Genomic DNA, 72,089 nt, shown 5'->3' with positions numbered 1-72,089 from the left:
GGAGTTGTACAAGTAACATCTGGTCTTGCAGCATTCACATCTCCAAACTGAAGAAATAAGCACACTCTAAAATCTGAACTAGGTCAGACAGATTTTGGTGTGAGTTCAGAGCAATGATTAAATTTACACTCCAGACTGCCAGGCCACAGTCAATACAAGGAGAGTTAAAAGAAGAAAAAGAGCTTCGCATTAGGAGTGTGAACTCAGAGAAAAAAAAATCCAATAACTGAATTTAATTTTGTAGCACATTTCACAGTGCCCTCACCATCATATCCGAACACTTGATAACATGGCACCCTTGAGAGAGAATACATGGCCATATCCTTCTTTTCCAAAAAGGGAACTGACAGAGAGATTAAGAGCAAAATTACAAAAAACTGCTCACATGCTATACATCCAGCCTGAAAGCCCTAGGATAAAGTTTTCCAGTGTGATTTTCATACAGTACTTATGACATTCTAAAGGTACAGTCCTGCTGATCTCAGTTGTAAGTACTCAGCTGATCTCACTGTAAGGTTAAAAGCGGGGAAGTAATACAGCAGCTAATCATGAAGTTTAGAATAAACACCAAACCTTCAGAAGGCTGCAGTAAGCAATGGAAGGTTATATCTAAACATTAATAATTACTTGATTACTTTCTAGCCATGTCTGGCTCACCAGAAAGAAGTTTTATACTCACCTCTCTTTGAAACTGGATCATCTATCCCCAGAACTTTCACTTTAAGCCACCATATTTTACACCAACTTCATGTGAAACAGATGCAACTTCCTGTTAGGACCTACAACTAAGGAAGAAAAACGGCAAAGGAAAAGAGCTTACATGAAAGATGAGACAACATATTTGTTTAAAGGAGTGCTGCTAGATACACCAAAATGAATTCAGAATTCCCAGATTAATACTCATTTTCTTTACCCAAAGTTGGATGTTTCCAGAAGATGATTTAGGAATCCACAGTTCTGCAGACCTCCCTGCTACTTGTTCGAATCGCTTCTTTTCACAGGATACAAAACTGTGGAAAACGCATTCAGTTAAAAAATAAATAAATAATAAATGTAAAGCTATATCCACATTAAGAGAATGATTATTAGAACATGAACATCTTTTTTATAATGGTGAAAGATGAAGAGAGATACCAGTGCTGGTATTTCTTTGCACAGAACAGCTGTGGAACAGGGGAAGGAAGTCAGTCCTTGAGAAACACACACTGAAGCTTTTTAGACTACTTTAATTCAGAGTTGTAATGGAAGACACAATCCACAAACTGAATATGCTTAATTCATTGTGGAAGGTGAGGTAGATGCATATGTTTTCAATTTCTTTTATTTATTTTTAAAGCCTGCTGTGACTCTCATCACCGAAGCAGGAATGCGTGTACTCATATTGCAACATGAATGTACAGCCCCATGAATTTCCCATTTAGCGAATTTAGGTAAATCACAATTTATAAAAATAGATACATACTTTATATAAAAGAATCATTATTTATAATGGGGAATATGCTTGTAGCTTGAGACACCTCAAACAAATTTACTTCATTTAATCTCTTTTACTGTTACTTCTATGACCATGCTATCTATGATTTTCTCTTTAATTTAAGGGTGAGAATGTAAGAAAAACATTTGAGCTTGTATTTCTTCATTGAGAATAAATGAGACCCAGAAAAATCTGGTGGGAGAAAGAATGTCTGCTTCCCTACCATGAAATCAGGGCCTGACAATAAAATTATGCAAGGAGAAAGGAAAATGTTTGTCATTTAATCTTCTGTAAAACTTTGATGTTTCATTCTTAACATTATAACTTTTATCCTTCCTGCTCCGCTTCCCTTTCCCTTCTCTGCCTCTTCTTTGCTCACCTTCCTCCCTGACAACTCATGGTAAAATTTTGTATTTAGAGATTCTAAATTAAATGTTATTCACCTTAACTCTAAACAGACATAGACACAAGCAACAAAATCTGATAGAATTTTAAAGTATTAAAATATCTCTCTCTAGTTTGAGAGTATTTTGAAAAATACTGGATTATTGTTTATGAAAAAAATTGAAATCCAAGCTTTTATTACCTACATATATTCAGTCATTTCCCTGAATTGTATTAAATTTTTCAAAACATAACAAAAGGAACAAACCGTGCTACAGAACAAAGTCTGTTAAAACCTCTTCCTTTAAAAAGAACAAAGAAAAGAAAAGAAAAAGCCGCACCTTTAATTTCTTCATAATTTTTAAGTGCTATTTTCCACTTTTGCTTGGACATACGGACCAGTCCTACTCTCCTTAGAAATGCATCCTTTATTTTTTTGCTGAGTTCTGGAGGCTGTTTATCTAACTTCCCTGAGCATTGCTTTGTATGTGGATATACAAAGTAATCCTCTGGACTGCACCCGGGCTGTCAGAGCTAGGACTGCTCAGAAGAGGGTAGTGCAGAAATAGATGGCCACGTAATCCCCCACATACCACAGCTGTCTCCCTGCAGCTGTGGTTAAAAAGACACTGGACAGACTTTCCCAGTGAAACTGCTCAGAGCTACATCAAGAGCCTGTTGCTTAGTCGTAGCAGATTCCAGCTGATAGGAAGGAGCCCCAGGTTACTAACTGAAGCAAGGTTACTTACGTAGACTCCTAATTTCTGAAATTTATTGCAACACTGGCAAACCATTGCAAAGGATGTAAATATATAAGAGCTCAAATATTCAACATTCCAAATGATTAAATATATTTGAATATTATTTCCTCTTTCTTATTTTGCTGTTTTAAATTATTTTCATTGGAAATGAGCAATCATGAGTGCAGAGGGATTAAGTATAAATTCCAAATAAATCCCATGCAAAAAAACATCTGAATTTAGTGAATAGTCTTTTAAAGAATCCACAAAGACTAATTAAAAAGAAGTACAGTAATTCTTTTGAAGTTCTCCATTTTCATTATGATGTTAAAACGTCTTCCTGGAGTTAACCTTTGTCTAAATTATCCCGAACATACTTATTTATTTTTTATTTTCAATTAGAAAAGGAAATTCAGATAGCTGAACATTAGTATTGTTTATTAATATCACAACATTAATAATGTCAGTAATTTATCAACTGGAGATATTTGGTAGATCAGTAGTGACTCAGCAGCTCAAATATGTCCCCAAAGCAATGATCTAATTTACAGGTTCTCCTGCGTCCTAAGTTATTTGAGCCCAGATCTCAATGGTTTGCTTTTACTATCAGTCCTTGGGACTTTAAAGATCTCCTTTGAAACTTTTGTTTAAAGTGAGGTGAATGGACCCATGGTGAGGGCTGACTTCTCCATTATGATAGACTCACACTTTTCAAGTTATACCAGAGGAGAAATGCTAGTTGAATGGCTGCACTATTTCAGTTCTAATGTACTAGAAGTGTTATTTTGTGTATCTTTAAAGAATATTATAACAGGAGTCTGCATCTGAATATTCAGATGTTCCTATGGGTGTTGTTCTTCTTCCTCTCTTCTTGAGAAAAAGTCTCCCCTCACATCCCTGCCACTATTGCCTAATACATTTTTGGAGTGTGATAAAAAAGACCATAGACCACAATAATGGCTCCCTACTCTTCTTTCTGTCCCTCAGGCATTCAGTGCTCCCCCCTCCACCTTTTCCTTGCTCAGTAATAGGCAATTGGATCCACCCTGCTCTGGAATTTCACACAATCTCAGCAAAGAGGCAAGCAGACACAGGAGTGTAAAACAAGAAATCTCAGGAGGCAGGAAGTCAAAATCATAGAATTATAGAATTATAGAATCACCAAGGTTGGAAAAGACCTAAAAGATCAACCAGTCCAACCGTTCACCTATTACCAATAGCTCCCACTAAATCATGTCCCTCAACACAACATCCAGTCGTTCCTTGAACATTCTCAGGGTCAGTGACTCCACCACCTCCCTGGGCAGTTCATTCCACTGCCTGACCACCCTTTCTAAGAAGCAATATTTCCTAATGTCCAGCCTGAATCTCCCCTGCCACAGATTGAAACCATGAAGAAAGACACTGGGAAAATGTTGGAAGTGTTGAAGGTGGTCTGGTAGAAGAAGGCTGGATGAATAAACAGAAGTGGTGCTGAAGAGGTACAGGACTGAGTAGCAGAGAGAACAGAAATAAAAGTAACACTGTAGAGTGAAAAAAAAAAAAAAAAAAAAAAAAAAAAAAAAAAAGACAAGAAAAGTCATAGTAGTGAAAAAAGAAAGAATGGAAGAAGACATCAAGAGATCCAGGAAGGAAACAATATGAAAGTCTTGGATTTATTAAAATTATAATTATTAGATGAAAAGAAAATTGGTGTGGAGAAGATGATGCAAAACTACCTGGAATTCAGACACTGAAATCAATTGTTGTAAACACAAGGTAACTGGAAATTTACTTTTCAGAGCCCTGTTTTTACATATTACACATACTGTATGAGAATATGCATGAAGAGATAATGCCCTTTGTCTCAAATTTTGTAAGGATGAGAAATCTATATCAGTAAAAGCCATGAATTTACATTCACTAAATTTCTTTCCCATCATTTTCTTTATGAACTTGGCTGTAGACATTATGCTAATGAGGATGCCATCAGAAAGCCTGGGAAGAAAACTCTCTAACTCCAATGTTTTAGAAAGCAGCATCCTTTTACTTCATGATATGTACCAGACAACTTGACAAATCAAACATGCTCTCTGAGTCCACATTCTACATTTAAACAGTTAAGATGTATATATGCAATACATGTCCTGGAAAGGGCTTACATATTCATTCTTTTTCCAAGAACTCATTCATATATGTTCACGTCCCTTTGGGCATGAGTGGTGCAGCTGTACAACTGCCTACTTTACCCCCTTTATTTCACCTTCAGATTCCTCATAGTGACCTTTGGCCATTTTTAAGCAGTTTTTCCCTATTTGGCAAATTTCCATTGTTTTGTATATCATAATGAGCAACATTTTATTTTGGTACACTATAGCTCAAAACAATTTACATGAAACCCAAGAAAAGTCCTTGTACTTGGTAGCTCCCCATACAAACTATACAGATAAAGAGTGGTCTGTAGTGGCATTGGTGAAGCAAAAACAAGAATGTTAGGCCTTCACATGCCAAGCAAAACTAAACTAAAAAAATTTACTGCACTCGTATACATCAATTCCTTCTGCTTAACTAACATATTGGTCTTTTAAATAATAAATATAATTTAAATAATATATATTTTGATTCCTATTTCTAAACCAACCTATATCAAGGAAAATGGAGGAGCTGAATTTGCTCTAGACTGCCTGGAATGGCTCCCAGTGCTGCTTTGTTCAGCTGGCACTGGGGCTGAAATATGGCTTCTGTAGAGTTTCCATAAATATGTATATTCAGATTCAGACAGATCCAGGCACCCCAAATTCCTACTGGAATCAGCAAGAGCACAAGCTTCTTTCCAGATTTTGTCCCTTTATTTCATTACAGAAGAAATCCCTCTACCATTAAAACCAATCCTCAAAAACTTTTCTTATCTGAGTTGTAATGACTAAATTACCTTGAATTATTGACTAAATTATCTTGAATTATTGACATAAACATTCAAAAGACAAGAAGAATCATTACAATGTCTCCAATGATGGTTATTAATGAAACAATATTTAGAAACTATACAGTTCTTAATTTCTTTACTCTCAGTAAAGAAGAAAAAGGTCACTTATCTGGCTACTGTCAATGCTCAAAATTATTGAAGTACAAATAAAAGAGCGTGGAAGTAACTCAAGACAACATAAACTTAATTGAAGTGTTGGAACTCAGGACAGGTTACTGATTTCAGCCAGTACTTACGCTGAAATCAGCAGTGGAAATTATTTGAAACTGCTCTGCCTACACAAGCAAAGCTGATTCCTCCTAAGGTCAAGGAAAAGGTTCCCACTGACTTCAACAGGCTTTGGATTAAGTTGTAAGGAGCTACAAAGGGTAAATGCTAGTGACAGAACCTGGGGCTTTGCCAGATAAACACAGAAGGAGAAATAGGGAATTGAAGAATGTTAAATTCCTGGAAAAGATGAGACTTTCTATCCTTTGGGTTTTTTGATTTATTTATTTTTTTTTTTTAGCTATAAATATTCTCAATCCAGAAAAAGGCCAGAAGGAAAGAAGAAAAGGAAAAGACTGAGTTTTTCTTTTGTTTTCACATCTTCAACAGAATGTGAGTGCATTCATGAGAAAGTAGTCTGTTTTGAATATTCTTTAATACACTAACAGTGAGAACAGCCAAAATACAAGAAGGTACAACCAAAGAGTCAATGGTTTCAGAACCCATGGGCAATTCTTCTAAATGGTTTTTTTTTTTTCTTTAAATATCAGATTGAACAGTGTAGAATTCCATTACCAGTCCTCATTTCTTTATATGCTTGTTTGGAAACAGCTTGACAATTAATATTGGGATATCCTCTTTGATATAATACATTAGTCATCTATTTATTGAATTTGGGGATGGAATATCAAGAGATAAGAAGCATTCTCTTTATTTAATTCTGTTTTCATCAAGCTTATAGTAAGACGTTCATAAAATAAATTTTTTACCAGTTAACTGGACTTGAACTAAGAGTGTCATAGGGAAGCAAGACTTTGAACTTCCAGTATTGAAGAAAGCATAAAGCATTTTCTGAGCCAGAAAGTACATTCATCTTTCCCAATGTCAGCCATACAAACATGTGCAATTTACACATAATTATCTAAGCTTCTGAAAATAATGTGGCATTGTGGCTTTGTTCTTTTGAAAATACAAAGTCAAAGTTAAGCTTCCCACCAATTTCTTTTTTTTCTTTTTCTTGGAATTAAGTAAAATCAGTTGAGAAATACAACTAAAAAATCCTTTGACTGTAATCCATTCACCACAAATTAAAACTTAGCGTGTAAGTAATACAGTGATGCACCAGGGTTGCCTTGCTATGGTAGGACTGTAAGAAGTTGTTCTCCAAATAGATTACTACACTATGGCATCTAAATCAATGCTGTTTTAGTTAGTTAGGCAAAAGTTCTTGCAGGCAAGCTGGAAGTAATATTTTATGTTTTACTTTTGTTAGTTGAGGCAGTAAGTATATGAGATTGCAGGTCTTCTCACTTGAGTCACTTAGGCTGAAATAAGTTTTTACTTTAAATGCACAATAGATCCAAATGCCTGAGGTTTTGGTTTTATTTTCTGTTGGGGTAATAGCTCCTTGACAACACACCAGACCTTTTCTATTTGGTTTGCATAAGAAACAACAGGACAGCATGAATACTTTGTACAAAAGACTCCCTCTTCAGAGAAAATGTCATGTAACACTAACAAGATATATTTTTATGCATCTTACATACGCACATTTATATGTAGTTGGTTAAAAACTAATTAATTTATTGTCTGAATGGGGATTAAATGAAACAAAGAACTCAGATGCCCAGTAAAAAGTGTTGTATTCAGAAAATGGCATGTAAAGACAATCAGCTTGCTAATATGTTTATTACTCATGTGAAATATTGTTTTTTATAAAGGAGCTAAGAACCCACTTATGGCTATTTAAATGTAAATATACTATTACTTATTATGTTACCTCTAGCTTATACTAGGATTACTTATTTAAATTACCAAGGTAATAAAAAGTTTTGCACAGCCCAGTGAGTAAAATCACCAGGACAACAGTTCAGATTCAGAATCCAAATGAGGGCAATACTGTCTAACCAAAAATAGATGTTTCCCCATCTATTGCTTTATCCACTTAATTCAGTTTCTATCTGAAGAAGATTAAACCAGGTCAAATGCAGATTTTAAATCATTCATCTCAAAGCCATGACACACTAACCTTTCAAAATTACCTTCTGAATTGCCTCTTCATGGATGATGTACCCGAACAATATAAAGCAAACACTTATGACAACTTTGCTGTCTAATGTCTATGGTCATTCCTCCAACCTCCCTTATTGTTTACCCCTTCACAAAAGCTCCTTTCTTTTCTGACACTTCAGTTTCCATCACATCCCAACTTAAGCTCAACAGTGTTATGTGTGGTGTTTTGGGGGATGTGAGAGGATGCCAGCCTTGAATCCTCTTCTCTGTCTGTCAGGGCTTCTGGCTTTCTTCCCTGTTGTTATAAAGCAAACAATTTCCTGTACTGTCTTAGAGCCACAGCCTTTACCTCCCTCCCTTTTCTTTCCCCAGGCAGGAAATAGAAGGGGATCACAGAATCACTGAGGTTGGAAAAGACCTCCGAGGTCATCCAGTCCAACTGTCCAACTATCACCAATATTTCCCCACTAAACCACATCCCTCAGTACAACATCTAAAAGTTTCTTAGGTCCAGAGCTGGCGACTCCATCGTCCCTGTGGGCAGCCCATTCCAGCACTTGACCATTCCTTTGAAGAGGAAGTATTTCCTAATGTCCAACCTGAATCTCCCTTGGCACGACTTGAGTCCATTCATATAGTCCTATCACTAGTTATATGGAACAACGGGCTGATTCCCACTTCACCACAACCTCCCTTCAAGCAGTTGTGCAGAGTGATAAGGTCTCCCCTGAGCCTCCTCTTCTCCAGACTGAACAATCCCAGCTCCCTCAGCCACTCCTCATAAGTCTTGTGCTCCAGACCCTTCATCCAGACCCCCCAGGAGATTTCTGTAGACATCCTCCTGTTAGGAGAAGTTGCTCCTCTGTGGAGGAGCTGTGGCTCTTAGGGACTTTGGCTATGGGTGACCCACACAAAGGCAGGGAGGGGTACCCTGAATGGACTGTGACCCAGTGACCCTTGAGTGACACATGCTAGGGCAAAGGACAACAAGTAAGAAGTGAAGGGCAGTGGAGGAAAAGGAATAGTCAAAATGACAGAGAGTAAGACTTATGCATCAATCCCAGTGGCATGCATGCTGTATCTTGTAATAAAGGCATTTGGGACAGTATAAGTGTAACAGGTGATTCAAATTAGGGGAACAGAGATTCAGAAAAGGGTAGATCAGATATATAACTGAAATTGACCTTGGGAACCCAAGGAGGAAGAGTGTTTTCTTATGTGTTTGTTTAATAACTTATGTTCTCTTTTTCTGCATCAGTAATGAGAAGTTTTTGTTAAATTGCAGTGTTTTGTCCAAAACACTTTTGAAAACCTTTTGGTACTTTTTTCTTTCTTTTCCTGGCCATATCTCTGTTATTATTGTGTCAAGATGAACTACTTCTTAAATGAAAGAATGTCCTTCCTTATTTCAAGATAAGTCTAAGGTTTTTCCAGAAGTTGCAGGAACAATTGCGACCTTAGCTAACACCATCAAGCCACACTTCCAGGTGGGAGTAACTGACTACTGATTTCGTTAACAGTGTAAATGTTATTAATTAACATGCTGAGTTTCACATGCTGAGACCACAGCTGAAAGTCTTCATCTCTGACAGTGCTTATTTTATTGTCATGAAAAGTCAGTTTTATTTGTATATATATGTACTGTACGTACATATACATATGTGTTTGTATACACCGCTTGCAACACTGGAGGGCCCGGGTTCGAATCCCCCCTGTGGCGCAAGTGGCAGAACTGCTGCTCTGCTACACTAGAGGGCTCGAATCCCGGGAGTTGGACTCGATGATCTCTAAGGTCCCTTCCAACTCGCACGATACTATGATACTATGATACTATGATACTATGATACATATATATATATATAAACCAAATTCCTATTATGCAGCAGGAAATGTCATGTTTATTGTTTCAATAAAGCTGCACCACAAAAAAATGAGAAGCATTTTAAATGTTATTGCACTTAAAATATAAGATGGTGAGATGTTAATGATTAAATTCAGTACTAAAGAACGTGACATATAACTGCAGACATATCCTGCTATAAACTTTAAAACAGGAAACTGCAATTTCCCAGCACAAACATTTACTTTAGGCTTATTCTAATCAGAAATCCTGTATATCAAAGATTCATAAATTTTCTGTGAACCACCTTATTATAATATATACAACCACAGTGAGGAAAAACATAGAGTATAATGTTACAGATTTACAAATGGAGGCAAACTCCAAAAGAGTTTGTCCTTAGAGTCATGGAGTAGTTTTTATTCCAGCAGAAACTATTCTAAAATGCTTACCTAGCTCAACAACAGCTTAGTTGATAGGAAAAGTATTTCTTCAGATGTTTTCAGAAGCTCAGGGTAGTTTATGCCGTATGTACAGAAATGAAGTGATAGGACTTCACTCAGATGACTATCAAATGAGAGGAAAATCTTTATAATGGTTTCCATGACTATATTTGTTAGCTTGTATCATCATAGTATCATAGTATCATAGTATTGTGCGAGTTGGAAGGGACCTTAGAGATCATCGAGTCCAACTCCCGGGATTCGAGCCCTCTGTGTAGCAGAGCGGCACTTCTACCCCCTGCTCCACAGGGGGGATTCGAACCCGGGCCCCCTGGTGTTGCAAACGGGAATTCTACCGCTGCGCCACCGGGGCACACACTTTGTCACTTTGACACTTTGTCATCCACTTGTAACTTTTCCTTTACAGAAACTTTAAAAAAAAAGAATAGACCGCAACTAAATTCAATCACAGCAAGTGAAAGATGGAAACTGACCCCACACTGTTGTAGTATTTCACTCATAAGAATGATACTGGCATCTAAACAGAGACAAATAAAAGAGAAGGAATTTGGCTTTCCTTTTTGGAAGTGTAACATTAAGCCAATGGTATGTTTATGGAAACAATCAATAACATATCCATCATCACAATGGCTTTGGCAATTGTCCTTCTGTCTCAATTTCCCATTATATAGCATTACAATTCAAGTTTAAAACGCTATCTATCTTGACCAAGTCCAGTCTCCCTTCCCTCAGATCTTCCAGGAGGCTATTCCCTAAGAGTAGTGAAGCATGGTCCAGACCTGCAACAAAACTGTGTTGGAGTCTGGAGCACAGGTCATATGAAGAGTGGCTGTGGAAACTGGGATTACTTAGTCTGGAGAAGAGCAGGCTCAGGGGAGACCTGGTTATGCTCTACTCTACATCTACCTGAAGGCAGGTTGTGGTGAGGTGGGGTCAGCCTCTTCTCCCATGTAACAGTGATAGAATGAGAGGGAATAGCCTGAAGTTGTGCCAGGGTAGATTCAGCTTGGATGTTAGAAAAACATCTCAGAATGAGTGGTGTTGAATTGGCACAGGCTACACATAGAAGCGGTGGAGTCATTGCCCCTGGAGGTGTTTAAGAAACGTGTGGATATGGCACTGATGGATGTGGTTAGTGTCATGTAGGTGAAGTGTTGGCAGTTAGACTAGATGAGCTCTGAGTCTTTTCCAACTTCAAAGATTCTGTGAGTCTATAACTTTGGAAGGAGACTGCTACGTGAAAAAGCCTTTTGTATTTTGTCAGAACAACAAACATTAGCACATCAGAAAATTTTACTTGCTGTGTTACTAGAAAACTAGACTCCTATTTTCTATGCTGTGAGATAAGAAGCTGCCTTTTAGCTGAATGTTCTCTGGATGCTTTTGTCAGCAGGTCCCAAAGTTTACAGCACAGTGAAAGCCTTTGTATGACCTATGGCATACATCTGAGTTCTGTATCAGTGTGCATTTCCTTCTTGACTTTTATCAGTCAGCACAAAATCTCCCTCTGACTTTTTTTTAATTAGAAATACATTAATGATATATCTGATAATCTCTTTGGTTTCCATTACAGAAGGCAGAAGACTATGAATAATCAGGCTTCCAGCTAAAAGATCACGGAGCCAACATCTTAACTCTTTAAATACTGTAAGTACAAATTTGTACTGTTGCAAAAGAAATGTTGCTCACATCATTACTGTTGTCATCTATGCCAGTTTGGTTAAGCTTTCAGAGTTAGCTATACTATTGTGTTAAAAGATAGATCCTTACTTTGCTGAGTAATAAAATGACTAGAACATTGCAAGGACAAGTAAAAAGATATGGAGGATTCTCTGTGGCTTTTTCTAGGACTAAGACCTTGTAACACAAATAGCTATCTCTACAGAAACTTTAAGCACCACCAATCTATAGTTGAAAGATGCTGAAAGGACATGCAAGAATAAATGTTCTTTCTTTCTTTCTTTCTTTCTTTCTTTTTTTTTTTTTTTTTTTTTTTTCTTATCAATAGTTACTGAATGCTGAATTTGTTTGAGCACAAATGAATATTTGATACCAGCGCTTCACATTTATATCTAACAGAAAACATTTAAGCTTTCCGTTTATGAATGGTGTAGCTAAAAGTTGGTTGGAGAGATGCTTTACAATCCACAGTCAGAAAAGGCTACCTTCCATTCATAACATGAAAAAAACCAACATTATTTGACAACACAAGAGAGTTCAAAATTAGAATTTAAGATTTTAATAGTCCTCTAAAACATTCTTAGGTGAGGGACTACTTTTCTCTTAAAGTCACACAGTCACATGAAACAATTTGCACAGTTCATCACTCAAGTAACAGTTTCCTAATGAGAGATGCATTTTTTCAATACATGCTCTGCCAAATACAGCTTTTGTCCTATAAGTAGCTATCATCATTCTCCTGTCCACATTTGAAGGTTTTCTTTCCAAGATAATACTTCTGACATCTCTGCTTCTCTCCCTTTTGCACACTTGAATTGCATGGTTGAGGCTTTCAAGTCTGAAATACTCATGTATCTGGTTTAGTAGTTTGTGCAGTGCAGTTTAAGAGATAGGAATGGAACATAAGAATTAATGCATAGGAATAGCCATGTTTTTGACAGTAGGTGGAGAGAGCTGGGAGAGTACACACAGCTCTCCATTAATTCACCTTGACTCGTGCCATCCCGTCTTTTACTGGAATTCTTTTGAAGAACTGGAATTTCCTTTGGAATAGCTTGCAGGTGGCTTAGTGCACACTAGTTGACTATTTCAGACTTTTTCTGCTTACTGAAACTGCTAGCCAGTTTGGAAGTGATTTACAGTTTTTTCTATAACTGAGAATGCCTGGTACGGTCTATTACATATGGGAATGTACTGACATGACTTTCATTAGAATTACTTTTTTTTTTTTTATAAAGGACAGCACAATACTTTCATTGTTTTGTTGAGTCCGTAACACTCCACTGGACACAGAGGGTCCTTATGCACATCTTGGTTTGTATTTTTCTGTGATCTGTTGTGAATGATATTTATTTTGGCTAAATGCCACAATCAATCGATACCTGTTCATTAATTTAGCAATTTCGAACTCAACATGCTACACAGGACTCGGTGAAAAAAGATTTGATCAAATAAATAAATAAATAAATAAATGTATAAATAAAATATAAGGGTAATTCCATGAGTGCTCATGGAAAGCTGAAATTTTCTACTTACTTAGCTATTTATTTATTTATTTTTTTTTTAATTGTTAATAGGTCTCTGCACAGAGAGACTGTTGTGCTTCTTCAGCTACTGAGACAACCAAAGCAATCATGCCCTAAGAACTGACGAGTTAATAATGAAGTCATTTACATCCACCTGAAGGGAAGGATGAACTGTACTAATAAAAGAATACTGATGTTCCAAAAAGCGATTGGATTGATGCAACTTCCTATATAGTTCTAATAAAATCACCATCATAAAGGTTAAGTCCTGACGTCACACTGAAAGTTATTATAAAAATAGTACCTTAATTACTCAAATCAGCAACAGAATTAATGGGCTCGATGCTATCAACTACTCATTAAAAGCTGGAGCCAGGTTAACAGAGATACAAGATTCCTACCAGCATTAAACTCTGAGAAACTGTATATAAAGCATGGATGGTAAAAGAGAAAGCTTTACTGTCTGTCAGTAACACACATATATTACGGTTCTCAGCACTGACATTTAATTTAACACATTCACACTGATAGTCCCACAAGAGGAGCAACAGGCAGCCAATTTTAAGAAAGGACTTTCTATACCTTATCTATTATTTACAGTTATTATTTACAATTCTTTCCTTGTAAGGTACTGCTGTTAATTACAGCATTTTCCACATGTCCCTCAAACATTGATGGTTTTATCTTCTCGAATTAATTTTCATAATACTCAGTAATTATTAAAAAAACAGGCTGCAGTCCAGACAAAGACAGTCAAACTCAAATTTAGACTAAATGACAGCAAATTATAGCTAACAGTGCAATACTGGATTGCTAAGAAACCTAGGTTCCACTGGAAAGTAGAGAAGACTGCTTACACAGACTTAACAGATGGTGAATTAAGTACAACTGAGAACTACAGTATCTGACAGAGAAGTAAGCAGTTCCTTAGATTTTTAATGGCAAAATCCTCCTTCCTATCTTCCTGTATTTTCATGTAACTCTCAACTTATATTTACAATTAATATTTCTCACTTAAGAAAAAATCTTCTGCACTAAAATCAAGTGTTTTCCTTATCTTGCAGGGATTCAGGTACTACTGCAGATAGGTTACAGCATTCATGAAGTTTACAGAATCAAATTTTTCAGAGAACACATCATCACCACTTGAAACCAAAGGTTATAAATGCACTTCAGGAAATGTCACCTCCCTAGGATAAAGTTAACTTTGGTGGGTAAGTTTTTCCACCCATATAGAGAGAAGTAAAGTAGAAGTCAATGAAGAAACTTATGCTGCATGAGCTTTGCTGCAGTGGTTCACTTGACTTAAGTGAATTTAAATGGAATTTTAGCTGCATCACGTTTGAAAATGGCATTTAGCTATCATGTTTCTATATGACAAGGAAATCACATCTATTATAATTCAATTCTTTAGCACAGATCTGCATTGGAATCAAAGTATGAAAGCTCATGAAGATTCTCTTCTTCCCTCAAGGCACTTCTTATTTTTGTATACTACTTTCCTGAAGTGTAGGTCATTCATGCAAAAATTCTACTTTAGAAGTATGTAAATATAAAAAAGAAACCTTTTTTTTTTTTTTTTTTTTTTTTTTTCATTTCTGTTAAAGGAATATGTTATTGAAGTATTGCTGATGCCAAATACTTCTCTACACCTGATTTATTGGCGGGGTTTTTGTATGTATTCCTTGGAATACAGAAATCATTGATGAAAATCAAACTGGATTTGGTGTGGTTACAAAGATGTTTCAGACCACATACAATTACAGTATAGCATTTAAATAAAGGTCTTGAATGGCATTTTGGTCTGATGAAAAAAATAGAATGTGATCAGTGGCAAAGTTTCTATGCTAGTAGAAAATGCAGATTTAAGGGATTTAAAATAGTATTCCTAAAATCAGCTCTTCCCTTATAAAGGGCATCGACAAAATGCTTAATTGGACAGACTAAGGTGTAACTGAGAACACCAATACTACACTATTCAGAGGAATTTTTTTAACAGTTTGATGTATCGATTTAAGCATAATCTGACTACTTAAAACAGTAAGTATGGAGATCAGTATTTAAATCAACTCATGTAGGGAAAGCACCATAATGCCCTTGCTGTCTGTTGGAACCATCCACAGCACCTATGGCAGCAGAGCACCTTGACACACAGCAGCGTGTGGAATCACAGGCCAGCAGGGTTAACTAGCAATATCAAACTCCAAGTTACCATGATTTAATTATTAGCAGTAGTTACGAGAACTTTTCTGCTTTTGCTGTAGTAATTCTCTTTCCTAGAAGTTCAATGACCAAAATATGTCCTTGCTTTGCATACAGAAACCAAGAGCTGCCTTTTGGCTTTATCAGTTGGTCTGGATATTCAGGATTTTGATGGCGTGGGGAGTGGGAAAAGGATATTTACACAACACAGCTTTAGGCACTTGGTGTACTTCCTTCCCCCTCCTTGTCTCCAGTGTCTGCCAGGTTTATATTTGCTGTGACTATAGCACTTCTGTCTCCTCTGAGAACAAAACACCAGAAGCAGTCTATCACCTCTGGGTTTCTGATAAGCTGCAAGGAAATAGGACTTAAATTCACATGACAGGTACTCAGCTAATCACTTCTAGTAAATGATATTGCTATTGTACATATTAAATAGAGAAAATTATTTGTGTCTACAAACAGTCATTCATCTACTTTAAGTCTTCTACAGAGAAATACTTTTAAGGCTAATTCTGATTTACTCTATTAATCCTTTCCCCACTTACAGAAGATTATGATGTAAGCCTACATCAACAGTTCTGGTGAAATAACAACTAAAGAGAAACATCGACAGACAACACCATCTGACTTTCAGCTATGCAAAGAATTTATCCACAGAAAGTCATCAGTGTCATCAAAACTACCACTGAGATGAGGAATATGAATATCAAACCTGGAGACTGGGCACGGTCAGATTGGCAACCATTAGCAAAGACATCAGTGTTTATAAATATCTTTATTTCCCTAAATTTCCTATACTTTCAATTATGGTTCACATAGTACACACTTACCTGAAACTTCCTTGCCTTGTTCTGAGGGTAAGCATCTCTGGGTGGCCGTCCTGGAACAAGGGCTTGGATGGGTTGGGTCAAAGAGCCTCCAGAGTCCCTTCCAACCCTCACCTTCCTGTGCTCCTTGGAAATGGAAGTCTCTCTCCTCTCTGGTAGATAATGTAATTTAAACTGATCTGGAACCAGATTGGTGTTTTGAAAGCAGCATTTTAAAATAGCACAAGTAAATGAAATGCAGATGTTCTGTAGGGGCATTATAGATTGGGGCATGGTGATTCTGAAAGATGTGCTCAATACTCAAAGGGAGCATATAAATAGGAGAGAGACTGACTTTGTACATACTCTGATACCACACACTCTGAAGATTATCACAATTAAGAACAGAATTGTATGTAAATATTTAGCATAATAGGACAAGGGTTTAAAGCAAGAAGATGGGATATTTAGATTTGATGTTAGGAGGAAATTCTTTACCCAAGGGGCGGTAGGGCACAGACTGCCCAGAGGATGTGGATGCCCCATTCCTGGGGGCATTCAAGGCTGGGTTCAATGGGGCCCTGGGCAGCCTGAGCTGGTGTGTGGCAACTGCCCATGGAAGGGTGCTGGAACATAGTTAACTTTAAGGTTGCTTCCAACCTGTACCCATTCTACTATTTTATGTCATAGCATCATATATGGGATTATTAATGCTGCCCACCTGGACATAAGAAGAGCTGAAAATATGAACAGTATGAAATATGAACAGTATGAAAATATGAACAGTAATAAAACCAAAACTTTTAATTCCTAAGGTGAAAATGTGCAAAAGTTTAATACAATTCTATGTTACAACATTTCATTTATACGTACAAAATATTTAATATTTATAAATAGTTCATTTATCCCGAATGAAGTCTTTCGTATTTAAAGAAAAGCTGAAAGGCAACCAATGGCAACAACTTACGTGGTGCACTTGGAAATGACTGTTACACAACCTGTGACCATTGTTAAATTGTTTGCCTGCATTTCTCTTTAGAATTTGCGATTTTAATGAAGATTTAAGAGATATATTTAGAACTCCCTTATTTCACTAGAACAATACAGTGTTTACATACAGTTCTGTTCTTAACTGTGATGATTTCCAGAGTGCATGATAGTTCAGAGCCTTAATACATAACACTCAGATGCTCCCAGAACATGAGTTGCAATTTTCAGGCCAAAAGAACAGCTTAAATTCAAACAGGATAATTTGGTGTACATAATAGAAGTGTGGAAACCAATGAAAAGAGAGAATCAGTTTAGCCTTTCTAAACCCAGGTACTCATTTAATTTGTCTTGATTTATTCTTTCTTTCTATCATTTGGATAATTCGACTGCCACAAGGAAACAGCTGTGGGTGTCCTCTGTAGTTCTGTAATGATGCTGAGTTCTTAGATCATTTTTCTGTAAGATTTAGAATCTGAGATGGGTTATGGAAAGTGGAATTGACCCAGACATCCTTGCTTAATGACTCCCCCAGATTACTTGGACAGAATATATTATTTCCCAGTTGTTTTGTTTTCACTTCTTTACCACTGATGTAATTTAGATCTAAATTATTGCATTAACATGTTTCAAGACCAAAAGTCCTGACTGTTGATACAAATGCGTATTAGAGCATAAGTATTTCTTTAAGTTTGGCAGAACTACAGGGAAGAATACTGGAAAAGGAGATTGAGACAGAGAAAGCAGATTAAATCATTCACTGGAGTATTCTTTCACAGTGCTGGATACCAGCTGCAAGCAGAATATGGGCACAGACACTGTGGAAATTTCTCAACTCTAAGAAATAGAATTGGTGCTGAAAATACCATTTGTAATAGTACTGTTACATTGTGCATTTCAAGATTGCATCTTAAAAAAAAAATAATAGCTAATTTTTACTGCCAGCTACTTCTGCAGTAAAGCAGAGAGATCAATTTGTGAAGACAGAGCCACTCCAACACAAGCATTTCTTATGGGTGAATGAGGAACTATCACCACAGTGGTCTATTTTTTCTTCTGGAGACAGAATAATTAAGTATTTTGTATACCAGTGGCAAGTTGCCTTGGGAAGACAGAACGATATACTAGAGCATTATAATCAATAAAATTTGTAATTAATAAATCATACCATAAGAAATAAGAAGCACTCAATATTTGAACCTTCTATGATTTTGGCTTCTTCAATACCATTTTTTCTTTAAAATTATCAGTTTTATTTATTTGTGTGACAGAAAATAGAAATTCTCAACAGAAGGACCACTAGTTGAATGAAATTCATATGAATTCACTAGTAATATATATACAGTTTTAAATATTTTAAACTTTATAATAAAAATTCCATCACTGAATCAAAGTAAAAGCTAAATTTATTTGTTTTGGTGCCAATCCTGTGTTAGGAATGGCTCCTAAAATAAATAATCAAAGTCAGGTATAAAAACATACAGCTCTCCCTTCAGAAATTCTGATCTTAGGAAGGTAGGGAAGCCAAAGCTCTGTCTGATCCTCTTTGCATGGTTTTGCCAAGGAAGCAGTACACAGTGTCGGTTGACTCAAATATGCAGGAGTAGGAAGAAGTCTAATTAGTCTGCAAAGAGATGGTTATTCCTTTGTAGTCTAATTGATGCTGGATATCCTTCAACATACTAATACATGCCCATTTTTAACAGAAGGGTGCTTTGTAAAGCTTTGGCATGCTTACACCTGATTCCTTTTCTAATGCATTATGTACTGTGGTTGAAAGTACCACTCTTGGCTATCAGTCAGAGCAGCTTCCAGGACAAATTTAATACACACTTGAATATTATATTGTTTCTGAAATAACACTCTTATTTGATGGAAATTAGTTACAAACTCAGGAAGAAAAAAGTAACGTACCTTTTGAATATATAAATCTCCCTCAGAGAAAACTGGCAGCAGTTGTGCAGGCTAATGAAAGTTAGAGTGACGTGAAGCTCAAGGATGCTGCTTATAGCTCTCCACCCCCTGATAACCTGAGTTTATACCCTAAGGTTCTGTTATTCAAGAACCTTCCAAAATGTAATGCAAAACTTTATAAGATGGCATCTGCTCTGAAAAACACTGACCCTGATTTTTTTTCCCCTAAACTAGTCTTCGTATACAGGACTTTCATTTTGGCAAGTCTAGCCAATTTTCACATCCCAAGTGGTAATTAAAGAAAATAAACAGAGATATGTCCTATTAAGAAATAATATACTCAAAACCATAATGGAAAACACTGAAAAAGACATCAGCATTTGCTAACATGGAATAAAGCTATATCCAGAAACTCATGGAAATACACCACTGACACAATTTTCTCCTTCCAGTTTACAAATTGCTTGTTTTGTATACAACACTCAAAAACAAACAAACAACAACAACAACAACAAAACCCAAAACATTTATGATTATTTATAAGAGTAACAGAAAAAATACATCCTCGGTTAGTCTGCTGACTTTCAGGAGAGTTTGCAAAGTACAGAAATAAGTGAATCTTCCCGCTCAGGCCTATGACACTTTGAACAAAAATGTGGTTCTAGAACAAAAAGAAAGAAGTTGCAGAAATCTATGTTGGCAAGCTATATATCCCAGAAGATAACAAAAAGACTTTTTATAGCATTCCAATAACTTTATGGCACAGGCAGAAAACTGCAGTCTCAAGGAAGAGTTCAAAATGGGTTATTCCAGATGATAATTAGGAGTTCTGTTCTTAAACTAATCGTGAAAGATGCAGATGAAGGAATGAAAATATCTGACAAATGTGACATAGAAGCCTTCAGGATACATGTCTTCCACAGACTCTAGCATTGCACAGTAAATGGACAAAATAATGATAAACAATGATGTAATTGTTTGTTTAAACTTAGAACCTGTGTTAAGAAGCTTTAAGAGCAGTTTAGCAGTTAAAATATTTTGATCCAAGTCAGCAGTAGAAATCTGAACTGATTTTTAAGAGTATTTTTCTGTTTTCATCATCATTTCTTCCACTGAGAGAAATCTGGATGTAGCTTCTGCTTCATCCTCATACTATTTATTTCCTCCCCCTGCCCTTGGAGGTTTTCCCCAATTCTCCTTTATATACTTTGCAATAACATGGCACCAAATAATATGATGTCTCTAATCACCTATTGTTCCCGTACAATTACAAGGAGTCATGGAAAACATGTTGCAACTATGCGTAAAATGGCATACAGATGTATAAGCATGCTCCACCTTGGGAGAACAAAGCTGTCTGTCCACCAGCAACTCATACTTTTTAGAACATAACATCAATAATAGTAATAATAATAATAAAAAGCTATTGACTAAAGTACCTACCATTACTGTTGCTACATTGCAGGGCAGTGGTTGGGTTTCTTTTAAAATGTTTATGTGATTTGTTCATGATTCATGGCAACTCCAGCAAACAAATTGGCTGCATGCATGAAACAGTAATTGAAAGCAGTCCGAGAGAGAAGTAAACAATAAAAAGACTATATATTTTTTGCACCTGAATATTGTTATTGCCTAATTTTCCATGCACAGAAATCCACATGCTTATTTAATGTTCAGTTTTGTTCCCAGGAGACTGCTAGTTTCATCATCTTGGTGGAAGATCTCTATAGGACTAGATTCCTCCTCTGATAAGGACAAAACTTGACATCTAGACATGAAATTTGGTATGATGGAATCAGACATGACTAAAATAGAGGCCAATGTTTATATGCTGAACTTTATTAACTTTCTTTTCATGTACAATCTGCCCAGGTCATTTTCTTCCCTTCTTGCCCATTTTGATCACACAAAACAAAATCTGTAGTGACAGGGAAAGGAAGAACCAAAAAAGTCATTATTTGCATTCAACAGCTCAAGACTTGCAAAGGATTCCAGGATTTAGTGTGACCATGGAGAATGTGGGCTTTTCTGCAAATCCCAAAATCCAAGTTATGATTTGTCATTTGATGGCAAGTTTGGCATTTAAACAAGTATCAGATAAAAATGCATGTGATAACTTTTGAAGCCATACTTTTCAAGTGTTAAGTATGTTAAAAGACAGTTTTAAGTACAACAGTCTTATAGGAACACTTCAACTTAGTGGATACAAAGTGTCTGTGCAAATCTCTTCCCAGAGAATCAAATGACTCTGCAGTATAATGTGCAATGAAAAAGCAAGAGATAATGTAGCTGTGGAATTTTCCTTTACCAATTCTAACCTTTTATACATCTTACTGTTTTGAGATTTCATACCCACAAAATCTCTGGTTCCAATTGTATCTAGCCAGAGGGAAATGTAAATTACATTAAAACTACATCAAAAACGACATTAGAAATTAAAGTTTGAAAACTATTAAAAATTATAATTTTGTATACACTTTGAAGAATTAAGCACATATTCATCATATTAAGATGTCTGCATGCACTCCAATCCCCCCTCTGTAATATGGATGCCTCCAGTTCAGCGTTCAACTCTTGTTTTCCTTTAGGATCTAGGTTCAGTTTTCTTTCTTCCATCTTGTTCTCTGTAGAAGTTTCGGTGCAGGATGTGCTTCCAAGAATGAAGTTCTTTTAATGGGCACTGACCAGAGCCTAGTTGGATAGGGTGTAAATATGAACGTCTAAAGTTTCTATTGTTTTATATATTTCATTTGCAATACCTTTGCAATTAATCTTGCGTCTTCAACAAATGTACCTCTTCTGGACATTTTAGTGATAAAAGGTGCCATAAAATCCTGTTTGAAAGACATTAGTTACCTATGACTATTTGCTTCTAAAATGTATTCCTACACATACAGCAGAGTTAGCTAGTGAATTTATTTTTACAACCATTTTTTTTCTACTTTACAATTTCATAATTCTAGAGGCATCTGCCCCATCATCATGTGTGTTTTTGTTTTTTAACATATTACCTCATCACAGTCTCTTGAAAAGAGCTCTGCACCAAAATTACCCATTCCTTGCAGACACAGATGAGAGGACAACTTGAATGAGCTTCTCCTGTGAACATAAAGAAGATAAAGCCAATATAGCATCCACTGATTCTGTGGATATGCCTAAGTATTAGGACAGATAATTGTTTCGCTTGAAACTATGGAATCTGTGTTCAGAAAACAAAAGCAGTGAATCTCTGAAGTAACTAACTCTTGAAGAATGTAGAATACAAGTTTTGTTCCCTAAAGCCTGACTCTTTCCTGCTCTCCTGGCCACGTGGATAAGTATTAAAAAAAAGAATTTTTTTGGAGAGGAGGAGGAGAGACAGAACAGCCCTCTGTCAAAAGGCAGGTAAATAAAAAGCACAAAAACAAGACTAAGCAGCAGTAAGGTTTCTACTTTTCAACAGAGGTAAAAACCATCACCAAACGCTTCAAGCATAGAAGGAGAGAATATGCAGATACCTGCCTTTATAACAAGCAGCTGCAGCTCACCTTCTTTATGCAGCGCTTGAGGCATTTGGTATACTGTGTCACATCAGTTGAAAACCCAGTTCTGTAAACCTCTCCAAATTACATAAGAAAGTCTAAACATGTGAGCTATCACTTATACATAGCACAGCATCAAGGCACAACAATCTCACCTCTAAGTGAAACCACAGAATACGAACAAATAGAAAGCCCAAAATCATGAGACAACATTTGAAGAACTAATGTGGATCCCTTCAGGTCTCTGTTGTTGATACATTGTTTTTTAAAGGGGCCACGCCAGCCCTATTTTAATAGTATAATAAATATGACTTATATTAAATGAGTGCAAAGGTCCTCTCCATTTTCATCACCCTGAATTTATTTATTTTATTTTACAGCTATCCTTGCTCTTTGCAATCTTTCTCTTGCAGAGTGCAGTAACTTACATTTTCCCCCATGCTGCTGTACAAATAAATAAATAAATAAATACGTTCTTTCTGTGTTTCATCCTGTCTTCTTGTAAACCTCTGCCTTTTCCAGCTTCTATTCCATCTCTTCTAAGGCTGTAAAGAAACTTCACAGTAGTCACTGCTAATGCTCCCATGCCATGTGGGATTCTAATAATCTCTTTGATTCTTTTCCCCAGTCATTTTATGCACCCTCTCCCATTTTGCAGAGAGGGACTTTCCCCCCCCCCCAGCATATACATCCAACCTTTTTTAAGTTTGTTTCCAATACTCCTATTTAACATATGAGGTCATTAACATTCAGAGGTTATTTAAAACATTATATTCAGAACCATCATTACCAGACTACTACAATACTTTCTCAAGCCAAAAAGAGCTCCAATGGAAACACAGGATTCTTTCCTTGACAGTGAAATTTATTAAGTAAACTCATGTCTCCTCCAATTCTCTTAAGTCTGTGCTTCAGAAACTTCACTTTCAATGGACAGCCATTACAAATTTCACCTGAAATGACTTGAACCATTTCAAAAGTGTACCTCCAGTATTACAAAATGGAACCCATTTGAAAAACATCACAACCATTTCACAAGCAGTAACCTGCTTTGCAAGACGTGAATCCTGAAATACAGCATGGGGACTTTTCCCGTGGCAATATAAATGCATAAAGAACTGCGAAAACTGTTTAACTAACACTGAACAGATTTACTAAAATTCTATTTTACAAAAGAAGGAAAAGTGGAACATCTGTCAGTGAGCTTTTTTGTTCCTTGATATAAACAAGATTACGATTCAGCGCTCACAATCCAGATGGGAAAGACCAGCATGCATGTAGGTTTTAATCACCTCAGAAGAAGAGGGAGCTGTTGGCTGTAGAGTAGCAGAAACGGCATTCTCCTTTAGATATCAATGTATGCACTGGGAACTGGCTAAAGAGGAACTATGGGTTGATACTCTATCACTCAGAGTAGCTGTAAAACACATCAGTCAACACTTAGGCAAGCTCACAAGATAATTAACAATGGGGTCATAAATTCCACTGCCTACCACTTACACCGATTTGGAATAATTACAGGCTGTCCACCTACATACTCCTGCCACTTTTAAACATCTACAATTTTTGCACAATTCTGCAACATGGGCTTGAATTTCGGGCTATTTGAATGCCATGTTCAAAACTATCCCAGAGCTGGTACTTAATGGGATAGAAGTGTTTTGCTGTAATTTACTTCAGGAATCAGTTAAGATGATAAATACTGAGAATGTGTTGTATCAAACATAAGCAGCTTCTATATGTACCTTCAAAAATATTTTGGTGAGCTGTAATAAAACTTCTACATTAAAAAATAAACGGTCAGGGCAAAATAATTTTATGTAAAATATAAATTACAATGCTAATTTAAGTATTGTGGTATGAAAGCCAGCATTTAGGGTGTGTTTGACCTTACTGTGTTCAGGCAAATTTTACATGATCGATCTTCTAACTACTACTTTATGTTCAGAAATAGTGACCTTATATTTCCTCTAGCCAGCTACTCTTTCACTTCTGCAAAAGCATTTTCATCTCCATTCCAGTCAGAGACACATGCTCTTCTTCCTCTTTTTTTTTTTTTTTTTTTTTAGGCTGAAGGTTATACATTTGTAAATGATCACTGACGGCATTTTCATAGCTTACTTTTTCCACTGATGACTCTCCAGCTTCATAGACTTCCAACACAAACGTGACCAACATAGTCTTTTTACACACTTTAATAAATACTTCGATTTAGCTATCTTAGTTATTAGTTATTTAGCTGCCTTAGTTATGCATTTTAATTTCATATCAATCACTAAAAAAAAATTTCCATTGAAAAGCCACAAATTAATACACTATTACATCAAAGCTGGCTTAATATAAAAGTCCAGAAGTTCTTTTAACTATTTTATAAAAAGATACAGGCAAAATGACCTCCCTTCTTCAGGGCCTGGGGACTGAATCTGGTATTTGTAAACAGTGGTATGATGCACAAATGAAAGCAACTTTTGATTATTATTATTATTATTTTGTAGCAATGGAATATATATGCAATGTTCCACCTCCTTCATACAACTAAAAAGCAGCTGTTCCAGTCACACTGTAATAGAATAGAAGAATTTACACGGAAAAAATTATAGAAATTCAGACTGATACTGAAGGATCTATCTTGCATGAAGCACTATACAAAATATAGGCTTACTAACAGGGTCTATACAACGTAATTGTCAAAAAAGTTTCAAACAGATTTATTCTAAACATCCCAGTCCAATTAAAATCTAATCCAAACCACTATCCAGATTAGCACACCATACCAACAAGCCAAACCCAAACCAGAAAGCAAAACGCAAGCAGTTCAGGTGTTCTATCTATTATATCTTGCTTAAAGCTACATCAACAAATTTTGCACTACCTTTTTCAATCCTGCTGACACCCAATCTGCACTCAAAAAATAATCTCATGAGCTAGTTTCTAATGCATGCTTATGTCTGATTATATTTTTCTTAACTTTTTGCTTTGAGTTTCAGACACATTTCAGATGCTGCACAAAATTACAAATGACATACATTCAATCCAAGAGCTTGGAAAGACAGACATATCAGATAATCTGATGTTAAAAGATATTACATAGATCAGACATACTTTGAGGTGCACTCAATTACTATGTCATGCCTGTTAAAAGACTACTTAGTCTTTGTTCCAAACAGCATGGAAGAACTCTTAACAACCAAGAGCCCTAAATTAGCAGGAGCACACTGAAAACAGACTCAAAATTCAATTTCCAAGATATTTTAATTAGTTCCCAAGACCAATTAGCCTCCACAGCAGAGCAGACAGAAAGAATGTTAGCTGGGAATACAAACTTTTAGACCACTAATACCAAAGATGAACCAAATGGTGGGACTGTCCTGTGATTCAATTTATTAAAGAGATGAAACGTTTATGAAGCAAATCTCTCTAGAAGTTCACATTGTTTGGCATCTCTGCCCCTAGTTGCAGGATCATCTCCACTAAATATTAGTACTTAGAGTTAACCATACATAAACAAAATTCTCAGTGTTTATGCAAAGAATCAATGATCAAGACTGCATGCAGCAGTCCATGCAGTTGTTGGTGCTTGGGCTGGAATGCAATCAAAATTACTCTCCCTCATGTATCAAGAAATGTTCTCAAATGCATGTATTAAAATAATATACAAACAACCTCGAGTCCTGTTTAAATTTATGTCTCAGATAATACTGAAATAATTTAGGTATGGAAAAAAGTCCTTCCCATTTTGCATATCTGTCAGTCTTCTTTCATGCTTTATTTTCTGGAGGAAGTTGTGAATTTAAAGCTAAATAACTTAAATAATTGTTTGAAAAAATGAAAGCAGAGCCAGAATTTTAACAGAACATTGTTATGTTCAACATTTTTGCAGATTTGTGATTTCCAATACTGATAATCTAAATATTGAAATATGAATTCTAACACTTAAGCAGTGTTCACAGTACATTCTTCAGCATTTTGCTTACATCAAACAACTGCATTCATATGCTTCTAGCTCCACTGTTTTAAAAATGAAAACGGAGAGTCCTGCTGATGCTGAAAGAATGATTTCATTATTACAGGTGCTGAGATGGAGAACTTCTGTATATTTCCACTCCCCTAACAGGTACAGTAATAAGCTGTTAGTTCTTTAGGCAAATGACATGAATCTGTTGGATTAAAGGCTTTATTCTCTGCCCGTAATCAGTAACTTGAGAGCCTTCTGTAGATTCTGCACAGCAGTGCTCACATCTTCATATTGCAAAGCACTGCCAGCATATTTGCAGTATTTTTGAGCTCTGGCAAAGTCCTCTGGAGTCAAACGGACTTCCCCTGAAAAAACATAATTATAACATTATTATGTTTTACTTACATTTACAATAATATTCAAAAAAGCAGGCTGATACTCGTGGCAATATTACAAATGTTACTTCTTTGCTGCTGGTATTTTAAGAAATCAGAGAACCTTTCAAAACATTGTTTTTTTACATAATTCAGTGCCTTTCAGAAGTAAGTCAATACCTTTGAGAAAGATCTGCTCTTTAACTAAAGTAGCAAAAAAAGAACATTTTAACAATAAGTTATCTGTAATCATATAACAATCTGAAAGAAACAAGGAAAGTGGTTTCTGTCCTACAATATAATTAGTTTGCTCTCCTCTTCTTCAGAAATAATACAACCAGTTAGAAACTCCTCTACAACCCTCTACACTGGAATAAGTTTTCAATGTGTGGAAGCGTCTTGCTGAGATGTTTTTGCACATATTATATTTCTGTTTTATCCAAGTAATGTTCATGTTTCCGTTTTATGTTAGTTAACTAGAAACAGCATTGATCCTACTACAATTCCTACCCCACCCCCTTTTTTTTTATTATTGGAAAAAAAATATTCTTATAACAAAGTATAAAAGTGTCATTAGAATATTTTCTTGACTTAATCACAACACACGCATTCAGTGTTCTAAAAAGAATAGTAGGGACTTATAAAATATTTACTGCAGAACAACTTAATTTGTAAAATATTTGATTTTAACATATCTATATAATCATACGCAACATTAAAAAAAAAAAAAAAAAAAAAAAAAAAGCTCTTTATTTAATAGATTTTCCACACAGCATTTAATAATCAATGAAAAAATGTCAACGATTGAGAAGAAATGTACTTTAAAATGTACCGCAGGTTCTCATATACAATTGGTTCAAGAAAGGCCAAGCTCTTTAAGTATAGCTTTCTCATGGAAAGCAAGAACATGAACATACTTACTCCTAATATCTAATCTAGCCCTCCCCTGTCTCAGTTTAAGACCATTCCCCCTTGTCCTATCACTACCCACCCTCGTAAATATTAATTTTATTTTTTATTTCTCTTTTTCATTTTTAATGCATACCAGAAAATCATTTATTTTCCCTTCAATAAGTAAATCTGACTGCAAAATAACTTTTGAGCATTCAGGCACACGACAACCCAGTGGGCTCATTTTCATTGCAATGTATATTAGTTTACTGACAAATAAGTGAAACCACATTAAAATCTCTTAAAATACACAAACAAGGGTAAATATGTGTGAGGGAGTACATAAACATGAGTACACACTTAGGTTACTTTGTAACCTAAATAAAGTCACAGACCAAAAGCAGCTGGGGTCAATGTGACCACATTATTGAACATCTTTAAGAAATCTGAAAGACTAAGTTCCTCTCAGTGAGTGACTTTATGCTGTGATGCCAAAAGAAACTACAAAATCATTCTTTAAAACCAGGCCAAGGCATCAGTCCACTATTCAACTAATTTATTGGAAGGAAGCCTAAATTCACCAGTCTAATCTTATTTTTGCAGTATGAGCTCTACTAATGTTTTGCTGGCATAATGATGTATTTATTATGAAATCTACTCCAAATGCTATTATGACATAACTTGAGGGGAAAAAAAAAAAAATTAACTTCAAATTTATAAACCAAAGTTTACACAAGGTGTTGATTTTCTGATGTTTTCAGTGGCCTCAGCTCATATTCAAGCCAGCAGCTCATAATGGACAAGTAGAATAGAAATAAAACAGCTGTTTCCTAGAATTCTCAAAATAATGCAAAGTTTAACTACAATGTCTGTACCTCAACTGAAAGTATCGTCTCTAAAGTTAGTAACTAACTTTGGTTCATACATTCTTAAATAGATTTGCAGAAAAGGAAGAACACCCTGGGGGTCTCAGTGGCAAAGAGGAACATGCCAAAAACATGATCTTGCAAAGGAGTCTGGCTAACAGTATCTCTAGCTGCACTGGGAGGAGCATTGTCAGCAGCTCAAAGGAAATAATTCTTTCCATCTACTTAATACTGGTGAAGCTACATCTGTGCCCAATTCTGGGTTCCCCAGCACAAAGTGAGGCATGGAGAGTACAGCACAGGGTCATGAAGCTGGTTATGAGACTAGAACATCTTTCATATGAGGAAAAGCTGAGAGAAATGGAACTCTACAACCCAGAGAAGAAAAGGCTCAGAGGGATCTTATCAATACAGATAAATAAATGAAGGGCATCAGTAAGGAAGTTGGAGCCATAGGCCCTTCTGGTGGTGCTCAGTGACTAGAAAACAGAGAAAACAAGCACAAACTAAAAGACAGGAAGTTCCAGTGTGCGTATTAGCGAACACTTTCTTGACTGTGAGAGTGGCCAATGACTGCCATGGGTTGCCCAGAGAGACTGTGGAGTCTCCCTACTTGGAGATCTTCAAAAGCCACCTGGACACAGTCCTGAGCTACCTGCTGTAGGTGTCTCTGCCTGAGCAAGGGTGTGGGACCAGATGAACCCAGAATTCCCTTCCAACCTCAACAAGTCTGTGATTTGGGTTTTAAAAATCCCACGAGATGGGAAAAAGTATAGTGTACTCTTCCTGAAACTCACATCTGAAATTATTAGTAATCACATTTAATTCTGAACTGACAGACATACAGAATCCACAACTGATTTTAAAAACAGTTATGGTTTTAGTTTAAGAGAAATGCAAAGTAAAAACAAAAAGTAAAGTTTACTAGACATACTAAAAATTATGTTGAGAAAGCAAGCAGCTTTATATTAACATAAGTATTTAATCTCCCTGATTATCCGTTATCCTGATTAATCTCCCTGATATCCGTTCCTATTCATCATGTTTTCCTTTTCATGAAATTGTCAAATACTAGGCAGTTGATTTAAGAATATTTTAATAAAATCAGTGTAATTTGGTATATAAATACAGTGATGGCAAATATAATTCATGTTTATCAAAATCTGATTTTTTTTTTCCTGTTAAAGCAGTTAAGACATTCAAGACAATTCCCCAAAGAGCTTTTCTTAAGATCATGAAAATACATAAAATGCGTTTATTACTTCTGTGCATGGAAAAGCAAACATTATTATATATGAAACCAGAATGGACAAATGGTTTCTCTGTACTATGTCACCCGTGGAAGGAAGCATACAGTAGTGTAAGAACATCTTATAAAAATTCTGTGCAATACAATCATGAATGAATTTAGTGTTAGCAAAATCTAGAGGTAACAAATTTTTAAAATGAATTAGACCAGAGAATTTCATGAGCATATAACACAAAGCTCTATATAGCTCTGCATTTTGTTAGCAGACGTAGTACACAATGCTTAATTGCATAAGCTTTGATATTTTCAAAAGCCAGTGTAAAGCTCTAAAATCTGCTTTTACAGGACAGGGCACTTATTGCAGGATTTGTGCTGACAAAAATCAAAGGAATACTCTAACTGAATTTTCTTTTGATAAATATTCCAGCCTCCTCCACATAAGCATTAATCAGATTGCTTCTCCCATGTTATGGATCAGAAAGAAAATATATAATTTATTTTAAAAATACACATTTGATCTTTCTACCACAGAGTCTTCCAGGAGTGTGTGGAATATCCTGTTTGGCTATGTCTATACTAGTACATTAAACAGTGCCAGGGAATGTGTCTCAGCACTTGAACTTGACTCTGTACAGTGTTGAACTGCTGGAACAGATTGCGGTTTGGTTTTGGCCCATGACAACTAAGACTTTCCCAAACAGTTCCTGGGCACGATTCATGGTTAAAGCATGCTAAAGACTATTCAATATTGGCAGCCTTGATGAACTACCTTGTTTAGAAGGTTTAAAAGTTTAATAGTATGGATGTGAGTCGTTTTGTGCCAGCTGCTCTCAGTGTCAAATATTTTCAGGCATGTTTAATTTATACCAATATTTTGTCTAAATCATGGAGTAAATGTACTTTGCATTCCACTGTCTGTATGAATAAGCTGGAGAGAAACAATTATTTCTCCTTTTCTTCCAAAGGCAACTTCAGTTCCATAGGAACAGTGCTTATCAAGGTATAACTTCAAAATGCAGCCAAGATAGCTGTAGTGTACCTTGCAATTCAGGAACTGGAAAAGGCTCCTGTGTAACCCAGTTTAGCAAGTCTGTTGTGAAATACCAGCATTTCCTCATCTACTCACAGGAGAAGGAACAGGCTATAAAGGAGCACAGTATTTTGTGCATAAAAGGGAATCCTTAACAGTAGGTGGAGAATTACAATCTTATTCTTACTATCTGAAGGCAGGATGTTTTGGGAATCATCAGGCTTGTGTGGCGGGATGGAGATAGACAAAGAACCATGCTTTCCATTGCTCTCAAGATGCTTAATTCTATGCATGCAAACAAAACTGTTACTGACATAATCTAGATACCTTCTCAAGCTCCTGCATAACTGACAGCTTATTTTCTAAGATTCCACAACAATGGATTTGCATGAGCCTTATCACTTCCCTGGGTATACTTATCCAAAACATTCTCCTAAGTATCTAACATCTCATGCTGTTACAAGACCCAAACTTGTAGTGACATGAAAAGAGATGTATGAAGGAGGAACGCAGGCCTGCAAATACTCATATTAGATCAAGTTAAAGATTCATCACTATGCTTAGCAAGGGTATTAATATTCTAATTACGGTGGAGCAGTTAGTATAAACTATCAGAAGCATAGGGTATCTTAATTCACTCAATTCATTTCAATTGTATTTATATGTGTATTGAATCAAGTTATTACAGGATAGAGGGAACAAAGTACCGATACAGTATTCAGACATCAAATAATGTAACTTTTAATACTTACCAAAGAGTTAAAGTTTAATTCATAATTGACATTTTTGTCATCTAGAACTAAATATTCAAGCCAATAAACAACTATGACCAGAATTTTCATAGTAGTTATTAAAAAACCTTTTAGAATAACTGTCTAGATTATCACGATCAGTTGATTAAGTATGAAAGTTTGCTGCCAAACTTGCTTTTTAACTAACAATTCTTACAATAAAGATTAAATAAAGCCTTTAGCTGTTTTCATTAAGTCACGACCAAAACTCCCACCTCAGCCCCCAAAAACTGCAAAGCAATCGCCAAGATTAAATAGTTCATGGATTGGATGGAGGTTTTCAATGAAGTGAGCTAACTTGTAACAAGAGACAGTAACATGCCAGACAGAAACTACAGAATATACCTTTCATTATTCAAGAGAACGCTAAAAGCAAATCTGAATATTTCAAAGATAATTATTGTTATTTTCCTTCTTAAGTCATTTTTGACAAAAATAGCTCCTTAATATATTAGATCTTCACATCTATAAGCATTCTTATGACAAATGACTAAAGTCAAGTTAAACAACAAATTACTATTGTAGCACTCCACTGATAAAAATGCTTTTTCAGTGAAACTGGTATTTTTAAAGACAGAAGTAAAATTCACACAATATAGGTTAGTAGCGACTCTACATCAGAGAAATGACATTTAAAGAATAATAAGCTCGATTAAGTGGTAAATCGAAATAACATCATCAGCAATGCTCCACTGTACTATTTTGTCTAATATGAAGTTTTCTTATAACAAACAAGCACTGCTGGTACAGAACACAGCAAGTACACTGCAATAGAAAACACCACTGGATTTTTTTTATTATTATTTATTAAAATGAACAAATAACTTACAAATTAACACTGAAGAAGTAATTTTGAGGAAAGAGAATGTGTACTAACTACCAAAAGCAGAATTTAGAAAGGTTATCAGGAATACAGACATTGTTGAGTACACCAGAACCTTATCTGAGAAACAACAATGGAGAAAGCTAACACAATGCCAGCTTATTGGCTTGAAAAATAAAAAATAAAAAATAAAAAAAAATCAGATAACACTATCAGAAAAATACAGTATTTAGATGATGTCCATTCTTTTTAAAATTTATGAATTGTTAGCGTTCTAGTAATGGCAATGTTATCCCTCAAACTTGTTATGAGTGTTGCAAATTAAACTATGGGGAAGGTGGAGAGGGTAGGGAGATGCACAAACCGCACACTGATGCGCAGACAATACAAATGCCACCACCTTACCTGCAACCTGAGCACTGTAAAGGGAAGGATCTACTAGAGGAATATTTTGAGGAGAAGGCTGAATGGTATTAGTTGTCACTCCTGTAAATTAATGCAGACAAGTGGAACAAGGTTATTTCTGTTTATAGACTTCAGAAGTACACACAAAAAAGCAGGAAAATAAAAACAGGTGAAACTAATGATTCAATAAGTTTTAACTTAAGCAGTGGATGGATTCTTAAGTCTTAAAGTTTGCAGCAAATGATCTTAAAACTTACACTGCTGACCAGGAATGTTTTATGAAACAATACTGAAGAATGTACAGGCTCTCACTCATGTTATCAGTACAGTATTTCACAGAAATTTAACTTTCAAATGTTAAACAAATTAAGAAAATATTAGTCCAAAAATATACTCTTTTCACTAGTGATTGAGGATAATCTGCTAAGAAACAGTATGACTAAACTCTTTTTACTACAAGTTTATATTCTATATATTAATACTACATAGAGACTACTTTTAAAGCTACATGTCTGCCACCGTATACTAAGCAGTAAGCTAAGCCCTCCCTAATTCCTTTAGAAACAATTGGTGAGAATACAGAAGCCAGATTTGAAAGGGAAATGTTGCTGTTAGAAGAAACAACACAGTGGCGTTAAAAATAACTAATGCAAAAAAATGTATTTTAAAAAGAAACATATTCCATAGGTTTCAGATCTGGCAAAAACAAACAGTAGAATGTCTACTTAGACAGAATACAGAAAACAACACCCAGATACCTCCCCTCCTTCCCCCTCCACCCTCCCCCCCCAAACAAAAACACACAAAAAAACCCCACAGAAAACAACTATCTGAAGGATTTCCCTTTGATAAAACTGTAAAAAAGAGCATCCTGAACTTTTAATAGGGTGAAACATTCTTATAATTACATTCTTTAAATAAGGGGAGAGGATGTGTGAGAAATACATCTTGTTCTTTTAATACAAAACTACATCTTAATAATCAAATTTTCATCAGAATTGAAAAGAGCTACTCACTTGCTAATCTTATTATTATGATAAGGCAACAGGAGGTGAAAAAGGTAAACGTTTGCAAATTATCTAAAAATACAATGTTTTTTTTCTTTTTAATGCAGCTATTGGGAACAACTTCAGCTTTTAAAGAACATGTTTTGGGGCCAAAATTGATAGAAAACAAGATGGAGGAGTCAATACGTCTAGCAGTATTTTTTCCTATGACATTTTTTACAGTGTTAATGTATGAGGTTGCTCTTGCCATAAAAGATCAACATTATTTTATTTTATATCAGATGGAAAGAAGGCTATCATAGAATTTGCCTCTTAATAAAGGCATAAACTCTTTGCATGTGATTGTAATATACCTGTGTTATGAGGTACCTCAGCGGGAGTATTGGCTGGTGCATGGGCACCTGGTGGTACATGTATGCCAGTGAAATTACTAGTCGGTGTATTGTTAGATTCATATGTAGATGATGACGACGTTGGTTGATTTGTTCCACTCTGGTGAGAAGATGACCCTGCTTCTTCTCTTTCAAGATCTGTCAAGATGACATAAAACAGAAATGAATCCGACTCTTTTGTCCAAACAATTGAAAACTTACGTGCCTTTTATAAACATTCCTAGTTAGCAGAAAAATGGACACCACCACAACATGATGCAGAACATTTAACAAACAAAATCACTTATTTTTTTATTTGGAAATGTGAAAAGGAAATGTTATTGAGATTGAGGGAGCAGGAAAAAACATGCTCGCACTGTACATAGTACCACAATAAATTACCCCAAATTTCTTGCCCAGACTTAAAACTCTTTATTCTGACCCCTATGTCTTCCTATGGCCCTTATCTGTCTTTTCAGTTCCATTCTGATTTTTCTATCTTCATATCAGGACTTCTTATTCCATATCTGCAATCCCTTGTCCCATACTTGCATACATCTTACACTATCTACCTCGTGATCCTTTCACCAAGGCATTCTGAGTACCACCTTCAAACTTCCTCAGTGGCTAGCTCACAGTCTCTGGATACTCCTACAAAAGTGGAATGCTACCCAGCTCCAGTTAATTCCCACTACCTCTGAATTTCCTCACCCAGGATTACCTAATTTCAATGCTTTTTTTTTTTTTTTTTTTTTCCTCTTCTCCTTCCTGGTTCTCTCTTCCAACCTACCCTCCATGTCTGGACTTGTGGATCCTCTCTTTGTGAGTCTGGAAGCTTTTTCCTCATCCAGACAGACCAGACTAGAGAATACACAAGTTTTCTCCTTATAAATGCCAGCTTCCTATCCACAGTGGATCTGAGATACAACTGAAAGAAAGCTCCCTCTGCCTTAAGATTCCCCATGTACACGGAACCTTTGCAGAATTCAGCTGTAAAAGTCTAGCGAGCCCAAGTACGTGTAAACTGCCATTTCCCAAAAGCTCAGAACCTGGGCCAAACACAGGCAGATTTTCTTAGAGACAGGAAAAGCCCATCCCTGAGAACAAGGGAAAGAAAAAACACTCCGTCTCCTGCCAACTTCTTTCTCCAAGTTTCAAGCCCTCACAGAGACTATCCATCTCATTCTCTCTGATCTCTTTTCAGAAACAATAATAGTGACTGAAATTAATAAAATGAAAAACAAAACTGAAAAAATCCCAACAACTGTAGGCAATACTGGCCATAGAAAATAGGAACTCAATTGGTTGAAGTCTGGCAATGTTAGAAAAGTAAAAAAAAAAAAATAAAAAAAATTGTTAGAAGTGTTTGCTATCCTTAATAGCAATGCCTGTAAGAGGCAAATTCACAAGAGAGCAATATACTTTTATCCAGGCATACGCATGAAGATCAAGCTCAAATGTTTGCTCATTGTGCAACTGTCAAATGTTGAACAGTATTAAACACAAAAGTAGCTTTGTTTAAATTCATGCTTATTAGGTATTTAGAGTGCCCAAATGTCATCAAAGCATAGTAAGTATTCTTTCTGTAAAGTAAATATTTAAAATATTACTAATCAAAGATTAAATATTAAGACCATGTTGACTTATGTCCTTGCAATATTCCTGAAGAGCTTTTATAGTAGTGGTAAATAAAAGGCTATCAGGCTGGTGGAAAAGAATTTTTTAATTCAACAAATTGCTTGTAAGTTCTGTGATAAGAATATCCACACAATTATTGAGAAATATACACATTTCCAGGAAATGCATACTAAAAAAATCATAGAATTAGCATCTCAAAAAGCAGTACTGCTCCGTAAAAGAGTGACACAATTGCTTCACATTCATTTTCATCTCCAGTCAAGTTTCTTGTCTTGGAAACTCATCAGACTTTGTGCTTGGATCTTAGTATAATAGATCCATGGGATCTTTAGATTTTTAGACCACAGTACACCCACAATGTCTTTTTGCTCTTTGTTTAATTATTAAAGCTAAGACTATCTGGAATAAGGCTGATATCGCTGATTCTAAAACAAAATGTCCAAAGATACTTCTATTAGCATAAAACATTCTAAAGGTCTAATGGCATTCCTTGTTAACCATAACATTTTCCCCATTTTGTCTTGATTGGAATGTCTTATTTATATTACAAATTATTATGCCTTATAGTATACAGCAATGTATTGGCCAGAGTAAGGAATTACCAAACGTAAATTAAATTCAACTTCCAAGAGGACTAAAATGAAAACTAACAACATTTATTTGTAAGGAGTCCAGAGATTTATAAACATACATTTTTTGCCATCATCTGCTAATTTCATTTTGAAAAGATTTTATTTTCCTCATTGTCCTGTAATGTCTCTTTCCAGCTTGAGACGCTGATGTAGAATGAAAGTTTCTTTTTGCAACACTGCTTCTCTTTCCCACCCACCCCCCCCTTTTTTTTTCTCCTACCATGTTGAGAAATGAACTTAAAAAAAGAACAAAATCCTTTCACTGCTCACATATTTTTCTATCAACTAGTTGGGACTAGAAAGGTTTCCCGGAACTCTGCAATATAAATGTAGAAAGTTATATGTTGCATTGAAATTGGTGATATCTTACTATAACTATACTGTGACTATTCAAGAAGTTTAGAAATTAAATTAGAGATTAAAATGTTTAATTTGCCCATTAGGATAAGCTCTCTTTTGATGACCTGGGGCTACTGCTAAGTGACCTTTATATGTACTCTACAACTCGTATTCCAAATGCATTAATAACTTATGCATGTCATTTTAAAGTTTCCAGAGTGGCAATCTGACAAAACATCCATAAATCCAGCAGAACCACACAAAGTTTGCCTATGTTAATGTAAAAACAACTCCAAGAGTTACAGTATATTTTTCAAGAATCACAAAGAAAGTAACACTTTGGAAAAAAAATGGTAATTTGTCAAACTATAGAGACCTAGTTTCACTCTGTTTAAACATACTTTTTCCACTTGCAAAGGAAGGATAAGAATGAGCAGGCAGAAAGGAATGGGGAAGGTCCAGTTGTACATTCAAACAATGTTTCTTTTCTTCTTATGATGCACAAAGTAAGAATTCACACTTCTTTTTATATTAATCTTTAATAAAAACTAATATGCAAAACTATTCTTTTAAAATCTTTGTTGTGTAAAACATTATGGCCAACTACACTACAGAGGTAACTTCAAAGAACGAACAGCAAGAAGTATTTTTCATTTACTCGTTCCGAAGATAAAAATTATTTTACTATATGAAGTATAGCTTAACAAATAGAAAGACTTTCCTGAATTGGATATATTGTAGACTTCCTATGAACACCGATGCACATTTTAGCTCATTCAGTGTCCGCATTCTTCTTCGTTTACATGTTACTTGGCAATGAAAGCAACAGTCTTCACCTTTTCACATTACTGCTTTTAATGATCTGCGATGTAGACTAAGGTTATAAATCTGATTTCTGTTTTCCCTCCAGTAACACTTCCTTCTGCAGTCCTGAATAAGTCAACTACTTTGGCCTGCACATTAGGAAAATGACAAGAGACTGTCTAATGCTGCTAAGAACCAGTTCTTGTATACGAGTTGCATAAATACATATATATATATACATATTTAGCAAAAGAGGTGCAATCTTTGCTTATAATTATATTTTTCACAATTTGAAATCACTGTACATAATCTGGTGAGCTTTGTAAACATCCCTATAGCTATGAACTTCATCACTAAAAATCACTCATTTAAAGCTATAACATCAGCTATCAAAGACTTTTTTTTTTTTTTTCATATCTTCTCCACTGAATTCTAAAGAAATTAGTGTAATCTGTCTTACAAAGATGTGGTGATGTTTGCACATGGAGTTGCATCATAGGTCTCGCACTGCAGCTGCACCAGCAGTCAAAAACAAACAAACAAAAAACTGCCTGGAAAAAAGATCACATGTTGAAGAAAGACTAGTTTTGAAAACGTTTCACTTGAAATACAGCTACGCCAAGACTGAAACATAAAACAGGGGCTAAGATCGCCATTCCAGTGATCAAATAAAGATATCTTTAAGAAGGAAAACATGATAACCAGTAGCTTGGCAGACAAACTGCAACACACTCTACTTGATCACAATATTTGAACTTGCATCAGCCAAAACTTCATGTAGCCAATTCACTATCTACCAAGTCAGATTTATCTCCTCTCTAAAGGAAAGATCCCTCAGCTCTTAAGGAGAAAAAATGGAAATACATACCAAAAGTCTCTCCTTCCATTCCAATAGGTCCAGGCTGAGGAGTCTCTCCATTTTTCAAGCAGTTATGAATGTATGCTGCTTTCCACCTGGCATACTTTCTGTGCTGAACATTCTGGAAAAGGTAAACGGTCAGTTATTTTAATCACTCACTTCTTTGATTTAATGCATTCAAGGAAGTAACATAACAGGTTGGTACAATGGAATATATTTTTTCTATAGCTTCTCCTTCCATTTTTGCAATAATTTTGAACCAAGGATATTCCATCCACCTGTACATATGCAAAAATATTCTAAAAGAAAACTGTTATCTACTATTTCATATAATTTGAAATGCTTAATAAAAATTCTTAAGACTTAGTAACATGAATTTGATTACAGAATTACAACGTATCTTCTCTGAAGCTCATATTCATGAACTATTTAAAAAAAATATCAGAACTATACCAGAAACTTGCAACTGTGCAATCAACTTACACCGATATTCCTAATACTTACCTCTTCAGAGAGCTCCCCAAATACTGTCAAAACATCTATCAGGAGACTGGCAGTGTAAAAAGACTTTATCATGTTTCTGTAAAAAAAGAAAGCATTTCACTAACTTGGTAATATCATCTTCTTAGGATCACCTTTTAACTACTGGCATTATAGACTGCACTGGCTGGTTTCAAATCAATTATCACTAGTATTTTCTTTTAATCTAATACTACAAAATTTACTTCACAATGTCCATATTTAGGAATATACTGAGAAGTCCCATGATCACTATGCATAAAGTCTTCAGCAATTTTTAAAGCAGATCATAAGTTACGCGTCTAGTTTCTAGTTTGGAATGTTCAATATTGGACATCCTGTACTATCCAGGAAAAAGACCAGCCAACCCATCAGTGCGCTGTAGTGACCACTGTAGCTCAAACAACATCATGCATCATCACAAATATTTCAATATACAATTTCCATATATTTATCTAAGTTCAGCATCAGTCTAAGTTCAGTATTATGTTTTAGAAGGTTCACGAGTAGGGGAGCAACCACTTCAAGAACACAGGATGAAGGATAGTAGTTTTAACAGTCAAGTTAGAGACCGAAACAGTAACAAATGGAGTTTCCTGAGAGATAAATGCCCAATTCCTGCTTGCAGTCAAATTAACCAAAGTTTGGATATATCTTAATTCTTAGAGCACAGCAAAGATTTTCACCTACTTATGAAACTGCCCAGCTCTGTCCTCGTTGTCTGCATATAAAAACATTTTCAAAGCATAATTCTCCACATGAGCAGAACCAACAATTTCCTGAGTAATTGCTTCATTATCACCAAATTGTTTTTTCATCTGAAAAAAAGTTGAAAATAAATACACCCATTATCTTATTAGAACCTAGCACTTCAATCTAACTCAAACACAAGAAGCAGCTGCTGATGTAGTACAATTGAAAAGAGAAACCATAAACACTTCAACTATTTTTAAGGTCTCCAACTTCTAAAATAACAAATGTTAAAAGCAGCAGGCAAAGAGAAAACATGTTGTTTTGGAGAGAAAAATACTAAATAGCATTTCATACTATTTTCTAGTCCTTTTTAAAAGAAAAATTGAATCTTAAAACAAACACAAAGATACGTAACTGCAGTATTCTGAAGGAATAGCTACAGATATTTTCCCCCTTACTACCCAAAAGACCAAACATTCTGAAGCATGTATCACAATTAAGCACAGTTTAAGTTATAAAGTATGGTTTGTAAAGGTACTGAAGGTCAGAGTCATTAAATATCATCTCTTTTGAAAAGTATTTCACAGCAGTACATTACATCTTTCACCAAGTCCAAGCCCCACCTCAACTGATCTAGTGACCTATGGATTTACTGGAATTTTCAGTCTAAGCAGCATACTTATTTTGAAAGACCTCTTTTCAAAGATGCTGGACTACAAGAATCCCCAGGCTTCCTAATAAAAATCAGCAAAGCAAATAACCCTCTAACACTTACAACAGGTGGATTTACAGCTTCTGAATAGGCTTACTGTTTGAATATAAGGAAATCTCAGGTCATCCTCAGAGGACAAAAACAGGAACACTGCATGATATTAACCGGTAGTCTCTATTTTGCCAAAAGATTTAAAAACAGTATCTGAATGGCTGTTATTTTTCAGAGTGAGCATGAGGAAAATTCAATCATGCGAGCTGTATTTCCACAATATTATTCTGCTGTCAACTTTTTAATACATAGAATGTTTTTTTAAAAAATATTTCAGTAGTGAAAAATAAACTTTGTAAGGAGTACTTCAAATCTGTAGACTTTTGTCAAACTCATACTCAATATACTTTTCAATAATTATCCATTTTACAAATTATGGCACACACAAGAAAAAACAAAATTACATTTCATAAGTTGCAGGATATATATATTTAAAACAAAATATTTAATATTTAATGACACAGATTTAGAATAGTATGAAACTTCTTGTAAATAAAAGCACTGGACAATTTCCACCTGTATCTAAATCATTTTATTCATTGTCACTATATAATTCAGGATCATTTGCAAGTTTCTGTCTTAATCTCTAAAATAATTAATTATAGCAAGCCACAGAAAGGCGCAAGAACCATTACAGCAGATCTGTAACATCCCTTTGTGCCCCCTGCTGGCAGACTGAAACTGGCTGCAATCAAATTACTCCAGTACTACTAACACATCTATGTGTCCGTATATTCAGGCTTCCTAGCCCTCAAAGCGCTTGTCACAGCTGTCACAGAGACAATCTTATCAGTCATTGAGAGATTAAATTATAGGTTTTTCTGGTTTTCTAATCTTTCATAATCTGAACAAGAGTGACCGAATACTGAAGGCAGATTTGTTTGCTGCAGTATCAAAAGGGATAACATAAATCTTCATCATGCATGCATACACACACACATATGTACTAACATACATATGTATACACCTACACACACAGTTTTACCTTATCCCAGTTTACCTACTGGTTTATAATTATACACAACTCAAATTCTTACAGTATGTCCACATACAGAACAGTTCCATCAATGAATGATGAAAGAGGTAAGACAGCATTTGGAGAAGCTTCATCAGTCATCAAACTACCATCATGAATAATTTTAGAGGACAACGATAAATTCTACTTACAGCTTCCAACTGATCCATAAGTTTAGATAAAAATTTGCGGCATTCTGGGGTTTTACTATCAATCTTCATCCCTGTTTGCATTGCATACAAACGACCTGAAAGTAGACAAAACATAGAAATAAAAAAATCAAGAGTGCGTGAGTAGCTACTGCAAAACCCACAATCCAATAAACAAACTGCATTCCCCATCATATCTGAAACACAAACTCAACAGTGAAGCAATACATGAGCACTGACAGGTAAATATAGTCAAACTTTCAGAGATACGTAGGTTACTCCAAAAGTATCTGTCTTAGTTTTAGCTGGGATGGAATTGTTTTCTTTGGAGATAACACACTAATATTACAGTTGCTTCTGAGCCAAGGCCATTTGCAGTGAAGGGCCAAAGGAGCTGGGAGGGAACAGAATTAGGACAGCTCAATTAAACTGGCCAAAGGGATATTCCATACCATATGCCACCATGCAGGAGTTCTGATGTGGACAGGGGCTCATCTCACTCTCTTTTGCTGCTCAGGGGCTAGTTGGGCATCAGTTAGGGATGGTGAGCAATTGCTTGTACAACACCTGCTATATGTATTATATATATGTACATGGTCATAACTACTTTCCTTTTCTCTAACTTAATAAAAAGTTTTATCTCAACCCAAGAGACTTCTGCTTTGTTTTTCTGATTCTTTTCCCTACCCCACTGGGAAGGGGGGGGTGAGTGCATTGACCGTGTGGTGTTCAGCCACCTGCTTGGTTAAACTACAAGAATATTCCTCCTATTTATTTCCACAGAAACTACAACAGAGACAAAGAGCACAATAACATTAACTGATCGATCCAATTCTCAGCTACTAAACTCTATTTTTCAATATATTCACCACCATTACCCCTGCATCTTATGCCAGTGAAGAACAAGAGCCTGCATGTCACACTGCACCAGTGGAAGTGATCCACTGTAGCAACTGCTGAAACACACCACCCACTACCTTATTGTGCTCACTCACATCCATGGCTTGGTCTCCAGAAACATTCAACAAGTGTTGATGAATGTCAATAGATGTCATTTTTTCTCCATGGAGGAATTCAACGACATATCTTTGCTTCACATGTATTTCCACATCAGATGTCAATTTGTTAGGCTGCCCCTCTGCTGCCATCTGTTGCACAGCAACAGTATAGTCAGGAAGGTTCAACTTTACTGCCACCAACATCCACCTCCAATGCATGGGTTGACATCTCATATAAGAAAATATCATTTCTAAATATATTCCTACAGTGAGCATTCCTGCTGATTTCAAATGGATGACTGCATCACCATGATGCAATAATATGTGCTCCATTAAATAATCATTATCCACCTATGCAACTCTTTAAAATATAAACTTCCAGTCAGTTGAACACAAATGGCTTTCATACAGCTCTTTTGTATATATATACACACAGTGTAAAGACATAACTCAAAAAAGGAATGTAATGTAGAAGGAACTAATTAGCTATATAAGCAAACCTGATGTTTAAATCAGACAAGACAGCCTTTACTGACCTTTCCCTGCACGTAGTTTCCAGGTTTTCATATGACTTTAAGAATGAATGATTACCATCTTCTGATTAAAACATATGAACAGAACTACCAAAAGCTATGAATTTCATGTTAGAATAGAGCAGAACTTTACATGCTGTGGAAAGTGGTGGATAAAACCAAATAAGCATTATTTACTAGAATTAACATACACAGACAAGGATAATGTATAGGTCACTCAGTAACCAAGCGGAGCATATTTTTCCATAAAACCCCTCTATTAAGTCTCATGATTAATTATCAGGAAAGTCCGGCAAAATACATTCAAGTGCAGAGCTTAAAAACTGAAATTTTAACTGTTCTGAACATTATAATGAACTAGTTATTATGGCACATCCTAATGCCTCTACCCTTTGAAGGATGTGTGCAAGTGAACGTTAATTGCCTCAGAGTTTTACCACCTCTTAACTTTCAAGTAGCTCATCATGCAATAAAAAGATCCTATCCTCTATCCCCAAGGAAATACATGCATAAAACCAGTCTGTGCCTGACCTGATGCTTGCTGTGAAAGAAAACACTTTATGTTCCAAAGCTTGCCTGCATTATCTGTCCATTATTAGCTTGTCTAATAAAATAAGATTTCTGTATATCTGTATCTATGTTCTGCTGGTAAGCATCACAACTTAATTATTTTTTTTATATTTTAACAGTAGTATTACATGTTTCATACACAACAGTCAAGCCAGTCAAAGCATACATTCCTTATACAGGACAGTAAAGCCAAAAAACTTTTGAATGTTAAAGCTGCTGGGCTGTCCAATCATTTAAAGACAAAAAGAAAAAAAAAAACAACAAACAAACAAAAAAACCACACAAAAAAACCAACAACCCAACAACAAATCAAAACCAAAGTACTTGTGCTCTCTAATTCCCACTCTTATCCTAATAATTGATGAAAAGAGTCAGGACCTTCCTATTCAAGTTTTCCATAAAAATTTTTCCATTTAAAATTCCAGTCCAAATCAAAATTCAGGAATGAAGGCCATCTAGAACTAAAAGAACTCATTATGACCAATGAAAGACTCAGCAAGTTCAATAAACCCTGTTTTTGCTGTGTAAATGCTAACATTAAACTAACTATTGATATGCAGTTATTTATCTTCAGGATCCTGTCACATTAACATTTAAGTTATGAAGTTGGTATGTGTAAATTTAAATTACATCCCAAAGAAACAAAAATATAGAAAGATACAGAGATCTGCTTTTAAAGGTGCTCACATTAATTTGAGTCTACTGCCAACTGAAGTACCACAATCACACACTGGTGCTTGCAGTCTTCAATTGAATTCATTTTTAAGTACATACTTTATTGAATGTCTCCCTGAACACATTTCATATCATAGTATCATAGTATCATAGTATTGTGCGAGTTGGAAGGGACCTTAGAGATCATCGAGCCCAACTCCCGGGATTCGAGCCCTCTGTGTAGCAGAGCGGCACTTCTACCCCCTGCTCCACAGGGGGGATTCGAACCCGGGCCCCCTGGTGTTGCAAACGGGAATTCTACCGCTGCGCCACCGGGGCACACATGATATGATTTAATAATACACAATTTCAGAATTTAAGTAACTATGCTAGGCCTACAGACTACCTAGATGAGTTATTTCTCTTTGACAGATACAAATATCAGGCACTTTCAGAGAACAGTTAATTAGTAATAGACTGATATGAAATACAGTGTCATCAATTTTGCAAACCCTTGATCATTACTGGATAGAGATTTCTGCAAAACACTGAAGAATGTCTTCATACCTCTTCTAAAATGATTTTACATAAAAGAATTGTTTCCATATAAATGAAAATCTCGAGTACCAGTTTCATCATTATAAAAGCTATTTATTTGAATCTGTTACTCTTCTGTTACACATATATGGACTTATTTTTCTACATTCCTCACAATATACCTATGTAGATAGTGAAAGGAAGGTAATTTTTTCCCTCAATTACATCTCAAGTGCACCCTCACCAAGTTCGTAGATGACACCAAGCTGAGCTGTGCAGTTGATACAATAGAAGGAACTAATGCAATTCAGAGTGAACTGGGCAGGCTTGAAAAGTAGGCCCCTGTGAATCTAATGAGGTTCAACAACACCAAATGCAAGGTGGGCAAACCCAGACATAAGACAGCAGTGTGTGCTTGCAGTCCAAAAAGCCAGCTGTATGCTGGGCTGCATCAAAAGAGTGACGGCCAGCAGGGCAAAGGAGGTTGATTGTCCCCCTCTGCTCTGCCTCTGAGTGGCCCTATCTGGAGTATTGCATACAGATACCAGAACGAGAAGGACATGGAACTGATGTGAGTCCAGAGGAGGGCTATAAGGATGATCAGAGGGCTGGAGCAACTTTTCTATGAAGAAAGGATGAAGGAGTCAGGCTTGTTCAGACTGCAGAACAAAAGGCTCTGGGGAGATCTCATTATGGTTTTCCATTACCCGATTGCTTATAAACAGGAGGAAGACTGAATTTTTACGTAGTCTAACAGTGATAAGACAAGGGGCTTTTAAACCAGATGGGGTATATTCAGGTTAGATGTCGGGAAGAAATTCTTTACTTAGAGGATGGTAAGGCACTGAAACAGGTGACTCAGAGAAGCTGTGGATGTCCCACTACTGGAGGCACTTAAAGTCAGGTTGGATGCTATCCTGGGCAGCCTGTTCTAGCGGGTGGCAATCCTGCCCATGGCAGGGGGACTGGAGCTACTGATAGGTAAGGTGCCTACCACCATAAGCTGTTCAATGATCCTAGGTCATATGGTATCAAAATGGTTTTGGAGAACTTTACTTCAAGAACTTGAGCTGAAAAATGCATGTCTCTAATGACCATGGTAATTAACCACAAAAGACAACAACTAGACTTACTACTTGGTAACTTTTGATGCTAAATTTCATTAGTCAGAAGTAAGGGTGCTGAAAAGTCTGATATAAGCATTTATGACCCACATTTTTGGTCCCCTTTACCAAATCAAGCAGCAAAAAAGATCTTTATGTGGCAAACAATGGGAGCATATGCATAAATAAAAGGAGAAAAGAGGTAGACTACAACATAGTCTATCTAAATGTTAATATTTTAAGCAGAGCTAAAGTCACTTGCAATTTTTGACACACAAAGACAGAACTATTTCACCAATCATTAACTAAAGAGGGTTTGCACTCAGTTTTCAGACAGGACATTTATCTTCAAATTCATAAAGACTTGGCAAGCAGTCATTCTCAGAAAAATATTTTGCCAAGACAACCAGAAAATTTATGTCTTGATTTGTTGCCCTTAATCTTTGTTCTGTAAATACTAAGTGTGGGTGTGCTGGAAGGAATTATACAGTAAGCTTTACAGAAAAATCTCTGCTTTTATATTTGTCACGCAATACCATGTTATTTTTCCTTTGCTAATGCACAGCACAATTTTAGTGTGAGTATTTTGTCTTCAGTATGTGCTAGGCATTCATTCCTAACACACAGTAAGTTATTCCAGATTTATATTTGGGTAAGAACTGAAACTCTTCCCACTTCAAACTAACCATGCCAACTAAAAATACTGGAGAACAATACATTGATTTCACCTTCTCATTTCTGTCCTACTACCTAGCTTTTGCTTGGTCTACCACAATCTAAAGCTTATTGCTGTTTTCTCCCCCAATTGACTGTCTTCTAATATTGAAAAGGAGGTTTATGTCTGGAATACTCTTAATGCTTTCCATTCACTTTTTCCACAATTACAGGGAATATTATCAACATCATTTCATAATCTTCCTCCATATTTCAATTCCAATTGAGAGATGAAAACATTTTTACTCTGCAATACATTATTCATTCATATTCTACACCTTTCTCTTCCCACTATCAAACCACTGACAGAAAAAAAATGTTTGGTAACTGGTACAGAAAAGCAACAGCCTCAATACAAACGTGGGCAGCAGGGGACACAAAAACCATGAACTTGGATTGTACTCAAAGAATTTTCACAAAGAATGCATCAAATGTAGACAATGAATTATTCTTGCTCTCATGAACATTAATTTAGCATACCACTTTCTGCATGCAGGTTATAAATAAATACTATTTCTCCACGGCCAACTCAAAAGATCTTTGAAGAGACATTAAAATAGATATAATAGCATTGACAAAGTTTGAAAAGATTTACACATCCTCTCCATTATATGATACTGAAGGAAACTGGCAAAATTGAAGGCAAGCATTAGGCTGTTAGCACCAACTCAAAATATGAAACTTTCCTGAGAATACAAATTACTTACTTATTTTCTAGTGAAATTGGTTTATGAAGAAAAGCAACTAAGGAAGAGGGAAGACTGGGCCATAGGGAAAGAGGCAATAGCACAAATTTTCACTACAAAATTGAAAATAATAAGACGACTTGACTTCCTCCTCCTCTCAAATTCTTTTATAATATTCTGAATCCTACAGAGGAGAATGCACTGTTACCAGTGTACTTCAAAGCCAGGCTATACACTAGAGAAACTTACTAAAGTCAAAACAACCTCAGGTAAAGTGTCTCCTACGTAGAACTACTGAAAGTTACAATGAATTACACTAGATTTCAAACTTACTTGGAAGAACAGCAACTTGTGCAGATGTTAAATCGATTAAATGAAATTTGTAATTACAAACAAGTGGTAATCATTAAGAGGAGATAACAACACAACCTAGTAGTATATATTACTAATCCTAAGAAACAATTAAGTGTTTTATACTTCCATTCTTCACTGCAGCTAAAGGACCAACCTTCCTCTCATTAAATGTGAGCAAGAGATACATATGCGAAACAGACAGTTTTCTAAGCTTACGTATAGGTTTTCCTGTCAGTACTTTTCAAAGCTTATCTCTTTATTCTAATTAATAAAATGAAATTAAAATAGAAAAGTTACCTTGACTTCAGAATTTATAGTAATTGAGATCTCAAGATGACAAAAGTAGAAAGCAGACACTCCAGACCAGTTATGTTCAAGTCATATGAATAAAATAGCTTGTAGTGATTAGATCACAAATCTGAAGCACTTCAACAGAACAACTTCCATTTTTATTTAAACCAGAAGAGATCTAAGGTACACGCTCAGTGAGATAAACCAAAGCACCCTAAGAGGGCATGACTGTGAGTTATGTTTCCAAAATGCACTTGTGCCGCCTGACCTTACCTGCTAACAGCATCCTGCACTGTGCTAGAAGCTCTACCAGTAGGCTGAGGAAGTCAATCCCTCTCGTTCACACAGAACTGGTGAGACATGAATGCTGGGTCCAGTTCTGGGCTTCCCAGGACAAGAGGTATGTGTAGGGCCACAAGGATGATAAAGGACAAGGAGCATCTTTCTTACTAGGAGAGCAGAACTGGGTCTATTGCTTTTCTGACTTGAGAAGAAATCACTAAAAAATTAACAGCATTTTAATCATAAATCAGACATTAATTCTATATTCCCAAAGTTCTGGCTCTGACATATTCCATAAAATCTATTTTATCTTTTTTTTTTTTTTTCCTCCTATAAAACCTCCTGGTTTTTAGAATTGGTTTACATTGAAAAGAGTATTTCATGGATGTCTGATTAAACCTGAAATTCACAGTCAAATTTCACAGATGGGTATTTCTACTAAGAGCAGAATTACTTTTGATTTAAGACCAGCTGTGGGGAGAGGAAAAAAGAAAATCAACAACAAAAAACCAAACAAAAACTTCTTTTGCTTTTCTCTCTTGCAGGATCCCATTAAAAAAAACAACCAACAACCAATATTCTTCAGACGGACTTTTATTGTGCTTTTGTATAAGAAGAATTTGAGAATCATGGGGTTTTCTTCACACCTTCTTAGTCAGATCAAGTCTACTGATTTGCATTAATGTATTCTGAAGTTTAGCATACTGTAAAACAAAAACAATCACAGCCCTGCTCTGCAGAATCTACTAAAATATAATTTCATGCTGCATTTATATTGGGATTTAGGACACTGCGTATCACTTAGCACCTATGTTTTTCTGGCAACTCACTGGCGCTCCATCAATGTTTACTTTAATTAAAACATCAAAGAACAACAAGTACAAAAGCATTAAATAGCACTGTCAACCATCTTTGAAAAGACTTACTACTACAACAGAACCGAATGCCTTAATAAATGGCTACCTAGAAAATGTGTGCTGTAAATATTAATACAGATGTTTTAAGAAGACGGAGTTACCTCTCAAACAGTGCAGCCTTTCAAAAAAGTAACTTTGCAATAAAACTGCCTGTAGCACAGTTTAGATTACTTCAGTAATTATGCAGAACAGGCATTTCTTATCACATCCTGCCTCCTTGTGTTTGCACCACCACATCTTCAAAGTAAGGAGTCAGACTCACTTAAAAAAAAAACACACACAAAAACTTATTTTATTGACTATAAATCACATATTTTCCTTGGCTGGACAACCTACGTAACCTACTTGTCCCTTACTGAATATGAAACACCTACGGTATGACTTCAATCAATAAAATAATAAGAAACATGAAAAAAGTGTCCGGTGGAACAGTACAGATATTAAAAGAAAGTGTTGATTATAAGTCCTGAGCATTTCACTAACTACAAATTTCTGATCTAAGAGGAGAATCATCTTGTGAGATTACCTTGTACAAATCAACAGCTAATTGATGATATGCTAACTTGAATGCCCAAAAAATGGAGTTAAACACAGAGTTTGCAAGGAACACGCATGACAACAAGAAATAAAACGAGATCTTGATTTTCTAGCAGGTAAAACATTAGACATGGTAAGCTGCACAAGAGCATCCATGTTATTCTGTGGTATTTTATTTTACACATGGAATGCAACGTGGTAGTTGAAAAACACAAAGCACCCTTACTGCAGCTATTTGTACTGTCTAAAACAGAGCTTAACATCTATCAAATTGTATTTTCTTTAAATCAACATAACCCAGCAACATCAAAATGCATGAATCCTGCTTTCTCCCCAAGCTTGTTCCTTGTCTTTATATGAGCAACAGCTATTTAAGCAGTAGTGCAACGGGCCCAGCTTGTTATTGTCCACCATATAATTACATAAATATCTGCCCAAGTATCTTTAGGATAGGAATGTGAAGCCGTAGTACTACAATATCTTCCTTGGGTGGCAGTTCTGGCTTATGCTAACTTAATGCTTCAGGTGAACTAACAAATTAAAAGTGAGAGAAAGTTTAAAGCGGCATATGCCAACAAAATGTGCAACTGCCATACAAATTCCATCTATAAAAATGCACCTTTGGCATCAGTAGATGCGGAAGATATACAGAATATTAACATGAGCACTAGGCAGTTCCTTCTGGCAATTTTATTGCTATGGTACAGAAAAGTAATATTTCAGGTTTCAAATACATCTTAGCAGAATTCAGTTCCTTCTGGTATTCAAATCAATTTCTGAAGCAGCTCTTATTTCAGAAAAATACAAGTAGAATTAAAATGCACATAGCCAATATATATTCACACTCAAACAACTGTGTCATGAAGACATTAACATTAAGAGGAAAACTTTCATCTGCAGGTGAACCACTTGTGGCAATACTCCAAAGCTATAAACACCTTAACTTGGATCTCCAACCTGACAGTTGCACCCAACATATTACTAAATCATAGCCATTCCCCCTCATGCAGCAGCAGTGTCAGCTGCCCTCTGACAGAAGCGCAGCTCTGTCCCATCACATCAGCTTGTATCACAGAGACCCCTCAGCTGACTGCTGTGCCTCATCACCAATCTGGCCCTGTCATATACCTGTTTCCAGACATACACTGCAGAGCTGTGCTGGTGTGTTCCAGCTCACAGCTTTTCTCACACTATTTGTTACTGGAAATGCCTTAGAGCCCCTCTGAAGCACATATGAAAAGGCTCAAAACGGAGATGTTCCGAATCTTTTTTCAAGTGAGAAATATTTCTTTTAGCTCTATGTAAAAAGTGTTGGTTTCAAAACACGACCTGAAAAATATCCTCAAAGCTTTTTCTATGGTTAGATTTACACTTCAAAACCACACATCTTTAGGAAGAAGTAAATGTTTGGAACTTTAGTGATTAGTAAAAACCTGTTAAAATGTTCATAAATCTGTTTTTATGTCAGAAATAAATAAACAACAAAATCTTACAAAACACGAATGATGTATTTTAATCAACCCAGCCAAATGTATCAGTTATAGAAGGAAAAAAGCCTCATTAGGGAAAGAAGAGTGAAAATAAATTCACCTCCCTTGTGTATTTAAAGGAACACAGGATCTAAACAAGACTCGTCTTGGAAAGTTCACTTTAAATTTTTTTAAGGGAACCAACCATGTAATTTGAAATATATCTCCATAATATAGTCCCGACTGCACTCAAGATATGCTGACTTACTGAAGTCAACCATATGCTGAAGTACTCAAATGAAATAAAAGCAAAAAAAGAATAATTAAAAAAATAATCAAATTATAGAAGTACAAAAATCCTTTCTGTTATTATTGTAGTCAAACTTTCCTTTTTCTTTTTAAATCGCCAGACATGGTGTCATGTCTAATAAAAAGGAAAAAATAAAACCAAAATTACAATGCATCTTGACCTTGTGGATGCGTCTTGTCACACAAATAGTTGTTTGTGCTGTGTTTTTCCACTAAAAAAGAGACACTGCTGACAATATGCAGTGTTCTACAATATGGCTGTCTGGTTCATCTGGTGACACTTTTCCCCATTGGCACAGTACAGTATGGAAGCACAATGCCACTAATTAATTAATGCCATAACCTTCTAAAACTGAGTTAGAAATTAATCCATTATGCCTATAGATTTTTTAATGCTTTGAAGACAAGCTGTTGCCTACTAATCCTCTCAGAATGATCTCCCACCTCCAGAAAAGAATATATAATAATAATTAAAAAATAGATATAAAAAAAGCAAATCACATAAAGACACATCTGCTAACTGCAGTATGAACCTATTTAGCCTTAGGGATCTTTCAGGTGTGGTGATCAACTGTGACAGAAGTTGTAAGTGACTCACAACAGCCTGACATTTCTTAATAGGAGGTGTAAATCCTCGAGAAAGAATGGCTCACAGCTCACGCCCTGATAAAGCAGATTAGAAGGCTTAGTTTTTAAGACTTACATAGGAGAGAATGATCTTTGCTCTGTTCGTTGCAAAGAAAGTGAATAAAATCGAGCCACTTCTTCGTACTTCAAGAACCCCAAAGAACTATCAGTACTAGCCTGACAGAAAATAAACATTATTAGGGTTAAAGACTCTTGATCCCAAGTTGCTTACTCAGTAACAGAACAAGCAAGAGGCCTTTTCAGCGGGAGAAGATCTCTGAAAAACTCCCGGGTTAGTTTTGTAGGATATCTGTTAGAACTATCTATCTTAAGGCAGAATACGTTTGCTCTATATACGTGGGCACAAGCATCTATTTATGCTTCAAACCTATCCGCTACGACTACTAAGAGGCTTATCCCTGAGAAAAAGCACACAAGCGACGCATTGAGGCTTGCCACCGGGAAGAGCAGGGCACCACCCCTAAGGGAGGGACCGACCCGCACCCAGCGACTCCCATCGGCAGAGGAAGGGGCGCGCTGCGCCCGGACCAACGGCCGCTGCCCGGGGGATGGTCTGGGGGATGGCCCGGGTGGGCGGCGGGGCGGGGCGGGGCGGGACGCGGCCAGCTGGGCCTGGGGCAGGCGGGACGGCGCAGCGCTGCGACCGCAGCACTCACAGTAATACGCCACCACTGGTTCGCGCTTGTCCAGCTCCTGCGCGGTCCGCAGATGGTGCTGGATGCTCTTGAACTGCGGCGGCAACGGGGGAAGCGCCGTGGCTGCCATCGCGCGGCAGCCACAACAACGGGCAGCGGCTGCTGTCGCTCCCGAGCTTGTAGCCGGTCGCTTCCGCTTCCGGCGCGGGGCGTCGAGACGCGTGCGCGGGGCTGCTGCTGGCGCGGCTCCGAGTGAGAGCGCCCCCTGCTGGGCAGGAGGCCTCCTGCGTCGCCTGCTAGCTAACAGCGGGTCCAGCCCTTCGGGATCGATCCTGGAAGAGCAAGCGTGTCCGTTGGACAAGACCGTGAACAGGCATCAAGGAGAGCTTGTAGGAGTGTAGTGTATAAGCTGGCTGGCGCAAAGCAGCTGTACATTTGACGCAAAGGCAGTCACGTCATTTTCTGGGCGTACTGAATGTGTTTCAGTGAAGATGATGGAAGAAGCAATTATGGCTCCTCATTAAGTGACAATTGAAGTGGGCGTGATGTCTGGCTACAGACCAGTCTGACTGCAAACTCATGCGGCAGGGATCGTGCTGCTGGAGGAAATGAGGCAGGAAAACAGTGAAAAAGTGAAAGAAGCGCTTACAGTTTTTTGTGTAAGCCCCAGAAATACTCAGGGTGTTCTGGGAGACTGACTACATGTTCATGCTGTAAAGAAGCAGAATCATATCAAAGAAACCCCAGGTTTATTATGTAATTCCTTCCATAATAGGGAAAAGAGGCTTGGGGATCATCTCAAGTCTCGGTGGGAGCGAGGGTGGAGGGAAGCTGATTGAAAGCAATATAAACGATGACAAAACTGGTGCGAAATTGGCAGAAAGAAAAGTTGGAAGACACTTGAGAGTACAGTGAGTGCCAGGAAACAAATGGCAAATGCAGGAAAGAGAAGCATTGGCAACCATGGGGAAATGGTTTCTTTACGTGGAGATAAAATCACCATCCGTGTGTTCCAGAAACTAATGATGGAAACGGCCACAGAAAAACATTTGCACTAAAAAGCAGTAATGCACATGTTGTGTGCCAGTGAAAAACACAAAAATGGAACTGAGGAATTCAAGAATTTTCGTTTCATAGGAAACCTGATCTGAATTAGGGCAACTTACTCAATGTTCCTGACTGCGACCACCAAAAAAACAATGGGTAGCCCAGCTTCTAGACACCCCCAAAAGGGTCCCCAGGCATTCCCATGACAGATGTGGCTCTGCAGTGCTCCTGGATTTAATGGGAAAGTCCCTGATGGGCTGGGGGCTCTGGCACACTTCTAGCCTTTCTAAAGTGTTTTGAAATCAGCAGCAGAAGTGTAACAAGCACTGGAAATATACTGACAAGGTTGTGATAAAGTTATTTTAATTTTGTGTGAACGTCTGATTAAACATAATTTGAGTACAATTGGTCACCACTGTACCTACCACATAGAAATAAACTCTTCTTTTTAGTAGCAATAAATACGGTCTTCTGTTTATAAGTAAAAAAATCTTTTTACCTGAGATTACAAGTTTAAGTCGCAAAGAATAACTCCAGATGAATACCGATTTATCCAACAAAAAAATTAAGCCTGTATTAGCTAAAGCACATCATATTATACAAACAGAAGTTAGAATAGGGATTCTTATTCCACTTGAAATGCTTGCAAATATCCAATAACTTATTTGATAATTTATTTGATATTTATTTGTTATTTATTTTTATTATTGCACAAATCTGGTGGTGTTGGCTGGATATATATTTTAGGCAACATATAACTTATTTCCAAAGGAAAAAAATAACATCAATTCTCTAATACAGTGAATGTACTGAAATTTGTCTTCATCTTGATCAACGAATTCAGAAGAAATCACACATCTATTTGGGGCCCACTTGGTTGTCAGTGTTGCAACAGACATTTAAATCATGCAATTCCAGTCACATAACAAGGACTACTCCTTGGCGATCTTCAAAATCTGCCTGGACATGGTCCTGGGCAACCTGCTCTGGGTAGCCATGCTTGAGCAGGGTTTGGACCATATAGACTAAGAATTCTCTTTTGACCTCAACCAGCCTGTGATTCTGCATCTAAGTCTCGTGGCTTATTGAGATCCTGAAAAAATATTTCTTAACTCAGCCAGGAAAAATGCAGAACACAGAAAAGGAGGAAACCTTTTCAATTTCTTTTTTTCTTCTCTCCTCATGAAATATAAGGTATTCAAAAAGCAAATGAAAAACAGCTGATCATTTTTATGGTAATTTGTCTATATTGTATATAGGAAACTACCTCGTCATTTCTTTCCATTTCTGGAATCTGTTTTTTTTGTTGTTGTTGTTGTTTTTTGTTTTTTGTTTGTTTTTTTTTTTTTTTTTTAAACTCTATGACCTCACTTTAACACAAGGACTAAAATTACTTCTAAGTTTAAAACAGCGAAGGGCCACAAAGATGGTGAAGGGCCTGGAGCATCTCCACTATGAAGAAAGGCTAAGCAAACTGGGTCTGTTTAGCCTTGAGAAAAGAAGGCTGAGAGGGGACTTGATCCAGGTTTATAAATACCTGAAGTGTGGGAGCCATAGTGGCGAGGCTGGTCTGTTTTCAGTAGTGCGTGGGGACAGGACTAGGGGAAATGGGCTGAAACTTCAGCATAGGAAGTTCCGCACGAATGTGCGCAAGAACTTTACAGTGAGGGTGACGGAGCACTGGAACAGGCTGCCCAGGGAGGTGGTGGAGTCTCCTTCTCTGGAGATATTCAAGACCCACCTGGATGCCTACCTGTGCGACGTGGTGTAGGGAGCCTGCTTTGGCAGGGGGGTTGGACTCGATGATCTCTAGAGGTCCCTTCCAACCCCTATAATTCTGTGATTCTGTGATTCTGTGATTTCATTTTAATTACTACTCTATCAGCTTTAGACAGAGCAGTTGCTTCTCAGATGCGACACAGCAGAAAATTCTATGGGTCCAGTTCTGCATTCATACACAAACAAAACTAACTGAAGTCTAGGCATTACTGGACACAAAAAAATTTGTTTGTTTGTTTGTTTTAATAGATTTTCTTTTTTTTCCACACTTCTAAGCTTCTTGTGCACTAGAGTACTGTGTTACTAGGGTAATATCAATGAATGTGTTGTCACCACAATGCAGCAGTGGTACTTCTTGGCACAAATGCTTGAACACTTCCTGATATTCAGAGAGCATCCATCACTGATTAATTTTGAGGCCACAAAACATGGAAATAATTTGTAATAGCTTTTCCTGGAAGGCCAATAATCTTAAGAATTAGAGACTAGCACATCCAATTGCATCTGTTTAAAAAAGTAACGTGTTCTACCAAGTTGTCAATAAAAATATGTATATAAATAATCACCCTATCACAAAGACATTCCTCTATAAGACAAAGCAGCAGGCCATTAATACATGTTACTGTCTGAACCTTATTAACCTTTGATCTATACCTGGAAACAAAGATTATTCATTTAATGAAGAGGTTTAGGTGAGGAATAATTGTCATGTAACTACTCTACAGTGGTAATTGCAAATGTGGTTCTCTTCTGTGACACTGCATAGAGGACAGGAGATGTATGCACCAGTACAATCACCAGTTGGAATGCCTAGCATACCTAAAATGTAGCAGAGGCATATGGTTGTCAGGTCATTTACAACTGCGCTGGGTCAGCTAAAATGGGCATATGTTGGAGTATTTTGCAAGCCTATTTTTAACACATATTAAATGCATAAATGTGGCATAGTAAAGGTGGAAAACATGGGTACCATTTAATTTGAAAAGCTCAGTTGCCTTCTGAAAGGTGAGGATTGTTGTTATGAAGGACTGAAAGCACAACTCCATATTCAGTCACAAATGAAAGATCATTAAAAGGCAAATATTCATGAAAAAGCTATGTGATAATTAGCCCAATCAGCCAGTACTTCTTATACCAAACAATTACATTTAATGTTTGCAGTTTATTGTCTTAATGTTGAATTGTTACAATCACAAGAGAATTACCTGAGGAGTTACAGGTTTGAACTGGTTGTAACTGAGATTACCTTCCCTCTAATCTGACTCATATCCGAAATGGAAGACCTCATTTCCATAAACAGCAAAGCCCAAAACGCTGACGAAAAACATGAGAACTGATCCAAAGAACAGAATTACTTGCCAATTACTGCTGGAGGCCTGAGCTGCATATTACAGGGCTACATGAAAACAAAATAGAACAAAATGACTGTTGGAGGCCCACTTGCTCTTCATCATCATCCAAAATATTATCTTATCCTCTCTGAAAAGGAAAGAGTTTGCCAGTGAAGGCAGCAGTAACACTCTAACAAAACAGTGTCTTAGAACATGTTACTATTGCTACGCATTTTCTATAAGCAGTAACATATCTAGCCTTTATCAGTTAATCTGTCAGTTTCATTACCTTTATTGGAACACTGCTGTTGCAGCAGTACCAGACAAAACTGAATGTTTCAGGAGAAAGTCTATTCGTTTTTCTACTGTATCCATTTATATGATAGCAAAATAACAACCACCAAGCCACCATGAACCAGAAGACACTTGTTCTTGCAAATTAAATGTCAGCTTCTCAAAAGGGATCTTTCTAGCACCCAGGCCTGTCTCTCTGGGTGAAACATCTGACTTGGGAAGCTCTACTGCTTGGGAGTGAGGGCAAGTACCCAGTGAGGATCAAGGGCTGTGGGAGCTCTGTGTCCCAGCTTGCTTGGCCTTTTGTCCCTGTGCAGACCCTGGCTCTTTGTAACCCTTAGAAAACACTGTTAGCAGTGCTGTGAGCTTTCCTACACTTGCCCTGCTGCCCTGCCCTGGCCTGCTAAGCCTTTCTTCCCTGGCTGGGAGGACTTGCGGGCCCACTCACGAGGTGCCAGTAGTCATGCACTGGCTTTCGGGGTTCCCTGGCTCTGCTACTTCCCTGCCCCAGCTATGATGATAACGGGTTCAATTTGCAGCATCTGGAGTTTATAAAATAAGTTAAAAATAATTTTCATTAAGTCCCATAGAAAGGAGGGATATAGCCAGACTTGGAAGCTGTTGGTCCAAGATTCTGTATTCAAATAAATAACAGCAATATAATGAAGACAAATAAATTCCACTAGAATGTTATCACAAATAACCTAATAGCAGTAATTGTTATTAGCAATTTGTCAGCATACAGTTGAAGAACTCCAGTAGAGCTCCTGCCATTTTCAAGCTCTGCTGATGGTCACAGCCACACAATGAAGCATGGAAACAAACCTCCACCTGTTAGTTTGGATCTAGTGAGAGTTTTGTTAGAAGAGTGGAGATAGGAAGCTGGAAGAAGAGAAGCAGCAGCTCAGTACTCAGTTACTGATGCACAGTAGCAGGAATGAGTGCTGTTCAGCCACCAAATCTGAAGGGAAGCTCTTGCTCTTTTGCCTCCAGATTCATGACGGAACATACTCCACAGCTGGTTTCAGCATGACTTCAAGCTCCTGTAATAAAAAGTACTGCCCCTTCCTCAATGTATGCTCATACACAGGGAAACACAGGCAGGAAACAGGAAGAGATGGGAGAAGGGCTTCCTTTCACATGTAGATTTGGCTGCTGTGTCAGTAAAATATACCACAATGACTATAACAACTGTGTTATTAAGAAAAAAAACTGTTGTAAGTCATCAAGACGTAATTTGTAAGGGGAATCTGCCCTGTATCTACTGGAGTAGCTGAGTGCTACATTATGAAGGTGGTGAAAAATGCTTCGGTGACTGTGCTATTTACTACACCTCCTTTGTCAAACAGTTAATTAAAAGTCTTCTTATCTCTCGGAGAATTGTAAGAGGTATTGTATTAGTAGTATAACACTGCATTTCTATTTTTTTTAATATAAATATGATCTGATGCTTCACTAGGTGTGTAAAGCACTGAGAATTGTATGTCTTGAATGAACTAAGAGTTACAGGTTTGAACTGGTTATAATTGAGAAGATTACCCTTCCTCTAATCTGAGTCACATCTGAAATGTATCTCACAGTGGTATGTGATCTGCAATAAAAATACTGTACTTCTTAGGATATACGATGAACCTTCACATTTAAAAACATGCGGCAACTTCTGTACATTTTAATTATTTATTTTCTGTTCAGAATACAAGTAGAGCTTAATATCCAAAGCAATGTTTATTGTTCCCACATTACTATAAGGTTACTAAACTAACTCATCATGCTGGATGTATTTGTAATATCAGTAATATTTTAATCATTTGATTCCTCTAAAATGTCAGTTGTTGAAAACCTACTTTTGAATGTACTTCAAATAATATTTGTGTTGGCATTCCTTATGACTTCTTAACGTTTAAAAAATGTAATAGGAGAATTACTAGTTTCTTTGCCTCAATGGCTCTTTCAATGCTTCTTATTATGCTTTCTATGTAGTAGCCATTATTTTCACACTAATTGATGAACACGAACCTACAGTAATCACAACATTTTGTCAAAGAGCACTTGATTTCATTATATTAGCAGCAATAATTAAGGACACATTCTTGGCAAAAACCTGAAAACTGCACTGTACAAATGCTACTGTATAGCTTTCTGTTGTTAGCTGGAGATAAAATAACTACTTACCTGACTGGGTCACCTGATATAAGAAAATCAAATAATTCTGTGTGACCACAGAAGCAATATGGGAGCTTGGATATCTGCACTGTAATAAAGACAGTAAAAGAAGAGTTAGCTGGCAACGCTATGCTGTAATTCTGGGAACAGCTAAGGAATACAGCTGAACTGAAATAAAAAATGAATTTTGGAGGGGCTGTGAATTAATCCTGATACAAACATCACAGATGTCTGTGCTCAGTCCCCACTGAATGTAATAATGAATGAGTCTGTAATGAAGTTGTTGGTTTCTCAGAAGTGGTTCAAATATCCTATGAACTTAAACACAGGAAGCTCATTATCCCACTAGGAGCAACTGCAAACAATGTGTTTTCTTTTGTCATATGTGTTTTGTAACACCACATTAAGAAGATTATTTGAGATGGGAGTAGAATAAGCTGGCATTGCAAGTCTGAATGCAGTCTGCTAAGGCAGCTCCAGCAGTTGTTTGGGACTTGCTTGACAGAAAATCATTATTTGTTTTGAATTTGCAGGAGCAGCTGTCTGTTGGTTGTCTATTAACACAGAAATAAGGCAGAAGACGATATCAGACTTGTTCCCAGCTGAGACTTCAGCTTGTCTCTTAGCTCAAGACTGAAACTTAATGTGTCATTTAACCTTTTAATGAACGTAAGTTCTACTGAATAAACACAGTTAAATAAATAGGAACAAAATGCTTGCTTAAAAATACTCTATTGCCTAGAGTTCTGCTGTACAGGGATGAACTGTCACTTCAACACTAAGCACTCAGTTCACTGCTTTATTAGTGAATTTGAATGTAACAGCACACAGTGTAATTACTAGATAGTAGTCACAGTGAAAGATTCCTTATCTCTGATGAAAATAAATTGGTGCTGTTAAGATTTTGTCTGTCAAAGAAGAATTTGAATGCATAAATGTTGGGAAATAGTTTCTTCTGTCAGTTTCAGTTTGCAGGGTTCCTCACAAAAGCTTAGCACCAATGGAGGACTCTGCTAGCCAGAGGTTGGTGCTCCACTGCAATTCTTACCAGAGATGGAAGTTGCTTCACCTTCAGCTAGAGCAGCAGGCTCATGGCACAGGTAGCTTCCTTGTTTCCTCCTGACTGGTGTATGTTTAGCACACAGAGAAGTGGATAAGAGAATATGACTCATATAGAACTTGCCAGGATGCAATGGATGAGAAGGATAAAAAAAAAAAAAAGCCTGGGTTTATGCAGGCCTCAGCCATAACACTCAGTGTGGGAGATGTGCGTCATATATTAAAATTCTTCATCACATTTTTTTTAATTAATCAAAAATCTATGTAATTTAAAAGGTGTATTTTGCAAAGTTAAGAAATAAGCACGAAGAATCTCTCTATAGCTTTCTTTTCTACAGTCACCATTTCCAGTCATATAGCCTTAATGAAGAGAAGTTTTCATATTTGTAACTGTCACAACCTTGCCAGGCCTGGGAGCCATACACTGCTCCTACTTGTAGTCCTGTGTTACCTGAACAGAGTACTGCTGACAGACACAGCTTGGATGTGGTAGAAGAGTATAGCTACTTCTGTTATCTGGTGTCTCAGAAGGAATAAAGGGCTGTATGGCACATATCTGACATTTTTTTCTATTAATTAGGTGGTGCTTAGAGCTTGTCTCTGGGCAGCCACAGTTGAATTCAGCATTTCTCTTTCCAACATACCCAGTTTGCTAGATCATGACATTTCTAACATTCTCTATGCAAGTCCATGAAAATTCTTTTCAGAGTATTTCCCACATCCATTTCTCCCAGGGAAACTACAGCATTGCCTATGAGATGATTAACATTCAGTATTATTTTACCAGTAAAAGAGTAATAGGTGTTTGATGTTTAGATGCCTTGACTTAGAGTTTGAGGTCTGGCCTTAGAAGCTGAACCTTTTCAAGGTTTCCCATCACAGTGTGTTTCATATCCAGAGAGAGACCCCTTACCTCCATCCTCTCCTTTTTCCTTTTTCTGGTTACTTTTCCCAGTCACTGCTTGAACACCATTCCTGCTGCCCATATAGCAGCACTATTAAACCATTATCTGTTTTGAAACCTGGAAAAAAGCTTAGTAATCTATTTCTGAACTTCAAATGCTAGCCTCTAGCTTTTTAAGTAAAGCCTCTGACTCAAGAAGCTGGAAGATAATGGAAGTCTCTGCCAAAACAAGCTCAAATTAAGAAGGGCTGAATTCAAGTAACAATAAAGAAGACATGACTACTTAAAGCTATTAGACATCCAGCAGTCTAGGAGAAATCACTCTTTGCTGCAGGTCCACTTTTTCCAACTGCATCTGCTGGTGTAATGGGTGATACTATAAACCTTTCACTGAAGTTTGATCTCTCATGCTCAGTGTTTTAAATAATAGCTGTTGCTTCTTTGTTGTCTTGTGTTGTTGTGGCTTTTTTTTTTTTTTTTTTTTTTTTTGTGTGTGTGTGTGTGTGTTTTGTTTCTGTTTTTTAAAGTGTGATTGATGATTACTTCCAGCTGTATCTGAATACAGCTGCACAGTTCACTCATTCCATTTGCAAGCCTGCATTTTGAAAAGAGGCTACTTACTGTAGGCAGTTTTGGTGGTAGATATGCTTGGAACTTTGTTGGACTTGTAAAATTTTTGTGATGTGCAAGTCTGAAAATAGCACTGGGATTACTGAGTACCTTTGTGTGAAGGGAGACCCTTTTTGTGCTAGAAGCAGGTCTCAGTAGAGAGTATTTGTGAGATGTGAGAAGTTGGCATCCCTACATCTGGGAATTACTGATGAGGCAAATTTGCCTCCCACATTTCCCAGCTGTCACAGTCCCTGCCCTATGGTATCACAGTCCCAGATAGGCTCCCTCTGCACTGCTTGATTTCAGCTTGTGCAGTTTCTTTCCTACCAAGCAGGCACCCCTGTACCTTTACTCTCCTTTGCTCTCATGCCAAGTTTTGTGTCACAACAGGAAGATGAAATTGTCTGTAGACTATAACCTGAAGTATCAGCCCAAGAGATTATATTTTTTCTTTTGTTTGAAAAGAGAATGATGAACAATCTGCATGTGAGGATCTGAATTCTGGCTGTTTTATGTCAGGGTCTGTGGAGCATTTCCCTCTCTTTTTTGCCTCTGCAGGAAATTATATTCATGTTGTTTGAGTATATTCTCTTGCCTTTACACAGACTTCCGCTGAATGACATTAGAAGCATAATCTAACTTTCTGTTTCCTTTGAGCTGGAGACACTCACAGTCTCAAAAGCTTATTTCCTTGCTGTTCAGAGTTCTGCAAATACAGACTAGATAAAATCAAATGCTGTTGAAAGCCAGTAACATAAATTCTCACTGAATATGATCCTAATTCTGTCACCTTTGGAATTCCATCTTTTGGTCTACAGGACATGTAAAGTACCAGGGTAGAAGAAATTCTTCTGGAGAACAGCAGTGGGAGTGTAGCTGTAAAGCAACAAAATCCAAGGGTTCTCACCTCTCCTAGTGGAAGCTGCAAGTGAAGTTTATGTCAATAGAAGCTTATAAAATTTTCTTCTGTTAATATTCATGCAAAGAGATTCATCTTTTGGTGTTTTGGTTAAATTGATGTTAAAGATGTTAACTTACACTAGCATATTTAAAGAGTCATATTGATTGCTCACATATAAGCCCATTTCCAAACAAAAAAGTGAAAGTACCACAGCTCATATTCTGGCTTACAGGGCTAAAAAAACATGGATCAGATACCTCCAAGGGAAAAAAAACAAAACAAAACAAACAAACAAACAACAACAACAACAACAAAAGGAATGATTCAGACTGTTTGCAGGGAGATGAATACAGAAAAGATATTGTGCACTCACCATAGTAGAAAATACCAGCAGTTGTGAAAATTTCCAAGTTGACAGTAAGGCTACCTCAGGGGGAGTGTAGATGAATTTAACACAGTGTGGAGGAAAGCATCATCAACAGAATTTCCTGTACCTTCTAAGAAATTAACTAACATTACATTAAATATCCATTTACACAACTGTAATACATATAATAGAAAGAGTCACAAGGATTAACAGATATAGACAGCTGTAACTTTCCAGAAGAAATAATACTTCTGATAATCTTACTAAAAGGTTATTTAAGTGAAACCATTGATGTTTTTAAAATTTGGTTCCCACACCAGACAGCATGCCATGGTTATGCCTTATATTGCTGCACAGGTTACACCTTTTGCTGTTGGTATTTTAGTGGCCAAACTCATTCTGTCACTTCAACATGACCTCCATCTGTTCATTTGCTTTCTCTATACTCTTCTTACAAACCCATAGTGCTTCAGGATAACTTTTATTAAGGTAAGAAAGCAAGGTCTCTGTAGTCTTTCTTACATCCTCCTTTCTGAGAAGAGGAAGGAGAATAATCAGTTCACAGAGGATGTTACTGGCAAATGCTACTATTCATTTGTGTCATGAAAACCTGAGTCTTCCCTTGCAGCATAATTACCTAAACTCATGGCTTCTGCTGGAAACAGATGGAACTGTTTGGAGAGTCAGTCTGTGTGTATGCTTAAACAAGTAATAGATACTTCCTCACTGAAAAGCAAAAAACACTTAGGGCAAATATTGTACACTTAATAGAGACAAACATTCTCCATTCTGATACTCTGTTTGCACAGTAAATGATGGATAAAACACATCACCTATCCCCCATTTCCCTATCTGAAGGAATGTGAAATACAACTTTGTGAAGTAAGTCCTTAAACTTTAAAGACAGCTGATGGCTTTTGGTAGGATCTTTTCATAACCTGCAGCTGGACGGCAAGAATAAAATCCCTTCATCTCCAAGTGCTCCTGTCAATCTGTGTTTCAAAGTGCTGTGGTTGAATCAGGAAGATCCGTGCCTGGAGGACGGCTCCCCTCCGTGCAAGATCCTCCTTGGCGTCTCGGAGCAAGGGGGAGAGCACAAACGCGGGCGGAGGGCGGGGAGGCTCCTCCCAGCGTCAGGTATACACTGGGGCTACGGAATAAGAAGCGGGCTCGTTCCGCGCTTTGCTCGCGACTCCGACACCACCCGCGGAGAGAGCAGCACCAGCGCCGCTGGACAGCTCCACCGCGGGCGCGGGAGGCGACTGCACTAGCTCCTGAACCGGCTGCAGCGGCCCGAGGCGCTCCGTGCAGGGCAGGCTGCTGTTGTGGTTGCTGTTGCCGAGCCCCAGGATCTCACCCTTCTGTCTTCCCGGAGAAGGTCTTGTCCAAAGAACTGAGGGGGAGTGGCATATATTGTATTCTTTTGTTGTTGTTCTTCTTTCTCTCTTCTGTGCCCGAGAACGGTGTGATCTCTGCTACTCAATGGAGAAAAAGTGGGAGGAAGGGCAGAAGAGAAAAGGGATAAAGTTGGTTGACTTGCAGAGACGTGAAGATTTTTAGTGTCTCACATTTCACTTTACACTGGAGCCCTCCAGTCTGCCCAGAGGTCGGGGATGGAGGCAGAGCTGCTGTCTGAGCTCACAGCACTGCCCCTTGGGGGCAATGGGAGCATCCAGCTAGTGCCAGACACAACCCTGCTGCCTCCAGCATGGGGCATGGCCATGTTCACTGTCCGCTGTGTGATCCCTTCGCTTTACCTGCTCATCATCACTGTGGGCTTGCTGGGAAATGTCACCCTCATGAAGATCTTCATCTCCAACAGTGCTATGAGGAGTGTGCCCAACATCTTCATCTCCAGCCTGGCTGCTGGTGACCTGCTCCTGCTGGTGACCTGTGTGCCAGTGGATGCCTCCCGCTACTTCTCTGAAGAGTGGCTCTTTGGGGAAGTGGGCTGCAAGCTCATCCCTTCCATCCAGCTCACCTCTGTCGGCGTCTCTGTCTTCACCCTTACTGCCCTCAGTGCTGACAGGTACGAAAGCTGGGCTGTCCCTTTGGATAGCCCAAGATGATAAGAAAGGTAAGGCTTCCCTCTGACAAAGTACCTTTGGGTTTCAGTCCCCTTAGTTCCACCTGTGAATTGCCCATAAGTCTCCTTCCCTCTGACTGATGGCATGTCTGATATCAACTTAAGTTAATGGTTGCTGCAAAAGGGTGTGCATGTGGCTCCATCTTCTGGGGTGCAAGAAGCAGGAACTGGGGCTTAGCCCTGTTTTCTACATATTCGAGTAGATACATATCCGGTACAGTGCCAAGTAATTGCTTGTGTATTAAAATCTTATTTGCTAGAGGAAGGTTTTAGGTTCTAAATATGATCAACACCAAACCACAATGATATGTCAACAAGTAGTGAGCAGTTTAAACTGAGCTGAACACAGGCATAACATAGATTTATTTCTTTCTGCTGAGAAAGTGTATAAGGGAGCATCTCTGTGTGTGTGTCTTTGTGCCTTAAAAGAACAGCAGGTTACCTGAGGTGATCATCAGAACTAGTTCAGCCTCTAAGAACTTGGAGACACCAAACTGTTCTACTAGAATTATCACTATTGAACTTTTGATTCAGACTGTCCATTTTGTCTTCCCTGGAGCTTACAGAAAAATGGGGATAGGGAGAAACAAAACAAGGAGAAAACATCTCCATCTCTCTGCTTCTCATATTAGGAAGAAACAAAGAGCTGGACCCCAAACTTCTCTTCCCAATTTAGATGGATAAATTAGGGATTTAAGGCAAATAAGTAGCAGTTAGACCGTGCTTCATGCTAAAAAATGCTGAATCTGGCACTGTAATTTGGCAACCTTAAAGTAAACTAAATTTCTTTATCTAAGCACTTTTATTCAGCCAGAAATGAAAATGTTAAATTCCTTCTTCATAGGAAGTACCCCTTTTGCTTTTGTTGGATTTTGTTACATTAGTGCATAAAGGCTTGAAGTTTAAAAGTATATCTTCAGACTTAAAGTTTCTTCAGAACTTTAAATACTTTCTTCAATAGAGTATACCTGTAATTTTTCTTTTTCTTAGCCAATGCAATAAATCATTTGATTCCATCTAACAGTACTCATCAGTGGCCATTGATTTCAGTGCTATTTGAATTAGAATAAAAAATACTTCTCTATAAAGCCTGTAATATATGAAAATTGATTGTTTACTTGAAGAGAAACATGAAAATTGTACTTTAAAGTTAATGCCTGTAATGCTTTGATTACCTCAATTAAAGAGTATGTCAGAAATTGTCCTCAGAGAGTCAAGCAAATCTCGCATTTTTGTTTCTGCTCTGTTTCTACTGTTTAAAAAGTATGAATGTGGTATATTATTTGAAATGGAAAGAAGCTATTTGAAGAGGAGATCATATATCCAGTGAGATATAATGAGAATGAGTGCTGGTGGTTTGATGTTTAAGTCTTTTTTCATTTACTTTTTATATAGCTTTTTTTTTTTTTTTTTTTTTTTTTTTTTTTACATTTCCATATTGTTTTATATTCTTCTTTTAATAACAGTGTCAATTCAGGAAGCAATAAAACTGAATCTATTTGTGTTGGGCACATTTAGAATTACATATCCTACCAAACAGCTACAGATGGTGTGATGTGACTATATAAGCTCTTCATAAATACATTCCTCTAGTAATTTGAAGTACATATTATATGCAAGCATCAGAAATAGTTATATGAAGAATTTAGCAATTCCATTTCTGTAACTTCTGTATTTATGTTTTCTCTTACTGACAATAACAATAACAACAACAACAACAAAAAATTAAAAGCCAGGAAAAATGGCCACTGTCTTCAGAAAGCAGTGTATTTTATCCTAGGAGACCAAATCAGTGAAACTGGCATGTGTCTTAGTGGAATTTGAATTGGACTCGGTTATGCTATTTTGTACAAGAGAAACTTCTCTTGAAATAAAGAGTCGGCATTGGTATGAGTGTTTTTTGTTTGTTTGTTTGTTTTGTTTTTTTGTTTTGTTTTCCTTGTTGTTGCACTGATTTGTGGCAAGTTACTAAGCTGTATCATCCTTACATGATTCAGATACAAGGGAAACTGTACAGTTAATTATGTTGGCAGATGGGTAGAGGTGGCAGCACCCGGCAGCTAAGAAGTGATCATAGAATCATAAAAGTACTCAGGTTGGAAAAGACCTTAAAGACCATCAAGTCCAGCCACAAGAGGTGATGAGGAGGAGAGGCCTGGCAGGGGACAATGTTGTTTCTAGACAGGCAAAAGAAGATGCAAGTAGTTTGGTAGCTGTGATATGGATATAAGGTTCCATTATAATCTAGTACAAATTCTGGTATGGTAGACAATAATGTCTTTGCAGTGATTGCTTATTTCCCAGCTAATGCTCCAAGTACACTGTAATATGTGACCACTAATGTATTTTCTATTTTTTGCTCCCCATTACCAGAGAACTATATATAACTCCATGCACTGATTGCACAAAAGAAGAGGTTTATAAATATTTACAGTTTTTTACAATGTTCTTACATGAGTTAAGATTAAAAAGAAAAAAGAAAAAAAAAAAAAAAAGGATATTCCACATTGTATTTAACACATACTGTTTATGTGGAAATTCAGCCTAGTAAATTACATGTATGGAGTACAGTTAGCAGTAACAGCTACATTAGAAACAAAATCTGAGCAATCATTGCCTACAAACTGAAGCTACAAGGAAAAAATATATAGCATACATTGTGTACATCTCTTTTCTAAACTTGCTTAATTTCATATGGCTTTTTGTCACAAAAGTGTCTCTCAACATCACTTGTACTTTCACTGTGAGAGGTGTGCATCTTCTGTCTGCAAGCTTCACTACCTGAAAGTGAGATTATTTAGGAGTCTTCTTGTGTACAAATATTATATGAAATTTGTATCACTGCTTCCCAGACTTTCCTAGAGCAGTAACAGACTACATTCATCACAGCAAATCAGCCTTAGTTTTCCTGTTCTCATCTTAGGACCAGCTTCTGGTCCCATCCCATCCTCGAGCTCATGTGGTCTGTCCCTCTCAGTCTGGCTGCTGGGATGGGCAGTGGTGCTCTACTGCACCCCCACATTTCACAGACCCCAGTGATGGTACTGTCAGTGCAGTGTGTTGGCATCAGAAAAGGGCATGATTTCCCTCTCTGTCAGGAGATCATGCCCATCTCTGGTGTAGAATGTGATGCCAGTGTGAAAGTGCTGATCCAGCTGTACTCTCTGCCACAGATGAAATGCTCAGGGAGAGAATCCCTTCTCCTCATGATGTCATGATTTTCACAGTCACAGAGAAACTAAACCGTGTCTTGAAAACTTAATTTTAAAAGACAAAACAATAAAAAAGCAGAGGGTAGATTACAGGGGAAAAACTAATAATTGCTGTGGATGACAAATGAAAAAAAGGACAAAGGGACAAAAATGTAGAAAGCAAAAAAAGAAAATAAAGAGTCAAGGGCTCTGTGGGGGCAAAGCACCTTCAGTAGCACTCAGCACACCCTGAAAATTCCTGCAGAACCAGTGCATAATGGGCAGGGATGCACTTTACCTAGAAATGTGTCATGGCAAGGCATGGACTGCAGTCTCGGATAAGGCTCAACAAATGCTACTGTGGAAGTCCCAGGCCTCAGTGTGTTCTTGTATGAGTGAAAATAAAGAGGTGAAGTTTAGCCAGTGGGATTATAGCATGGTATGCAAGAAAAGGCGTTCTAGTATCTCCTTACTGCAAAAAGAACACCAATTAGTGTAGAACTTGATTTGAATTAAGCCATGAACTTGTTTCCTGCTCCAGGGAGTGCTTTTCCATTTTACATCCATTTTGGGACTTAACTCAAAATGTAAACTAGGGCCATGGGGTTCCTCACCTTCTTCTCAGGATAAGAGGTCTTGTAGTACCGTGCATGATAATGAAGTAGAACACCAAAATGATGTTTCCATACAGTGTTCAGAAGTGGCTGGAGATGCTCAGGGGTCAGCAGATTAAGACGTGCTACAGGATGCACCTCTGGCGATATATTTTATACATGCTAGCGAAAAGCAATTGCATCTATGAAATGCCAAGGGAGCTGGGGTGATTAGAGTTTGCTGGAATAAATGGCATCCTTACAACAGTTTTAGATTAGTCTCTTTCTCTTTGGCTATAATTTATGCTTCATTCTTTATGTGAACTGTAAAACTAGGATTAAATTTAATTCTGCTACTTTTTCTAGATTGAATTTTCTTTCTAATGAAGGGTTTAAATGTGTTAGCTCAAATACAGTCCTGCTGCACTTTAATGAAGACTGTGAAGCTGAACAGTGGAGCAACTGGCCCTACTAAAATTTAAACAGCATCTTCTTTGTGTTCTTCCAAAAAAATGTTATCTTTGATGAAGCTTTTAATTGAGTAACCAGCTACCAGAGTTATTTTTATGAGTTCCATGACTCCTTTCCTACATTTTAAAAACAAAATACTAGAATACCTGAATGAGATGCTTAAAAATGTATGCTATAACTTTGTATAGCTAAACTATTTGATCCATTTTAAAAAAAGTATTTGCTTTAATTTTGGAAGATTGCATGAAATATAGTGAATGGAGACCTCTAAAATCTTCATTTCTTATTACATACTTATTGTGTGCCCCCAGTGGCGCAGTGGTATAAACTGCTGCTTGCGGCACAGGAGGGCCCTGATTCGAATCCCCCCTGTGGCGCAGGAGTAGAAGTGCCGCTTCACTACACAGGGGGCTCGAAACCCGGGAGTTGGACTCGATGATCTCTAAGGTCCCTTCCAACTCGCACGATACTATGATACTACTATGATGATGATGATACTGTGGAATAGATGAAGAAAAAAAGTGTACATGACTTTCTTGCCTGCTGCCTCGCCTGCTGCAGAGGCCTGCTTTGCAGGGTGGCTGGACTCGATCTCTGGAGGTCCATTCCAGTCCCCATAATTCTGTGGTTCTGTGATTCCTTTTGAGCTTTAAAAGCCAGCATTCAAGGATTAAAGAGCCATGACAAGGAGAATAGCATTAAATGACATCCTGGAAATTACTTAAAATTAGCCAAAGAATAATAATTAAAAAGAAAAATCCAGAGGTAAAATAAAAGACTGTATACAAGAGAAATAATGCCTTGACTGTAGAATAAAATAGGAAAACAAAATAATACTGAGCCAATAGAGCTAAAATATTTAATTGTGGAAAGCCTAATGTTTCTGGGCTAGATGTTTCACTTTAGGCTGTAGCAGTATGGTTATAATTATGTGATAACAGACTTTTTTTACCCTGTTCTTAAACATTGCAGACACAAATGTCTTTTAAACTCTTATTTCTTTGTGCTCTTCAAAAACAGCTTAGTCCTCAAGATGGCAAAGTGAGAAACAGCTGTGGTGCCTATCCTAGTCTGTGATCAATCAATGCCTTTATTGAGATGGCAGCAGACAACTTTGCTTTGATTAATGTAAATGTTGGTGTCCAAAACTGTTTATCCCATTTCCTGTTTCTGTGATTAATCCAGTAGCAAGCTGTGCCTGTAACAGGTAAAACAGCAATTGGAAAGTATATCCAGCTGAATTCTTACCAAGCAGGGCTGTACACAGATCTACAGTGCTAAAACTTGTCTCTGTGTTTGTTTTTATATATTTGTGAAACAAAGCATATCCAGTCACAGTATCTCAGCTTTTTGTGTGCCTCAACTAGTAACTTTTAAGTGCATGCCAAGATTGAGCCCAACTTGACATCATGATTACAATTAGCAAGTTCTTACAAGCTCATGAAATCTTGTATGATACTTTTCTGTCGTTCTCAAAAGTAATCAAAATATTCCTTTTCTTTTTTTTTTCTCTCTTCCTTTTTCTTTTTCTTTTTTTCTTTCCCCTCCCCTCCCCTCCCCTCCCCTCTTCCAACTATTCTTCATGGTATTTTTAACATAGTTTATGCTTTCATTCCAAGTTTGTTTGATTGCAATTTAAGGATTGCTATAATAACAGCTCCTAAAATGTACTGATGCATTCCTCCCCAGATGTAGGACTCTGTTCTTGCTCTTCTTGAACCTCATGATGTTCCTCTCTGCCCATCTCTCCAGCCTGTCCATGTCTTGCCCTTCTCTTTCTTTCCCCTTTCCCTTTCCCTTTCCCTTTCCCTTTCCCTTTCCCTTTCCCTTTCCCTTTCCCTTTCCCTTTCCCTTTCCCTTTCCCTTTCCCTTTCCCTTTCCCTTTCCCTTTCCCTTTCCCTTTCCCTTTCCCTTTCCTTTTCTCTTTCCCTTTCCCATCCCCCTTCCCTTTCCCTTTCCTTTCTGCCTTCCCCCCCACTTTATATTAAAATATTAAAGAAATTACTTTTCTGGACATTAGCAAACTTAAATCTATTGGAAACTCTGACATACACTAACTTTTACACTAACTGGTAGAATTCAGAGGGTTGTGATCAGTGGCAAAGAGTCTAGCTCTAGGCTGGTAGCTAATGACACTCCCCATTGGACAGAACTG

General features: G+C 37.0%; 2 protein-coding genes across 2 annotated transcripts in view; one reads left to right on the top strand and one right to left on the bottom strand.

Annotated features, from left to right (window-relative positions):
- Positions 1 to 26,469: 26,469 nt before the first annotated feature.
- Positions 26,470 to 53,336, bottom strand: VTA1 (vesicle trafficking 1). The gene is made up of 8 exons (XM_072332814.1): positions 53,158 to 53,336; positions 41,903 to 41,997; positions 39,970 to 40,097; positions 39,265 to 39,340; positions 38,770 to 38,881; positions 34,471 to 34,647; positions 33,111 to 33,191; positions 26,470 to 27,046 (listed from the first exon to the last, which is right to left on the bottom strand). Exons 1-8 carry the CDS (start codon positions 53,264 to 53,266, stop codon positions 26,901 to 26,903), a joined length of 924 nt encoding a protein of 307 aa, XP_072188915.1. The 5' UTR covers positions 53,267 to 53,336; the 3' UTR covers positions 26,470 to 26,900.
- Positions 53,337 to 64,765: 11,429 nt separating this feature from the next.
- NMBR (neuromedin B receptor) overlaps positions 64,766 to 72,089 on the top strand; it is a 15,931-nt gene continuing 8,607 nt past the window's right edge. Inside the window, exon 1 of the mRNA XM_072332792.1 lies at positions 64,766 to 65,622. Within this exon, the coding sequence (XP_072188893.1) occupies positions 65,207 to 65,622 (416 nt within the window). The 5' untranslated portion in view covers positions 64,766 to 65,206. The remainder of the gene's footprint in view (positions 65,623 to 72,089) is intronic.

This window comes from Excalfactoria chinensis, chromosome 3 (genome assembly GCF_039878825.1).
Source record: "Excalfactoria chinensis isolate bCotChi1 chromosome 3, bCotChi1.hap2, whole genome shotgun sequence".
Classification (NCBI taxonomy): Eukaryota; Metazoa; Chordata; class Aves; order Galliformes; family Phasianidae; genus Excalfactoria; species Excalfactoria chinensis.
This window is presented reverse-complemented; position numbering and strand designations above follow the sequence as displayed.

What these genes read in the sequence shown, in the direction of transcription:
- VTA1 (XM_072332814.1), bottom strand. Translation starts at nt 53,266, where the DNA reads ATGGCAGCCACGGCGCTTCCCCCGTTGCCGCCGCAGTTCAAGAGCATC. An exon ending in ACCAGTGGTGGCGTATTACT is followed by an intron (nt 41,998 to 53,157) that starts GTGAGTGCTGCG and finishes GTCTACTTTCAG; the next exon opens with GTCGTTTGTATGCAATGCAA. An exon ending in TTACAGTGCTCAGGTTGCAG is followed by an intron (nt 27,047 to 33,110) that starts GTAAGGTGGTGG and finishes ATGTTTTTTCAG; the next exon opens with GGGAAGTCCGTTTGACTCCA.